This window comes from Salvelinus alpinus, chromosome 20, assembly GCF_045679555.1.
Source record: "Salvelinus alpinus chromosome 20, SLU_Salpinus.1, whole genome shotgun sequence".
NCBI classification, from domain to species: Eukaryota; Metazoa; Chordata; class Actinopteri; order Salmoniformes; family Salmonidae; genus Salvelinus; species Salvelinus alpinus.
Window position 1 is genome coordinate 26,572,965 of NC_092105.1, and position 72,089 is coordinate 26,645,053.

At 43.8% G+C, this 72,089-nt stretch overlaps 1 protein-coding gene across 1 annotated transcript; it reads right to left on the minus strand.

Annotated features, from left to right (window-relative positions):
• Window positions 1-275: 275 nt before the first annotated feature.
• Window positions 276-47,548, minus strand: LOC139546587 (5-hydroxytryptamine receptor 2A-like). The gene is made up of 3 exons (XM_071355139.1): window positions 45,977-47,548; window positions 28,429-28,629; window positions 276-3,440 (listed from the first exon to the last, which is right to left on the minus strand). The coding sequence occupies exons 1-3, from the start codon at window positions 46,458-46,460 to the stop codon at window positions 2,599-2,601; spliced, it is 1,527 nt and encodes a 508-aa protein (XP_071211240.1). The 5' UTR covers window positions 46,461-47,548; the 3' UTR covers window positions 276-2,598.
• Window positions 47,549-72,089: the final 24,541 nt, after the last annotated feature.

The window sequence follows — 72,089 nt, forward strand, 5'->3', positions numbered from 1 at the left end:
TAAAGAAGGCCAGGTTTATTGCTTCTTTAAACAGAACAACAGTTTTCAACCGAGCTAACATAATAGCCTTTTAAAATGATAGACTTGGATTAGCTAACACAACGTGTCATTGGAACACAGGCATGATGGTTGCTGATAATGGGCCTCTGTACGCCTATGTAGATATTCCATAAAGAATCAGCCGTTTCCAGCTACAATAGTCATTTACATCATTAACAATGTCTACACTGTATTTCTGATCAATTTGATGTTATTTCAATGGACAAAAAGTTAGCTTTTCTTTTCAAAAACAAGGACATTTCTAAGTGACCCCAAACTTTTGAATGGTAGTGTACATCTTCATTAGCCTACATCCCACCAATACACATTTCTGTATCTTTATACTGCATGAAGAAAACACAAGAAAACGCAAAAATTAGCTCCGTATCTTCAGGTAACGACAACAAAAATACACACATTTATTTACGGATGGGCACAATGTATTTACACAAATATATATTTGTATATGGTGTATGATACAGTGCCTTACAAATGTATTCACCCCCCTTGACATTTTTCCTATTTTGTTGCATTACAACCTGTAATTTAAATGTATTTCTATTTGGATTTCATGTAATGGACATACACAAAATAGTCCAAATTGGTGAAGTTACTTGTATAAAAAAATAATAACGGAAAAGTGGTGCGTGTATAAGTATTCACCCCCTTTGCGTTGAAACCCGTAAATAAGATCTGGTGTAACCAATTACCTTCAGAAGTCACATAATTAGTTAAATAAAGTCCACCTGTGTGCAATCTAAGTGGCACATGATCTGTCACATGATCTCAGTATACATACACCTGTTCTGAAAGGCCCCAAAGTCTGCAACACCACTAGGCAAAGGGCACCACCAAGCAAGCGGCACCATGAAGACCAAGGAGCTCTCTAAACATGTCAGGGACAAAGTTGTGGAGAAGTAAAGATCAGGGTTGGGTTATAAAATAATATACGAAACTTTGAACATCTCACAGAGCACCATTAAATCCATTATTTAAAAAATGGAAAGAATATGGCACCACAACAAACCTGCCAAGAGAGGGCCGCCCACCAACACTCGTGGACCAGGCAAGGAGGGCATTAATCAGAGAGGCAACAAACAGACCAAAGATGTCCCTGAAGGAGCTGCAAAGCTCCACAGCGGAGATTGTAGTATCTGTCCATAGGACCACTTTAAGCCGTACACTCCACAGAGCTGGGCTTTATGGAAGTGTGGCCAGAAAAAATCCATTGCTTAAAGAAAAAAATAAGCAAACACATTTGGTGTTCGCCAAAAGGCATGTGGGAGACTCCCCAAACATATGGAAGAAGGTACTTGGCTTAGATGAGACTAAAATTGAGCTTTTTGGCCATCAAGGAAAACGCTATGTCTGGCACAAACCCAACACCTTTCATCACCCCGAGAATACCATCCCCACAGTGAAGCATGGTGGTGGCAGCATCGTGCTGTGGGTATGTTTTTCATCGGCAGGGACTGGGAAACTGGTCAGAATTGAAGGATGTCGCTAAATACAGGGAAATTCTTGAGGGAAACCTGTTTCAGTCTTCAAGACATTTGAGACTGGGACGGAGGTTCACCTTCCAGCAGGACAATGACCCTAAGCATACTGCTAAAGCAACACTTGATTGGTTTAAGGGGAAACATTTAAATGTCTTGGAATGGCCTAGTCAAAGCCCAGACCTCATTCCAATTGAAAATCTGTGGTATGACTTAAAGATTTCTGTACACCAGTGGAACCCATCCAACTTGAAGGAGCTGGAGCAGTTTTTCTTTGAACAATGGGCAAAAATCCCAGTGGCTAGATGTGCCAAGCTTATAGAGACATACCCCAAGAGACTTGCAGCTGTAATTGCTCCAAAAGGTGGCTCTACAAAGTATTGACTTTGGGGGGGTAAATAGTTATGCACGCTCAAGTTTTCAGTTTTTTTTGTCTTATTTCTTGTTTGTTTCACAAGAAAAAAGATTTTGCATCTTCAAAGTGGTAGGCATGTTGTGTAAATCAAATGATACAAACCCCCAAAACATCTATTTAAATTCCAGGTTGTAAGGTAACAAAATAGGAAAAATGCCAAAGGGGTGAATACTTTCGCAAGCCACTGTAGCTTAGGTACTAGTCTGTTTAGTTAATAATCCACTCCTTGATGTGTCATTGTGAAACATCTTTGGCACACAAGGAGTGGAATGTTAGCTAAACAGTCTGGTATCCCGGCTATGTGTATGAACATTTTGGGGAAATGTATCCCCTCGTGGCCCCTGGCTATTGCTGATAATTTTGCTTTAGCTCAGTTGTTCTCTTCTGGTGTTACTAGTTTAAGTGTTTGTGAGGCAGGTTGTGTCTTTTCCTCTCTCTGTACTTCCTGCTTCCTACAGCTTATCACTGTATTCGCGCGTGGACAGACCCTCTCGCTTCACATATTCCTCTCTTGCATGAGTCTCACCACAGAGCTACTGAACACATTCCAGCACAGGAACCTCCGTTCCCAAGGTTTCCTTCCAAAAACAAGGCGAGATCGTGATCAAAACACAGCACATCTCACTAGGATTATGGGCAATTCAGTCCTCACAGGCTCACAGCCTCACACACAGCTGATGCTCTCATCTTGGTCCCTGGGTGCCTTGTCGTTGTCTGAGTTTGATTTGGTCCTCCACCACTGTGGACCCCATTCCTGAGGGACCCCATTTCCTCCATGGGCAGGTGGGTGGAGTTGTAGGCCAGTGGAGGGATGGTGTTAACCAACATGAGCTGTAGAGGCTTCCTCTCCGGGCTGTACTGGCAGCGTACGTAGCGGGAGAAGGCTGCACGGTACGTTTTGTTGAACAGAGTGTATACCAGAGGGTTGACGGCTGAGGAGAGGTATCCCACCCACACGAACACGTTCAGCAGCCCCCCCATCACCCAGGGGTCACAGTTCATGGGGTTGCACACCACTGCCAGCACATTGGTGATGAAGAAGGGACACCACATGACCACGAACAAGAAGAAGACCACACCCAGGACCTTGGTGGCCTTCTGCTCATTGCTAATTGACTGCATGGTACGACGCCCGTACCGCGGGTCCACCCCAGCCCCGCCAACCCCTCCTCCCACCCCTCTCGTGTCGCGGCTGAGCGAACGCCTGAAGAAGAGCTTCTCTGAGGAGAGCGAGGACTGTGGGAAGAATCCCAGGGTCAGGGTGGCACTCCACTTGGGCCTGGGCACCAGCTGGTCCAGGCAGAGGGTAGCCTCATTCTGCAGGGCGCTGATGGTGAGGAAGTAGGTGACCACCATGATGGTGAGGGGGACGAAGAAGGCCACGAAGGAGCCTACTAGGACGAAACTGTCATCTGTCAGCAGGCAGCTGCCATCTTTAAATACCTTTGTGTGGTCCCGCAGGCCTAGGACAGGGATGGGCATGGAGATACCTAAAGAGAGACACAGAGAGAAGTTATTTTGGTGTGTGGTTTGTGTGTTTGTGTGTGTTCCATTTCTTGAGATTTCAAAGTAATTTTCTACAGCTTGTCTCTGCCTAAACCAGAGCAACGTGGCTCTTCAAGATTGTACCAGTATTATCAAAAAGTAAAAAAAGTCAACAATCATAGTCAACCTGTTGCTCATTCCAACCGTAAATCAAGCCACCAGGGCAGGATCCTCTTGCATTATTAATGCAATAGCCCTCATATCGCCACTGTCTGCCCACCAGGACATATAAACCCTGCAATTTCCCCTCACAGATTCAGTCAGCACTATTATCATTAGCGTCCAATAACTGCATTTGGGAGAGAGAGGGACAGATGCATCTGGAGCCATTCACTATGGCTTTCATCCCCACAGCAACACAGTTAGATGCAGAGACCCTAATACCCTCAGGGAGGAGGTGCAACTGGCCTGACACTGACTGACATTTTGGGGTTCAGAGCAGGAAAATAGACAGGGAATTAAGATCCCATCACTTTAGGCATGGGTAACATATTCAATGATTTATAACCTCCCATTTGCAAGTATACTGAACAGAAATATAAACGCAACATGCCACCATTTCAAAGATTTGACTGAGTTACAGTTCATATGAGGAAAGTTAACATTCCACTCCTGGACATGTCATTGTGAAACTTGTTTGGCCCAGTTAATTCCTTTGCATCCTGATCCGAAATAAATGAAATACTCCCTCGTTTTATTACACGTTCATGACTTTGCTTGGAAGAAGGATGAGACTTAAACTCATTTTTGGGGTTGGGGTGGGTTATACATCCGAAACGACTGCTCTGAAATGACTATTTCCTTGCTCTTCCTCTCTGCGCCAATGAAAGCTCTATTCTCCTGGTAGGTTGGGGTAGTGTTGGGTTATTATTGTACACTATATACACACACACACTACACTGACACTCTCATACAAAAACCCCACACATTCACATACACTACATACGCACAAACACTTTCACACTCACACTATCATATGCTGCTGCTACTTTGTTCTTTATTTTACTCTTATTATTATATATCCTGATGCCTAGTCACTTTACCCTGCCTTCATGTACATATCTACCTCAAATACCTTATTATTATCTATCCTGATGCCTAGTCACTTTACCCTGCCTTCATGTACATATCTACCTCAAATACCTTATTATTATCTATCCTGATGTCTAGTCACTTTACCCTGCCTTTATGTACATATCTACCTCAAATACCTTATTATTATATATCCTGATGCCTAGTCACTTTACCCTGCCTTCATGTACATATCTACCTCAAATACCTTATTATTATCTATCCTGATGCCTAGTCACTTTACCCTGCCTTCATGTACATATCTACCTCAAATACCTTATTATTATCTGTCCTGATGCCTAGTCACTTTACCCTGCCTTCATGTACATATCTACCTCAAATACCTTATTATTATCTATCCTGATGTCTAGTCACTTTACCCTGCCTTTATGTACATATCTACCTCAAATACCTTATTATTATATATCCTGATGCCTAGTCACTTTACCCTGCCTTCATGTACATATCTACCTCAAATACCTTATTATTATCTATCCTGATGCCTAGTCACTTTACCCTGCCTTTATGTACATATCTACCTCAAATACCTTATTATTATATATCCTGATGCCTAGTCACTTTACATTTACATTTAAGTCATTTAGCAGACGCTCTTATCCAGAGCGACTTACAAATTGGAAAGTTCATACATATTCATCCTGGTCCCCCCGTGGGGAATGAACCCACAACCCTGGCGTTGCAAGCGCCATGCTCTACCAACTGAGCCACACGGGACCACCACTTTACCCTGCCTTTATGTACATATCTACCTCAAATACCTTATTATTATCTATCCTGATGCCTAGTCATTTTACCCTGCCTTCATGTACATATCTACCTCAAATACCTTATTATTATCTATCCTGATGCCTAGTCATTTTACCCTGCCTTTATGTACATATCTACCTCAAATACCTTATTATTATATATCCTGATGCCTAGTCACTTTACCCTGCCTTTATGTACATATCTACCTCAAATACCTTATTATTATCTATCCTGATGCCTAGTCATTTTACCCTGCCTTTATGTACATATCTACCTCAAATACCTTATTATTATCTATCCTGATGCCTAGTCATTTTACCCTGCCTTTATGTACATATCTACCTCAAATACCTCATACACTTGAACATTGATCGGGTACTCCCTTGTTTCTAGCTTCATTATTGTGTATTCTATTCCTCTTGTGTTACTGTTTTTAATATTTATATACTTTTTAAACTCTGCATCGTTAGGAAGGGCTCGTAAGCAAGCATTTCAGAGTAAAGTCTACCACCGTTGTATTCGGCACGTGACAAATACAATTTTATTTGATTTTCTGACAAGGCTACAGTCAGCATTTTATTGTCATATTTAGGAGGCCAAAAATCCATCAACATGCTTGTATACCCAGAATTCGGGAATAATAAAAACATAAGTTTTGTCTGCGTTTCTCTTCACCCTGATGATCTCCTCCCACTTGGCACACACTGGTTAAATCAATGTTTTTTCCACGTCATTTCAATGAAATTACTTGGAACCAACAAGAATAGATGTTGAATTGACGTCTGTGCCCAGTGGGCCCCGTCTAAAGATATACAGTGCATTTGGAAATGTATTCAGACCGACATTTTGTTATGTTAATTAAGGCTAGGGGTTCCGCCTCGACAACATCCGCTGAAAAGGCAGAGCGCGAAATTCAATTTTTTTTTTTAGAAATATTTAACTTTCATACATTCACAAGTGCAATACACCAAATTAAAGCTTAAATCATGTTCGATTTCAAAAAGGCTTTACAGCGAAAGCACACCATATGATTATGTTAGGTCAGAGCCTAGTCACAAGAAAACATACAGCCATTTTCCAGCCAAAGAGAGGAGTCACAAAAAGCAGAAATAGAGATAAAATGAATCACTAACCTTTGATGATCTTCATGAGATGGCACTCATAGGACTTCATGTTACACAATACATGTGTGTTTTGTTCGATAAAGTTCATCTTTAAATCCAAAAATCTCAGTTTACATTGGCGCGTTATGTTCAGTAATGTTGTGCCTCGAAAACATCCGGCGAATTTGCAGAGAACCACATCAATTTACAGAAATACTCATCATGAACTTTGATAAAAGATACAAGTGTTATGCACAGAATTAAAGATATACTTCTCCTTAATGCAACCGCTGTGTCAGATTTCAAAAAAGCTTTACAAAAAAAGCACCCCATGCAATAATCTGAGTACGGCGCTCAAACACAAAAACAAGCCATACAGATACCCGCCATGTTGTGGAGTCAACAGAAATCAGAAATAGCATTATAAATATTCACTTACCTTTGATGATCTTCATCAGAATGCACTCCCAGGAATCCCAGTTCCACAATAAATGTTTGTTTTGTTCAATAAAGTCCATAATTTATGTACAAATACCTCCTTTTTGTTAGTTCACAAATCCGTTTAGTTCACAAATCCAAACTCACGAGGCGCGGGCAAGTCCAGGCGAAAGTTCAGACGAAAAGTCCAAAAAGTTATATTACAGTTTGTAGAAACATGTCAAACGATGTATAGAATCAATCTTTAGGATGTTTTTAACATAAATCTTCAATAATGTTTCAACCGGACAATTCCTTTGTCTTTAGAAATGCAATGGAACGCAGGTCGCTCTCACGGCCACGCGCATGAATTAGCTCATGGCATTCTGCCAGACACCTGGTTGAAACAGTTCTCATTCTCTCGCCCTTCACAGTAGAAGCCTCAAACAAAGTTCTAAAGACTGTTGACATCTAGTGGAAGCGTTAGGAAGTGCAATATGACACCATTTACACTGTATATTAGAATGGCAATGAGTTGAAAAACTACAAACCTCAGATTTCCCACTTCCTAGTTGGATTTTTCTCAGGATGTTGCCTGCCATATGAGTTTTGTTATACTCACAGACATCATTCAAACAGTTTTAGAAACGTCAGAGTGTTTTTTATCCAAATCTACTAATAATATGCATATATTAGCTTCTGGGCCTGAGTAGCAGGAAGTTTACTCTGGGCACGCTTTTCATCCGAATGTGAAAATGCTGCCCCCAATCCCAATTCAATCGTTTTTCCCCCTCATCAATCTACACACAATACCCCATATTGACAAATCAGAAACAGTTTTTTGCAAATGTGTTAGAAATAACTATTCAGAACTATTCAGACCCTTTACTCAGTACTTTGTTGAAGCACCTTTGGCAGTGATTACTGTCACGACTTCAGCCGAAATTGGTTCTTCTCCTTGTTCGGGCGGCGCTCGGCAGTCGGCATCGCCGGTCTACTAGCCATCGCCGATCTACTAGCCATCGCCGATCTACTTTTCATTTTCCATTTGTTTTGTCTTTGTTTCTACACACCTGTTTTTCATTCCCCTAAATATTGTTCATGTATTTAACCCTCTGTTTCCCCCATGGCGTTGTGCGGGATTGTTTTATGTCATGTTCGGTATGTTGGTGACTGGTTATTTCGACGGGTGCTGTTTCTTGCCCGTGCGTAAAAGTTGATGTTCGTGTGTTTTGTGTTTGGGCAAGTGTATTGTTTTACCTTGCACCATTCATTATTCTGAGTAAAGTTACATTGCTCCCAATTCTCTGCTCTCCTGCACCTGACTGCATACACCAGCTACACCCACCATTCTGACAATTACAGCCGAGAGTCTTCTTAGGTATGACGCAACAAGCTTGGCACACTTGGGGAGTTTCTCCCATTCTTCCCTGCAGATCCTCTCAAGTTCTGACAGGTTGGTTGGGGAGCGTCGCTGCACAGTTATTTTCAGGTCTCTCCAGAGATGTTCGATTGGGTTCAAGTTCAGGCTCTGGCAGGCCACTCAAACTCCAAGCGGGCTGTCATGTGCCTTTTACTGAGGAGTGGCTTACGTCTGGCCACTCTACCATAAAGGTCTGATTGGTGGAGTGCTGCAGAGATGGTTGTCCTTCTGAAAGGCTCTCCCATCTCCACAGAGGAACTCTGGAGAGCTCTGTCAGAGTGACCATCGGGTTCTTGGTCACCTCCATGACCAAGGCCCTTCTCCCCCGATTGCTCAGTTTGGCCAGATGGCCAGCTCTAGGAAGTGTCTTGGAGGTTCCAAACTTCTTCCATCTAAGAATGATGGAGGCCACTGTGTTCTTGGGGACCTTGAATGCTGCAGAAATGTTTTGCTACCCTTTCCCAGATCTGTGCCTCGACACAATCCTGTCTTGGAGCTCTACTGACAATTCCTTCGAGTAATGGCTTGGTTTTTGCTCTGACATGCATTGTCAACTGTGGGACCTTATATAAACAGGTGTGTGCCTTTCCAAATCATGTCTAATCTATTGAATTTACCACAGGTGGACTCCAAGGAAGTTGTAGAAATATCTCCAGGATGATACATTTGCGAAAGATTCTAAAAACCTATTTTTGCTTTGTCATTATGGGCTATTGTGTGTAGATTGATGAGGAAAAAAACATATTTAATCGATTTTAGAATAAGGCTGTAACGTAACAAAATGTGGAAAAAGGGAAGGGGTCTGAATACTTTCCGAATGCACTATTTGGAAGGGGTTGAGACTAAAAGGAGAAAGAAAGGTGGAGTTTTTCCTTCGAGTTGATCTTTTCTTAACCAGGGAGGGATTGTAATCAATTATTTTTGGCTGGCTTTGTTGAAATCCAGGGCATGTTTAAAGGATGAACCAAGACAAACTTGAAATGCAGAAACGCAATCGCGTCAATAGATGTCTTCTTGTGTGGGTTGGGATGTGGAAGCAGTTGACATATAGTTAAGACAATCTTCTGCTATCCAGATGGCCATGGAACCCTGAATCAATCATATGACTCAAGTCCAACATTTCATCATGTAATCCTTTGTTTATATTCCTTCTCTGTTGCTATCCACCCCCATCATGTGTCTTTACTCCATTCCACCCTAGTATTACAGGTTGTTTGGACTAGCTTCACGTTGCCCTGGGTCTTCAGTGGTTTCTGTAGAGCAGAGCAGCAGCACACCCGGCCCAGCAGTTGGAGACAGACCAAAGAACACATACCTGATCCAGACATCTCAACCATCTCTGCCATGGTTCCACACTAACACGTCCACACCAGAACCACAGACACAAAGAGCTCCGGGTTGGAGACCACACTGACACAAAACATGAGCTTAACCCCAGGAAGAAAAAATGTTAAACTGACCTTAGGTCAGTATCTCTGCTCTGTAGGAGCAATTTACTACTACTCCAATAAACACAGCTCAGCTAATTATTTCTCCATATTTGCAAAAAATATTTCAGTGGCAGTTACATTATCATGGAACTGCTGATGCCAACACGTACATTGTTACGGCTTTGGTTATTGCGTGTTTCTTTGTTCGAGGAAACTATAGCTTAGTGTGTCTGAAGGGAGAAAAATAGCCCCGGGGAATGCTTTCAGTCTCTGTCTGTCAGACCAACATTGAGGCACAATACATGACAGAGATACAGGAAGCTATAGGAACCTCCTTAATGATTCAACAGGAAAGAAAATAACTGCCGGTTTCAAAGACCAAATAGTATTATTCTTTAATTGAGCTTGGCGGTCTTACAAAAGTTATCTTGTTTGATATGAAAAGTTAATAACGTCCTGGTCATGGCCAAGGAACATTCCTTGGTCATGGCAGGGTGAGGTGGGTGTGCGTGTGTACAGGATGAGGTGTGTGTACGTGTAGACATGTGTGTTCTGTGTATGTGTGGGATTTTGTAAGCTCTTCAGGGATGTCTCTCTGTGGTAGAATTCTTGTGCAATAGGCTGGGCAGTAGCAGCACTGTTCCAGGGTTTGTTAAACAACATACATCATCTCAGTTCTGTGTAACATCAGCTACACTTCAGCCCCTCTCTCTCTCTCTCTCTGCCGTGTGCAGATAAAAGAGACCGAACATGTAGATAAGCAGCAGTGACATACATAATCTTATTTAATTTGCAGGCGGCATCGTATCATATTCTAGCGCTCCGCTTGGGACCTGGAACCTGTGGAATGGTGAGTCATATCGGGAGTTAATTTCTCCCTACATTGTGTGTTGTCTCTCTCTGCTTCCCTGGTTCTATGTGACATTGTCCCTCCCTGCCCTGGGTCTCTACACAGCAAGACTGGATCATTAGTGGTGGTATTGAGCCATTGGAAAGGAGCCACACAAGTCATTGACTACAACTCAGCGTTCAACACCATAGTGCCCTCCAAGCGCATCACTAAGCTAAGGACCCTGGGACTGACCACCTCCCTCTGCAACTGGATCCTGGACTTCCTGACTAGACACCCACATGTGGTGAGGTTAGGCAACAACACATCCCCCATGCTGACCCTCAAAACAGGGGCACCTCAAGTGTGTGTGCTTAGTCCCCTCCTGTACTCCCTGTTCATCCACAGGGAGGAAGTCAGAGATCTGGCAGTGTGGTGCCAGGACAACAACCTCTCCCTCAGCAAAGCAGCTGATCGTGGACAACAGGAAACAGAGTGCCGAGCACTCATATCGACGGGGATGAAGTGGAGTGGGTGTTCTACATCACTAAGGACCTATCATGTTCCAAACACACCAATAGTCATGAAGAGGGCATGACAATGCCTCTTACCCCTCAGCAGGCTGAAAATATTTGGTATGGGCCCTTAGATCCTCAAAAGCTCTACACCTGCACCTTTGAGAGCATATTGCCTGGCTGCATCACCACTTGGTATGGCAAATGCTTGGCATCTAACCGCAAGGTACTACAGAGGCTAGTGACTATGGCCCAGAACATCACTGGGACGGAGCTACCTGCCATCCAGGACCTCTATACCAGGTGGTGTCAGAGGAAGGCCCTAAAAATGGTCAGACTCTAGCCACCCAAGTCATAGACTGCTCTCTCTGCTACTGCACGGCAAGTGATACCGATGCACCAAGTCTGTAACCAACAGGACGCTGAACATTTTCTACCTCCAAGCCCTAAGACTGCTAAATAGTTAGTTAAATAGTTAATCAAATACAGTGCATTCAGAAAGTATTCCCACCCCATGACTTTTTCCACATTTTGTTGTTATACAGCCTGTCACGTGTGCTCCCTCTCCGGCCTCTAGGTCACCAGTCTGCTCGTTAGGGCGCACACCTGTCACCAGAGTTACGCGCATAATGACACTCACCTGGACTCCATCACCTCCTTGATTACCTGCCCTTTATATGTCACTCCCTTTGGTTTCTTCCCCAGTCGTCATTGTTGCTGTTTCATGTCGGTGTGCTGTTTGTATTTCTTGTTTTGTTCATTTATTAGTTAAACGTATTCACTCCGTGAACTTGCTTCCCGACTCTCAGCGTACATCATTACAGAATGACGACTCAACAAAGGGAAGCATTGGGGAGTGTTATTTTTGTGTTGGGGTGATGTCGGGTCCGGGTGTTGGAGCCAGATCTACCTGGGAGGCCTCAGCCAGTTTGTAGGCTCCCGTGCCTAAGCTGGGTGAACAGGTTCCCGTGCCTCAACCGAGGCAACTGGGGAGGTCAGGCTCATCAGGCTCTCATTCCTCAGGTGGTTCGTCTGGTTTCTGCTCCTCAGGGGAGGCGACCGGTCCCCCCCAGATCCCCGGGATTGTCCCTGTGGTTGTCGTCCTGCTGCTGGAGCCGAATGCGCCGAGGAGGGGGTACTGTCACGTGTGCTCCCTCTCCGGCCTCTAGGTCACCAGGCTGCTTGTTAGGGCGCCTGTCACACCTGTCACCAGCGTTACGTGCATAATGACAAAAAAATTCCTAATTAATAAAAAATGAAAAGCTGAAATCTTTCAAGTCAATAAGTACTCAACCCCTTTGTTATGGCAAGCCTAAATAAATCAACATTTGCTTATCTAGTCACATAAAAGTTGCATGGACTCACTCTGTGTGCAATAATAGTGTTTAACATGATTTTTGAATGACTACCTTATCTCTGTACCCCACACATACAATTATCTGTAAGGTCCCTCAGTCGAGCAGGGAATTTCAAACATAGATTCAACCACAAAGACCAGGGAGACTTTCCAATGCCCCGCAATGAAGGGCACCTATTGGTAGTGTCATGACGTTGCCTGCTTGGGTATTGCAAACCCCATCCCCCTCTCCCTGCCTCTCCCTTTCCTCCTTCAACCCATGCTGTGATCAAAGAGAGACGTCGTAAATTCCTGAGAATCTCCTCATGGCCAAACAGTATTAGGGAGAGGGTAAACTTTCAGGACAAAGGAATTTTCTTCCACCTCACAGAACTTGAGGTACGAACATATTTCATGTTCCTGCAAAAGCATAAAAGATCGGTGGAGAGTCCAGCTATTAACATGCCCGTTTGTCACCACGTGGGAAACTCATGTGAGACTGTGGGGCTACATTACCATACCGCTGTTTATATAATAACCTCAGATATGAGGTTTACATCTGTTTGTTGTATAAAATGAATGAGTGAGTATGATACTGTTTGTATAATTGTGTAATATGATTTTGGACTGTTTAATGAAGAAAAATACAAATCCCTTTTTGATTTGAACTAAACCCGAGGACCCGCCCCTGAGCCAGTTGGGTCAGACATCTAAGGACAGCCCCTTCCTGCTATCTGAATAAAAGCCAACTCTGAGAAATTACCATTAGACCATGTTTATCCTCCATGGGGAGAACGAAGGTTAAGTACCATTGCTGAATCTTTAACCATACCACGTGGTTAAACTCTTAGACGAATAAGAACAAGTCTTTGATATTGACTACTAGTCTGCAGCTAGGAATTCGGTATCATTGAACGCGAAGAAAGACAACCGCCGAAACATCCATTCTATAACGAATGTCACTCTGAACTATCCACAATAACCGAGACAGAAGGAACTCCAACCAAAACGAACTTCTCTCCAACGATCAAGACGACACACAATGAGCGTAAATATATATATATTGATTGCAATTGTTCCCGAATGAGTGAGCGTTCATGTGTAAAGGATTAGCATGTCAATTGTTATAATTATGAACTCTGTAGTGACTTCTTGGTCGAACGCCAATTTTTCCTTTGTCTAACAAGCCGCCATGTCTAACAAGCCGCCAGCCCACTAGGGCATATTTCTCCCATCATTTCATGTAACTATTTTTAAGTTTGTTTGTTTGTTTATGCATTTCTGTGAATTAATTAGTTAGTAATAAATAAATGATTTAAGACAATTGATGTATGGATGACTCATAGTGAAGACTGGGTTCGTGCAGATAACCAACAATTTACGACGTTTGGAATGAGACCAACGTGAGGTAAAATAAATAAATCATTAATGAGAAGACTATTGATCAGATATGAAAATATCTGAAAGGTTATATTGGGAAATTATAACTTTGTAATCTGACTACTTTCCCTGGTGCCCTCGAATTCATAGTTAATTAGTTACGTTACAACTCAGTTGATCGCGTAATCCCTAATTACAGGAATCTTTGATAAAAACTATAAGTCTTCAATTTAATGATAGCAAAGACACGACAGTAGATAGGTAACAAAAACATTGAATATCCCTTTTGAGCATGGTGAAGTTATTAATTACATTTTTGGAAGGTGTAGTAATACACCAAGTCACTACAAAGATAAAAGTCGTTCTTCCTAACTCAGTTGCCGCTCAGGGATTTCACCATGAGGCCAACGATGACTTTAAAACCATTACAGAGTTTAATGGCTGTGATAGGAGAAAACTTAGGATGGATCATCAACATTGTAGTTACTCTACAATACTAATGCTAATACTAGTGAAAAGAAGGAAGCCTGTACAGAATAAATTATTCCAAAACATGCATTCTGTTTGAAACAAGGCACTAAAGTAATTCTGGAAAAAATGTGTCAAAGCAATTAACTTTTTGTCCTCATTGCAAATTGGGGCAAATCCAATACAACATATTACTAAGTACCACTTTTCATATTTTCAAGCATAGTGGTGGCTGCATCATGTTATGGGTATGCTTGTAATCATGAAGGACTGGGGAGTTTTTTAGGATAAAACATTTATGGAATGGAGCTAAGCACAGGCAAAATCCCAGAGGAAAACCTAGTTCAGTCTGCTTCCCACCAGACACTGGGAGATGAATTCACATTTCAGCAGGACAATAACCTAAAACACAAGGCAAAATCTACACTGGAGTTGCTTGCCACCAAGACAGCGAATGTTTCTGGGTGCCGAGTTACAGTTTTGACTTAAATCTGCTTGAAAATCTATGGCAAGACTTAAAAATGGTTGTCTAGCAATGATCAACAACCAATTTGACAGAGCTTGAAGAATTGTGAAAAGAATAATGGGCAAACGTTGCACAATCCAGGTGTAGAAAGCTCTTAGAGACTTTTATTGTTACGTGTTTTACTTTTCTATTATTTCTCTATTTCTTTCTCTCTGCATTGTTGGGAAAGGCCAGTAAGTAAGCATTTCACATTTAGTCCACACCTTTTGTTTTACGAAGCATGTGGTGATACAATTTTATTTGACAGGCAGTTGTCATGATGAGATCTGATTGACCCTCAACTATTCTCATGTCAATAATTTTTGGTCAAACAAATTTATATCTGGTTATTTGGACCCTAAAAGTTGGTTGATGAAACTACAGCAGGGCATGTCTCATTTTAGCTGCAACTTCAGCTTCGAGACAGAAATACTTGGAAATACCTGTTCTGCGCTAAGTCCAACGCCTTGATGGATCAGGCTGCATTAGTGGCTCATAATTTCCTTTTCATGCTAGGCCATTGACTTGATCAGCTGGATATCAACTAGGCCATTATAAATTCTTGATCGTTCAGTCGCCTTGACACTTACATTAAAATATTTGGACCTTGAAACTTAAATTACAGTCATTCTCCTTCTTTCATTCCCCCGTTCACTGCCTCCCTCCCTCCTCCAGCAGTACAATGTGGTGGTGTTTGACAAAGACCGGTTTCTAAATATGCACCCCCCCACCATTTAAATTAGACAAACTTGAAACCTATAAGGATACTGGATCTATCTGTCTGACAGTTTTTTGTATAGAGATCTCAGAAATTCAGTGTAACTACTTAACATTTTGTGTCTCCTTATGCAAGGAGAGAAAAACGTTTTCATGGGCACTGTTAGGGCTGTCGCTCTCCTCATCCTCGGACGAGGAGAGGAGAGAAGGATCATCAGACCAAAATGCAGCATTCGGGAAGTAAGCCATCTTTTATTTGAAACGACGATGGCAACACGAAACAAAACACTTTCAAATATACAAAACAAGAAAACGACGTTGACGAAACCTGAACATAAACTTACATAACTAAACGTAAACTCACGGACAGGAAACAGACGACATCAAAATAAACGAACAGCCAAACAGTCCCGTATGGTACATACATTCGACGACACAGGAGACAATCACCCACAAACAAACAGTGAGAACACCCTACCTAAATATGACTCTTAATTAGAGGAGAACGCAAAACACCTGCCTCTAATTAAGAGCCATACCAGGCAACCACAACCAACATAGAAACAGATAACATAGACTGCCCACCCAAAACACATGCCCTGACCTAAACACATACAAAAACAACATAAAACAGGTCAGGACCGTTACAGAACCCCCCCCTCAAGGTGCGAACGCCGGGCGCACCAGCACAAAGTCCAGGGGAGGGTCTGGGTGGGCAGTTGACCACGGTGGTGGCTCCGGCTCTGGACGCTGTCCCCACACCACCATAGTCACTCCCCGCTTCTGTCTTCCCCTCCCAATGACCACCCTAAAACTAACATCCCCTAAATGAACGGCCAGCACCGGGAGAAAGGGCAGCACCGGGACAAGGGGCAGCACCGGGAAAAGGGGCAGCACCGGGACAAGGGGCAGCACCGGGACAAGGGGCAGCACCGGGACAAGGGGCAGCACCGGGACAAGGGGCAGCACCGGGACAAGGGGCAGCACCGGGACAAGGGGCAGCACCGGGACAAGGACCAGCACCGGGATAAGGACCAGCACCGGGATAAGGGGCAGCACCGGGACAAGGGGCAGCACCGGGACAAGGGGCAGATCCCGGCTGAGGGACTCTGGCAGATCCCGGCTGAGGGACTCTGGCAGATCCCGGCTGAGGGACTCTGGCAGATCCCGGCTGAGGGACTCTGGCAGATCCCGGCTGAGGGACTCTGGCAGGTCCTGGCTGAGGGACTCTGGCAGGTCCTGGCTGAGGGACTCTGGCAGGTCCTGGCTGAGGGACTCTGGCAGGTCCTGGCTGAGGGACTCTGGCAGGTCCTGGCTGAGGGACTCTGGCAGGTCCTGGCTGAGGGACTCTGGCAGGTCCTGGCTGAGGGACTCTGGCAGGTCCTGGCTGAGGGACTCTGGCAGGTCCTGGCTGAGGGACTCTGGCAGGTCCTGGCTGAGGGACTCTGGCAGGTCCTGGCTGAGGGACTCTGGCAGGTCCTGGCTGAGGGGCTCTGGCAGGTCCTGGCTGAGGGGCTCTGGCAGGTCCTGGCTGGACGGCTCTGGCAGGTCCTGGCTGGACGGCTCTGGCAGGTCCTGGCTGGACGGCTCTGGCAGGTCCTGGCTGGACGGCTCTGGCAGGTCCTGGCTGGACGGCTCTGGCAGGTCCTGGCTGGACGGCTCTGGCAGGTCCTGGCTGGACGGCTCTGGCAGGTCATGGCTGGACGGCTCTGGCAGGTCATGGCAGGACGGCTCTGGCAGGTCATGGCAGGACGGCTCTGGCAGGTCATGGCAGGACGGCTCTGGCTGGTCATGGCAGGACGGCTCTGGCTGATCATGGCAGGACGGCTCTGGCTGGTCATGGCAGGACGGCTCTGTAGGGAGGAGAAGGAGAGACAGCCTGGTGCGTGGTCTAGGCACTGGCTGCGCTGGAGAGGAGGAAACAGCTGGAGAGAGAACCCGGAGAGACAGCCTGGTACGGGGGGCTGCCACCGGAGGACTGGTACATGGAGGTGGCACCGGGTATACCGGACCGTGAAGGAGGACACGTGCTCTTGAGCACCGAGCCTCCCCAACCTTACCAGGTTGAATGGTCCCCGTAGCCCTGCCAGTGCGGCGAGGTGGAATAGCCCGCACTGGGCTATGCAGGCGAACCGGGGACACCACCTGCAAGGCTGGTGCCATGTACGCCGGCCCGAGGAGACGTACTGGAGACCAGATACGTTGGGCCGGCTTCATGGCACTCGGCTCGATGCCCAACTTAGCCCTCCCAGTGCGGCAAGGTGGAATAGCCCGCACTGGGCTAAGCACGCGTACTGGGGACACCGTGCGCTTTACCGCATAACACGGTGTCTTACCAGTACGACGCCTTCTACCTCCACGGTAAGCACGGGGAGTTGGCTCGGGTATCCTACCCGGCTTTGCCACACTCCTCGTGTGCCCCCCCCCAAGAAATTTTTGGGTCTGACTCACGGGCTCCCAACCGCGTCGCCGCGCTGCCTCCTCATACCAGCGCCTCTCAGCCTTCGCTGCTTCCAACTCCTCCTTGGGACGGCGATATTCCCCTGGCTGAGCCCAAGGTCCTCTACCGTCCAGGATCTCCTCCCAAGTCCAGGAGTCCTTATTGCTCTGTTGAGCACTCCCTTGCCGCTTGGTCCTAGCGTGGTGGGTGATTCTGTTAGGGCTGTCGCTCTCCTCATCCTCGGACGAGGAGAGGAGAGAAGGATCATCAGACCAAAATGCAGCATTCGGGAAGTAAGCCATCTTTTATTTGAAACGACGATGGCAACACGAAACAAAACACTTTCAAATATACAAAACAAGAAAACGACGTTGACGAAACCTGAACATAAACTTACATAACTAAACGTAAACTCACGGACAGGAAACAGACGACATCAAAATAAACGAACAGCCAAACAGTCCCGTATGGTACATACATTCGACGACACAGGAGACAATCACCCACAAACAAACAGTGAGAACACCCTACCTAAATATGACTCTTAATTAGAGGAGAACGCAAAACACCTGCCTCTAATTAAGAGCCATACCAGGCAACCACAACCAACATAGAAACAGATAACATAGACTGCCCACCCAAAACACATGCCCTGACCTAAACACATACAAAAACAACATAAAACAGGTCAGGACCGTTACAGGCACACACATCTAAAATAATGTATGCGATTACAAATACGAATGCTTCTACCCGAAAAAGTCACCATACCTTGATACTTAAAACCTAAATCAATACTGACATTAACATGGTCCTTCAATAATTATGAATAATACTTGTTGGATGTGCATTTGTTGTTGAGCTGTTTAATTACACTGTGGTGCTTCACCACACATCATAATCTGATCCAGGAAGGAATTTTCGGGATTTGATAGTCAAATGACAACAGTTGTTGTGATGGTGCATGCGATCCAACCACACTGGAAAAAACATGTTTTGCGAGGAATGTCCAGAATATTTTGTATCATTCGTTACACAAATGAAGCCTGGATCCACATGGATCTAATATCCCAAGCAAATTGAAGTTGATCTTCTGTTGTAGTCTTGATTTCAGTAGCGGTGCATGGGTAACCCCCCCAAAAACATTACAACCTACACTGTATGTGTTGTGATAATTGCGTTGTTTGCTGTTAATTCATATGCCTTGTGACCGTGATAGGCCTAAAGGCCGAAACATTAGAAGACAGTAGCAGAATAAATTCAACCACACCTTTGTTTTAAGACAAAACCAGATAGCAACCTCTGTCCGTTAAAGTCCACGACACATATTGCATTTAACAGACAGTTACATGACCTACAGCATTGTTGAGCAAGTACAGTTGAAGTCGGAAGTTTACATACACCTTAGCCAAATACATTTAAACTCAGTTTTTCACAATTCCTGACATTTAATCCTAGTAAAAATTCCCTGTCTTAGGTCAGTTAGGATCACCACTTTATTTTAAGAATGTGAAATGTCAGAATAATAGTAGAGAGAATGATTTATTTCAGCTTTTATTTCTTTCATCACATTCCCAGTGGGTCAGAAGTTAACATACACTCAATTAGTATTTTGTAGCATTGCCTTTAAATTGTTAAAAGCATTTACTTCCTGACTGATGAGATGTTGCTTCAATATATCCACATAATTTTCCTCCCTCAGGATGCAATCTATTTTGTGAAGTGCACCAGTCCCCCCTGCAGCAAAGCACCACCACAACATGATGCTGCCACCCCCGTGCTTCACGGTTGGGATGGTGTTCTTCGGCTTGCAAGCCTCCCCTTTTTCCTCCAAACATAATGATGGTCATTATGGCCAAACAGTTCAATTTTTGTTTCATCAGACCAGAGGACATTGTTCCCATGTGCAGTTGCAAACCGTAGTCTGGCTTTTTTTATGGCGGTTTTGGAGCAGTGGCTTCTTCCTTGCTGGGAGGCCTTTCAGGTTATGTTGATATAGGACTCGTTTTACTGTGGATATAAATACTTTTGTACCCTTTTCCTCCAGCATCTTCACAAGGTCCTTTGCTGTTGTTCTGGGATTGATTTGCACTTTTCGCACTAAAGTACTTTCATCTCTAGGAGACAGAGCGCGTCTCCTTCCTGAGCGGTATGACGGCTGCGTGGTCCCATGGTGTTTATACTTGCATACTATTGTTTGTACAGATGAAAGTGGTACCTTCAGGCGTTTGGAAATTGCTCCCAAGGATGAACCAGACTTGTGGAGGTCTACAATTTTTTTCTGAGGTCTTGGCTGATTTCTTTTGATTTTCCCATAATGTCAAGCAAAGAGGCACTGAGTTTGAAGGTAGGCCTTGAAATGCATCCACAGGTACATCTCCAATTGACTCAAATGATGTCAATTGGCCTATCAGAAGCTTCTAACGCCATGACATCATTTTCTGGAATTTTCCAAGCTGTTTAAAGGCACAGTCAACTTAGTGTATGTAAACTTCTGACCCACTGGAATTGTGATACAATGGATTCTAAGTGAAAAAATCTGTCTGTAAACAATTGTTGGAAAAATTACTTGTCATGCACAATGTAGATGTCCTAACAGACTTCCCAAAACGATATTTTGTTAACAAGACATTTGTGGAGAGGTTGAAAAACTAGTTTTAATGACTCCAACCTAAGTGTATGTAAACTTCCGACTTCAACTGTACATGTTTCCAACATTTTCAGACCACTAAACAACTATTGATTTAGAACCACAGAGAGTTACCGCAAGTCGCAAAGAAAACAGGAGCTGCCTCCACTATTCCAGAACCATTTCAAATTTAACGTTTCATCATCAAATCACCCCTGCTTAGTCTAATATAGTGACAAAAAAAGCTTTTATTTTTTGTTGTCCTAGGCTACCTGGCTAAAATGCTTGCTCGCTAGCCTAACTTCTATTCATTGGCAATATTAGCTGGTTATTATTAGCCTTCTACATCTAGCTACTGTACATATTAAACTTCCATCCTCTCAGGCCAGGGGCACAACAATGTATAACTTAATGTTTGGATCAGAATCGTCGTTATAATCATTGGCCAGTGTGGAGAATGAATTAAAACCACAGTCCAAATCCCTATCTCCATCCACGGCTAATTTAGGAAAGGACCCATTTTAGTTAGCTAGCTAGCAACCGGTGGACAACACAACAAGATGAAACAGTTCAAGTTGTTTCTGTTAATGACATATGCTCTCAAAGCGATTTGATAGGAGAGACGTTTTCTTTTCCCCCCCCCGCCAAGACCATTCACGGTTGAGCTCGCTCAGTTTAGCTCAACGCTGATTGGCAAATTTGTATTCTTTTTTTTTATCAAGGGAGGCCAAATGCTTGCTGGCTTCCCTTGCATTCAATGCTACAATGTCATACTCGTTTGGACCAGATAGTATCAGATAGATGGTGTACACATTGAGAGACAGTGTGGCGCTGTTTCTCTCACTCAGATGCTTTCTCCTGTGAGATACATTCAGCCTCTTGCGAATTGAAGGAAAATTATGAAACACAGAGAGACGAAAGATAAATTATTTCATGTTTTTATGTTGCTAATTTTGGGGGGGAAGCCTGGCTTCCCTTGGCGTCCATGAATACACTTCACTGCTTGATTTACAGTTAACAGAAAAAGCATCAAGATCAGAAATGCAAGTACTGCAATACAGTACTACATTACTAGTCAAAAGTTGACACACCGACTTATTCAATGTTTTTTCTTTATTTTGACTATTTTCTACATTGCAGAACAATTGGGAAGACATCAACAGTGCACTTTCTAATCAACCTGGCCCAGGTATCCTGGAAGGATATTGACCTCATCCCATCAGTAGAGGATGCCTGGTTGTTCTTTAAAAGTGCTTTCCTCACCATCTAAAATAAGTATCCCCCTTTCAAAAAATGTTGATCTAAGAACAGATACAGCCCTTGGTTCACTCCAGACTTGACTGCCCATTTGACCAGCACAAAAACACCCTGTGGCGTACTGCACTAGCTTCGAATAGTCCCCGTGATATGCAACTTTTCAGGGAAGTCAGGAACCAATGCACACAGTCAGTTAGGAAAGCAAAGGCTAGATTTTTCAAACAGAAATTAGCATCCTGCAGCACTAATTCCAAAAAGTTTTGGGACACTGTAAAGTCCATGGAGAATAAGAGCACCTTCTCCCAGCTGCCCACTGCACTGAGAATAGGAAACACTGTCAACACTGATTAATCCACGATAATTGAGAATTTCAATAAGCATTTCTCTACGGCTGGCCATGCTTTCCACCTGGCTACCCCGGCCAACAGCTCTGCATCCCCCGCAGCAACTTGCCCAAGCCCCCCGCCCCATCCCCCCGCTTCTCCTTCACCCAAATCTAGACAGCTGATGTTCTGAAAGAGCTGAAAAATCTGGATCCCTACAAATCAGCTGGGCTAGACAATCTGGACCCTCTCTACCTAAAATTATACACCGCCATTGTTGCAACCCCTATTACTAGTCTGTTCAACCTCTCTTTCGTATCATCTGAGATTCCTAAAGATTGGAAAGCGGCCGCGGTCATCCCCCTCTTCAAAGGGGGAGACACTCTAGACCCAAACTGTTATAGACCTATATCCATCCTGCCCTGCCTTTCTAAAATCTTCGAAAGCCAAGTGAACAAACAGATCACAGAATCCCACCGTACCTTCTCCGCTATGCAATCTGGTTTCTGAGCTTGTCACGGGTGCACCTCAGCCACGCTCAAGGTCCTAAACGATATCATAACCGCCATCAATAAAAGACAGTACTGTGCAGCCGTCTTCATCGACCTGGCCAAGGCTTTCGACTCTTTCAATTGTTATCGGCAGACTCAAAAGCTTTGGTTTCTCTAATGACTGCCTCGCCTGGTTCACCAACTACTTCTCAGACAGTGTTCAGTCTGAGAAGTAGTTCAGTGTGTCAAATCGGAGGGCCTGTTGTCCGGATCTCTGTCAGTCTCTATGGGGGTGCCACAGGGTTCAATTCTCGGGCCGACTCTTTTCTCTGTATATATCATTGATGTCGCTCTTGCTGCGGGTGATTCTTTGATCCACCTCTACGTAGACGACACCATTCTGTATACATCTGGCCCTTCTTTGGACACTGTGTTAACAAACCTCCAAATGAGCTTCAACGCCATACAACACTCCTTCCATGGCCTCCAACTGCTCTTAAATGCTAGTAAAATTAAATGCATGCTCTTCAACTGATCGCTGCCCGCACCTGCCCGCCCGACTAGCATCACTATTCTGGATGGTTCTGACAACTATAAATACCTTGGTGTCTGGCTAGACTGTAAACTCTCCTTCCAGACTCACATCAAACATCTCCAATCCAAAGTTAAATCTAGAATCGGCTTACCATTTCGCAACAAAGCCTCCTTCACTCATGCTGCCAAACATACCCTCGTAAAACTGACTGTCCTATCGATCCTTGACTTCAGTGATGTCATTTACAAAATAGCCTCCAACACTCTACTCAGCAAATTGGATGCAGTCTATCACAGTGCCATCCGTTTTGTCTCCAAAGCCCCATATACTACCCACCACTCCGACCTGTATGCTCTCACTGGCCTCGCTACATATTTGTCGCCAAACCCACTGGCTCCAGGTCATCTATAAGTCTTGGCTAGGTAAAGCTCCGCCTTATCTCAGCTCACTGGTCACCATAGCAACACCCACCCGTAGCAGGCACTCCAGCAGGTATATTTCACTGGTCACCCCCAAAGCCAACACCTCCTTTGGCTGCCTCTCCTTCCAGTTCTCTGCTGCCAATGACTGGAATGAATTGCAAAAATCTCTGAAGTTGGAGATTTATATCCCCATCACTAACTTTAAGCGTCAGCTGTCAGAGCAGCTTACCGATCGCTGCATCTGTACATAGCCCATCTGTAAATAGCCCATCCAACCACCTACCTACCTCATCCCCATATTTCATTTTGTTTTTCTGCTCTTTTGCACACCAGTTTTCTGCCTGCACATCCTCATCTGCACATATATCACTCCAGTGTAAATTGCTAAATTGTAATTACTTCACCGCTATTGGCCTATTTATTGCCTTACCTCCGTACTTCATTTGCACACACTGTATACAGATTTTTCTATTGTGTTATTGACTGTACGATTGTTTATCCCATGTGTAACTCTGTGTTGTTTTTGTTGCACTGCTTTGCTTTATCTTGGCCTGGTCTTAGTTGTAAATGAGAACTTGTTCTCAACTAGCCTATCTGGTTAACCTTTTCTCAATACAGGGGGTGCTGTTTCCACTTTGGAAAATATCGTCTCCAAATTAAACTGCCTCATACTCAATTCTTGCTCGTACAATATGCATATTATTATTACTATTGGATAGAAAACAATCTCTAGTTTCTAAAACCGTTTGAATTATGTCTGTGGGTGAACCAGAACTCTTTCTACAGCGAAAATCATGACAGGACATGCGAAGCTCTGAAAAATAGTCTCTGATCTCGGTTCAGTTTTAAGCTCTGTGTGTGCCCTATGGATCGAAATGAACTGCACCCGCCTTCCCCTGGATGTCAGTAACCAATGAGAAGTGGAATGGCGTCTCTACGTGTTTCTCAGAGTTTATAAAAGGCAATGGAGTGAGATGTCCCTTCTTTTCGACGCTCGCCAGGACGCAAGGGAGGACATCAGAATGGCATGCTCAAAAGCTCTCGTTATTGACCAAAGATCTATCCGTCTGTGATTTAATTCGATATAGGTGTTAGAAACATCATAACGAAGTTATTTGAAACCGATTTATATCAGTTTATGCGAGTATATTGCTATTTTTCGGAATTTCCTTAGTATTGCGTTTGAGGATTTGGACATGTGTGTGCCGTGTAGCTATCGTTAGCTGCTAGTTCCGAAGTTGAAGAGGTCGTTTTACAACAAAGCAACGATTCTTTTGGACAAAGGACACATTGCCCAAGATACTGATGGAAGCTCGTCCAAAAGTAAGAGTTATTTATGATTTTATTCCGTATTTATGTGGAAAAATGTAAACGCAGTTGTCGGCCATTTTTTGCGGCACTAGTCTGGCTGTAACTCACAATGTATGTCTTGTAACGTTAATTTTAAAAATCTAAATCAGCGGTTGCATTAATAACCAATGCATCTTTCATTAGCTGTCCAACCTGTATTTTTTTAGTCAATCTAATCGATAAATAATCGTAAATATAGGTGCCTTTCCAAGATGGCGCCGGCCAGAATGCATGCCATGTTTTGACAGATTACATTGCATAACCACGATTTGTGATGCTAAATATGCACATTTTCGAACAAACTCTATATGCATTGTGTAATATGATGTTACAGGACTGTCATCTGAAGAATTCTGAGAAGGTTAGTGAAAAAATTAATATATTTTGGTGGCGATAACGGTATCGCCCCTTTTGCATTGATTCAATGCTGGGGTGATGTTAGCTCATGTGGTATGCTAATATAACGATATATTGTGTCTTCCCTGTAAAACACTTAGAAAATCTGAAATATTGTCTGGATTCACAAGATCTGTGTCTTTCGATTGCTGTATGCTGTGTATTTTTCAGAAATGTTTTAGGATGAGTATTTTGGTAATTGACGTCGGTCTCTGTAATTATTCCGGCTGCTTCCAACGCTATTTCAGATTGCAGCTGCAATGTAGAACTGTGATTTATACCTGAAATATGCAAATTTTTCTAAAAAAACATATGCTATACCATAAATATGTTATCAGACTGTCATCTTATGAAGTTGTTTCTTGGTTAGTGGCTATATATATCTTTATTTAGTCGAATTAGTGATAGCTACTGATGGAGTAAAAAACTGGTGGAGTAAAAAAAGTGGTGTCTTTTGCTAACGTGGTTAGCTAATAGATTTACATATTGTGTCTTCCCTGTAAAACATTTTAAAAATCAGAAATGATGGCTGGATTCACAAGATCTGTATCTTTCATCTGGTGTCTTGGACTTGTGATTTAATGATATTTAGATGCTAGTATTTACTTGTGACGCTATGCTAGGCTATGCTAGTCAGCTTTTTTACTGTGGGGGGTACTCCCGGATCCGGGATGAGTACCAAGTAAAAGTTAAATAAAGGTGAAATAAAATAAAAAATATGTATTCTTGTAGTAAAAATAAATAAATGATAGTCCCACTAAGGGCAAACCAGATGGGATGGCGTATCGCTGCAGAATGCTGACCTTGAATTCTAAATAAATCACCTACAGTGTCACCAGCAAAGCACCCCCACACCATCACACTTTCTCTTCCATGCTTCACAGTGGGAACCACATGTAACCGATGTGAAATGGCTAGCCAGTTAGCAGGGTGCGCGCTAATAGCGTTTCAATCGGTGACGTCACTCGCTCTGAGACCTTGAAGTAGTTGTTCCCCTTGCTCTGCAAGGGCCGCGTGGAGCGATGGAGCGATGGGTAACGATGCTTCGAGGGTGACTGTTGTCTGTGTGCAGAGGGTCCCTGGTTCGGGGCGAGGAGAGGGACGGAGGCTATACTGTTACATTGATGCTGTTGACCCGGATCACTGGTTGCTGCGGAAAAGGAGGAGGTCAAAAGGGGGGTGAGTGTAACTGATGTGAAATGGCTAGCTAGTTAGTAGGGTGCGCGCTAATAGCGTTTCAATCGGTGACGTCACTCACTCTGAGACCTTGAAGTAGTTGCTCTGCAAGGGCCGTGGCTTTTGTGGCGCGATGGTAACGATGCTTCGTGGGTGTCAGTTGTTGATGTTTGCAGAGGGTCCCTGGTTTGAGCCCAGGTAGGGGCGAGGAGAGGAACGGAAGCTATATTGTTACACACACATGCAGAGATCATCCGTTCACCTACTCTGCCTCTCACAAAGACACGGCGGTTGCAAACAAAAATCTCAAATTTGTACTAGTCAGACCAAGGGAGAGATTTCCACCAGTCTAATGTTTATTGCTCATGTTTCTTGGCCCAAGCAAGCATTTTCTTATTACTGGTGTCCTTTAGTAGTGATTTCTTTGCAGCAATTCAACCATGAAGGCCTGATTCACGCAGTCTCCTCTGAACAGTTGATGTTGAGATGTGTCTGTTACTAGCATTTATTTGGGCTGCAATCTGAGGCTGGTAACTCTAATGAACTTATGCTCTGCAGCAGAGGTAATTCTGGGTCTTCCTTTCCTGTGGTGGTCCTCATGAGAGACAGTTTCATCATAGCTCTTGATGGTTTTTGCGACTGCACTTGAAGAAACTTTCAAAGTTCTTGAAATTTTCCGCATTGACGGACCTTCATGTCTTAAAGTCTTTGCTTATTTGAGATGTTCTTGCTATAATAAAGCTGTTTGAGAGAATGCCAAGAGTGTGCAAATCGGTCATCAAGGCAAAGGGTGGCTACTTTGAAGAATCTTAAATCTAAAATATATTTTGATTTGTTTAATACTTTTTTGGTTACTACATGATTCCATATGTGTTATTTCATAGTTTTGATGTCTTCAAAATGTAGAAAATAGTACAAATAAAGAAAAACCCTGGAATGAGTAGGTGTGTCCAAACTTCTGACTGGTACTGTAGGCCTACCTTGAAAATCGGACATTTCCTCAATTTGGTGCATAAAAGTCCTTGTAAAAATTGTAGCCAATTTATAAGTTATTACATTTTTTATCCGTTTTCATGAGAGATTTGGCCTCTTTTGTTTGTTTCCGCAGCTTCAATTGAACGGTGTTGCGCAACTCTGTCGCGTTAAAACCAGGTTATTATGACGACAACATCCAACGTTGGCTTCAACTTGGCTTTCCATACAAATCCTTCCATTACAAAAGGAACCAGTTTTTTGGTCGCTTTCTCATTTTCTAACAGCGATGGTGAGATTCATGCTATCACTATTCATGGCTCTATTCATGGTGCCTGCGTCGGCCATGTAGGCTACAGAAAAAATCGTCATGCATGCACAATTTATTTAGTCAGGCAATGTCCCATTTATTCTCACATATTTTAGAATGTAATAATAATTAGAAAATCAATGCATTGGCAAGACCAACATTTTTTTATTATTCTTAGTGCTAATGCCCTCCCTACTTGTTGGCCTTTTTGCCCTAAATGCATTATTCTTAAAGTGGTAATGGGGGATGTTATATATTAGGCGCTATATGTACAATTATGTAAATTATACTATTGTATAACATTGAGGTCAGTGAAAATAACAATTAAGTGCTTGGAAAAGTCCCTGAAAGTCCTTGAATTTGACTTACCAATGTCTGTATGAACCCTGCTTAAAGAATGTATAGTCCTAGGTCTATGTTGTTGTATAGGTGGCGTTATGGGCCAATTTGCATATATTCACACTTATTCCTCTAAGTGCACATGTGGAACTGCACGAAAATCCTTTTTATTTTTGTTTCAAACCATTTTGAAATGTTGATCCCATTATTTATAGAAAGACCCACATGCTCTCTCTTCCTCTCTCTCTTCCTCACTCTCTCTATCTCTTTCCCTCTCTCTAAAGTAAGAGGGCATCATATACTTGTGCAGGCTTGTCTTCCAGTCTCTTACCCACAGAGATGGTCCAGACAGCCATGATCTTGAGGCGAGCTTTGGTTCGGGAGTTGAAGCGGCTGTGGTGGAGGGGGTTTCTGATGGCGATGTAGCGGTCCAGAGAGATGGCACACAGGTGCATGATGGAGGCTGTGGAGAACAGCACATCCAGGTAGATCCAGATAGGGCACAGGTCTGAGGGCAGGGGCCACCAGTGGTCTGTAGGGGGGACACAGTGAAAACTCAATGAACTCTGGGAAATAGTTTTTTTGCGGATGTACTTTTTTTACAGAGGAAATTAAATACCAATTACAGCAAGCCTGTCTTGTAATGGGAATACCAGTTACACGATATATGTGAGACTTTCAGCACCTACCACATTTATTTTTATGGAATTAGTGTTGGTTGTAAAATGCATTTGCAGAGACAGTGAAGTTTTTATAAGAGTTGTTGGGTAGTAATAGCAACTAAAAAGCTTCTTATGAGGTGACCAAAACACATAAAATAGAATGACTCAGATGCGTGGAACACCTCCAAACCCTCTAAAACATAGTTTGTGTGTGTGTGTTATAAAGTAAGTCTGATGTTCACACACAGCGCAAAGCAGCCTTTCTCAGAATGTACAAGGCAGTTTAGAGAGGCCCCTGTGCCCTATCTTTTGAGAAACTGTAGCTACATCCCCCATACAGACACAACTAAATACAACCTCCAAATGAAAAGAGTACACAGTAAAAGTGCAGAATAAAGACCAGGCAGTAGAATGTGATAATAAGCTGGAGATAGGGAATCTCACTGTTGGCATGTGAGATGTGGTAGTTACACTGTTTCTCCATTCTCCCATTTATCCTCCTCTATTTCTATTTCTCTCTGTTGGGAGGTCACAGACTCCCTCACTCCTCTCCTCTCTCCTGAAGGAGAGCCTTACGTAAAGCCTGTTTATTTGGACTGATTGTCACGGACTGACAGCCCTATGTCTCTCTCTTTCTCTTCCTTCCTCTCTATCTCTCTGTCATCACACTTCATCACTCTTTCTCACTTCTCTCTTTCCTCTCCGATGGAGGTGGAAAAGGATTAGACCTCCAGCAATGCTAATGCCTCTTTCTACATCTTTTTATCAGCAACTCTCTCTCTCACCTCTCTCTCCATCTCTTACCTCTCTCTCACCTCTCTGAAGTGGGAAGTCATTAGACCTCAAGCCGTCCCGGCATGCACTTCTCTATCGTATAAGATATTTTGGTCTGCCCATCTGAGTGCCATAATGGATGGAGGGAAGAGAAAGAGAGGTAAGAGTGAAGATATAGGGAAGGGGGAGGAAAATGGACCCAGTCTATGTTTGCAGATTAGGATCTTATAATGATGATGATGTGCCTCCTGTGGCCTGTATAGTCTAGTACCTTCCCTACACGATTTTGCCATGAATTTTCATGATCGGGGTGAAATCCTATGAACTTGGGCTAGGACCAGTACGTTGGGACTCGCGTAGTTTGAGCGGGTCAAGGACGCACCGATGATGGCTGTTCTGTTCTCCAGACCCCTGTCGGATATCCTGATATGTTGGTTGTACATCTTGTGCTACAATGTGATTTGGCAAGGACTGCTGCCAATAGCCGATGAGCACTCAGCATGTGAGACCAAAACAATGATAGCGAAGAGGAAAGCAACAACAACACGCACTGTGTGGACCGAGTTGATGGAAGACAGATTGGTTCAGCTGTGGAGAGAAATCCGGTGCTCCGGATTTTGCTCATTTAGACCATTTGGTTGGTCCTTAAGTGAAATCTCGACCCACAAGGGGCACAGGGCCATGCAAATGGCCCCATTATTATTTTATACAAGTCTATATTCTGCACCTCTGTCTCTTTTTTGATGTTTCTACACATAACAATGTGCACACTAATACAGCAGCTTACTGTTTTTTCCTACGCCAACTGAGAAACGCAAGGCAGGATCAACTAGGGAATCATCGTGTGATGCGAGCACACGCATGCTGGGGTTTGATGATGGACAGAATGAAAGATTTGGGAAAATGTGAGCAAGTTAAGATTTTAGAAGTCGTGTAGTATATGACCAGCAGATCCTGCCTGATTTGGCTCCATCCCACCCTGTAGGATTTAGCCTAAATGAGTCTTTCTGACCTGCAACCATGATGCTGGTCTAAGGCCAGGCAGAGCAGCCACAGTCAATTACCCCTCAACGCTTTTTGAAAAGAAGTCTGCTGAAAAGGGACCTATTTTCACTCCTTTCAAAAACTCAAAAGCACTTGACACTGAAGCATTTCACAGCTCCGGCAGAGAAGTGCACACGCTCGTCTGTACACCCTAAGAAAGAGGACAAGTCGGGTTAAGTTATAATTTTTTTTCGCTTGTCCGCCTGCTGTACCCAATGGGGTAAAAACGGGAAACAAAACAATATTGACTGACGGAAGCAGAAGAGAGCCCAGAGGCAGGGAATCCAGGGAAGCAGCCTTTATCCACAGAGGGAGGCTGTATATTTTCATACAGATATTGGCAGGGGCATCAATCTGGGCACTGGAGATAAATGAAAGAGCTTTTCTCCTCAAACTCGCTGACAGCTTCAGGCTTGCTTGCCTTCCCCCTGACCAAAGCTGGATTTGTGTTTCCTACCAAACAGAGAGCAGGGTGGAGGGAGAGAGGGGGAGAAGAGTGTTAGAGAAGGGGAAAGAGGACGAGTAAAAGATAAAGTGAGAGGAGAGGGGCATAGATGGAGAGAAAACAAAGAGATGGAGAGCTAGAGACCTGCATGACCACAAACTGTATATACACCAAGTCTTTCATCAACGACTCAGACATAAAGAGTCGCTCCAGAGACCGCTAAAGGATTTGTTCAATTATGTGGACCCAACCGGCATAGAGAAATCTGAACAGGGTTTTTCTCTCTACCCCTGTCTTATTTACTTCCTCAAGGCTGCCATACTGTATGTCAGTGGTGAATTGTAAATAGTGTATTTCTAATGTGTTTCTCTATAATCTCTCTTTCTCTCTCTCCCTTTCTATCCTCCTCCTCCTCCTCCTCTCTCTCTCTCTACCGCTCTACATCAAAGAAATTCTAAAAGGTGCTCGTCACAGTCATTACCATACAGAATGAGTCTGACTTTATAAACCCTAAATCTCTCCACGAACACGTGAAATAAACTAATTGACATGAAAGCTCACAGAACTCTATTCCACCAGGGCCAGTACAATGGGGTAAAAATCTTGACACAATGACAGGTTATTCCAACATAATGTCTGTGTTCTGACAAAACCAATCCTGTATATTAGCTGGAAGATTGTGATTCTTATTCAGAACAGCAGGAGGCCTGCTCCTTTTGAGAAGATTACATTCACAGTTATTACATTCTGTTCAGAACCTAGAAACACACCATCAGACCATGTGAGTGTGTGTATGATGTTGAAACAGCCAGGAAATGTGTTTGTAATAATAATGCAACGCTTCTATTCATTTTCAGGTGTGTCATTAGAAAAAGAGATGGAGATAATTGGAGATGAGAGGGTGAAAACGGAAAGCTCTGAGATGGAAGAGAGTAGAAGGCAATTTGCTGATCATCAATTTGCTGAACAGTACAGCCTAAACAAACAAGTCACATGGGGGAGAGAGGTGAAGAGCAGAGCAGGGGGAGTGAGGTGAAGAGCAGAGCAGGGGGAGTGACTGACCAGCAGGGTAACCCGCAGATGTCTGGCGGCATTTTTATGAGATCCTATGCGACCTTATATTTTCTGTGGGCTGAATCCAAACTTGAGATGCATGGGCGTAACTTAAACCCTTTGTAAATGATGCATGGAAACTCAAATTCAATTCAAACCAACTGTAACCTTGCAGATTTGATGAAAATGAGATCTGATGGGGCGAAAAATCTAACCATCTCTTCCCGCTTGCACTCTGTAACAGACATGTCTTATGATCTTCACCAATTCAGGCCAGTTAAGGGACGGGTCAAAATTTACTGGGGGCAGGGGTGGTCTAAAACAGGGGAGTGTTGTCAAACTTATTTTTATATATATATTTTTGTTTTGGGGATGGTTGTGCTTTTTTTCTTATTGAAGGCCAACATCCCGGAGTCACCTCTTCGCTGTTGATGTTGAGACTGGTGTTTTGCCGGTACTATTTAATGAAGCTGCCAGTTGAGGACTTGTGAGGCGTCTGTTTCTCAAACTGGACACTCTAATGTACTTGTCCTCTTGCTCAGTTGTGCACCGGTGCCTCCCACTCCTCTTTCTATTCTGGTTAGAGCCAATTTGCGCTGTTCTGTGAAGGGAGTAGTACACAGCGTTGTACGAGATCTTCAGTTTCTTGGCAATTTCTCACATGGAATAGCCTTAATTTCTCAGAACAAGAATAGACTGACGAGTTTGAGCCTGTAATCGATCCCACAAATGCTTATGCTCCAGATACTCAACTAGTCTAAAGAAGGCCAGTTTTATTGCTTCTTTAATCAGAACAACCATTTTCAACTCTGCTAACATAATTTCAAAAGGTTTTTCTAATGATCAATTAGCCTTTTAAAATGATAAATTTGGATTAGCTAACACAATGTGACATTGAAACATCAATGATGGTTGCTGATAATGGGCCTCTGGACGCCAATGTAGATATTCCATAAAAAATCAGCCGTTTCCAGCTACAATAGTCATTGACAACATTAACAGTGTATAGACTGTATTTCTGATCAATTTGATGTTATTTTAATGGACAAAAAATGAGCTTTTCTTTCAAACACAAGGGCATTTCTAAGTGGCCTCAAACTTTTGAACGGCAGTGTATATTTATTAAAATGTTAATATCATACAGTGGACACATAAGCCTATAGGCCTTTGCATGCAATGCCCTGATAAATTTAGTGCTCAAATCTCTGACAACTGAACCATGAGGTGGACAATTATTGTTTTAGGAAAGTAGCCTAAAAACCAATACAAGTGCTACACATCGAAACACAAGGAATACTGCTTTTGTAATTTGTTATAGGCTGTTTTTAAGGTAACGTAAATGTGGCTCACTTGGCCAATATCCCTTGTTTATTGATGGTGCTGGCTGCACCAGACTGGATCTGAATGCATATGGGTGTCCGGTAAATGTATCAAATGTCTGGTGCATTAAAATCTTCCCTGTCATGTTGTCTGGTGCCAAATTTTCCTGAAGGAAACTCTGAAATGGCATATTGTTTTTATGAAGAATATTCGCTTGAAAATCTGTCGCCAATAGGATGGAAACCTAGCTAGTCAAGTGTCATTTTGATTATGCCTGCACATCATGGTTCACCAGCAGCTCCACACATCTAAAGAATAAGCAACAAACCAAACAAGCTTGAAAGAATTGTACTTAAACTTCCCCCTTATACTCATCTGGAGGTTGAGCATTTTTCGTCTCTATCTCTGTAATCAAATCAAATTGTATTTGTTACATGCTCCAAATATGTAACGGATGTGAAATGGCTAGCTAGTTAGCGGGTACGCGCTAATAGCATTTCAATCGGTTACGTCACTTGCTCTGAGACCTGAAGTAGGGTTTCCCCTTGCTCTGCAAGGGCCGTGGCCTTTGTGGAGCGATGGGTAACGATGCTTCGTGGGCGACCGTTGTTGATGTGTGCAGAGGGTCCCTGGTTCGCGCCCGTGTCGGGGCGAGGGGACGGTTTAAAGTTATACTGTTACATTGATGCTGTTGACCCGGATCACTGGTTGCTGCGGAAAAGGAGGAGGTTGAAAGGGGGGTGAGTGTAACGGATGTGAAATGGCTAGCTAGTTAGCGGGTACGTGCTAATAGCATTTCAATCGGTTACGTCACTTGCTCTGAGACCTGAAGTAGGGTTTCCCCTTGCTCTGCAAGGGCCGCGGCCTTTGTGGAGTGATGGGTAACGATGCTTCGTGGGCGACCGTTGATGTGTGCAGAAGGTCCCTGGTTCGCGCCCGTGTCGGGGCGAGGGGACGGTTTAAAGTTATACTGTTACATATACAACAGGTATAGTAGACCTTAAAGTGAAATGCTTACTTACAAGCCCTTAATCAACAACACAGTTTTCAGAAAAATACCACCCTCCCAAAAAAAGAAATAAAAGTAACAAAGAGCAGCAGTAAAATAACAATAGCGAGGCTATATAGAGGGGTTACCGGCACAGAGTCGATGTGCGGGGGCACCGGTTAGATAATTGGTAATTGAGGTAATATGCACATGTAGGTGGAGTTATGAAAGTGTCATTGCCTAGATAATAACAGAGAGTAGCAGCAGCGTAAAAGGGGGGGGGGGGGCAATGCAAATAGTCTGGGTAGCCATTTGATTAGATGTTCAGGAGTCTTACGGCTTGGGGGTAGAAGCTGTTTCAAAGCCTCTTGGACCTAGACTTGACGCTCCCGTACCACTTGCCATGCGGTAATGTGTCTGTATCTATGTAATTGTATATGTGCAGTACATTCGGAAAGTATTCAGACCATTTGACCTTTTCAACATTTTGTTACGTTACAGCCTTATTCTAAAATGTATATATATAAAGAAAACTCCTCATCAATCTGTACATACAATACCCAATAATGACAAAGCAAAAACAGTTTTTTAGAATAATTTTTTTAAAATAAAAAATAAAAAACAGAAATATCTTATTTACATAAGTATTCAGATCCTTTGCTATGAGACTCAAAATTGAGCTCAGGTGCATCTTGTTTCTATTGGTCATCCTTGAGAAGTTTCATGAGTCCACATGTGGTAAATTAAATTGATTGGACATGATTTGGAAAGGCACACACCTGTCTTTATAAGGTCACGCAGTTGACAATGCATGTCAGAGCAAAATCCAAGCCATGAGGTCGAAAGAATTGTTAGTAGAGCTCAGAGACAGGATTGTGTCGAGGCACAGATCTGGGGAAGGGTACCAAAACATATATGCAGCATTGAAGGTCCCCAAGAACACAGTAGCCTCCATCATTCTTAAATGGAAGAAGTTTGGAACCACCAAGACTTTTCCTAGAGCTTTCCACTCGGCCAAACTGAGCAATCAGAAGAGAAGGGCCTCGGTCAGGGAGGTGACCAAGAACTCGATGGTCACTCTGACAGAGCCCCAGAGTTCCTCTGTGGAGATAGGAGAATCCTTCCAGAAGGACAACCATCTCTGAAACACTCCACCAATCAGGCCTTTATGGTAGAGTGGCCAGACGGAAGCCACTCCTCAGTAAAAGGCACATGACAGCCCTCTTGGGGTTTGACAAAATGCACCTAAAGGACTCTAAATCCATGAGAAACAAGATTCTCTGGTCTGATGAAACAAAGACTGAAATTTTTGGCCTGAATGCCAAGCGTGACGTCTGGCGGAAACCTGGCACCTATCCCTACGGTGAAGCATGGTTATGGCAGAATCATGCTGTGGGGGATCTTTTTCAGCGGCAGGGACTGGGAGACGAGTCAGGATCGAGGGAAGGATGAACGGAGAAAAATACAGAGAGATCCTTGATGAAAACCTGCTCCAGAGCACTCTGGGGCTAATGTTCACATTCCAACACGACATCGACCCTAAGCACACAGCCAAGACAACGCAGGAGTGGCTTCGGGACAAGTCTCTTAATGTTCTTGAGTGGCCCAGCCAAAGCCAGGACTTGAACCCGATCAAACATCTCTGGAGAGCCTTGAAAATAGCTGTGCAGCGGATCTGCAGAGAAGAATGAGAGAAACTCCCTAAATACAGGTGTGCCAAGCTTGTAGCGTCATACCCAAGAAGACTCGAGGCTGTAATTGCTGCCAAAGGTGCTTCAACAAAGTACTGAGTAAAACGTCTGAATACTTATGGAAATGTGATATTTCTGTTTTTTATATGTAATACATTTGCAAAAAATTCAAAAAGCCTGTTTTTGCTCTGTCATTGTGGGGTATTGTGTGTAGATTGATGAGGGGAAAAGGACAATTTTAGAATAAGGCTGTAACGTAAGAAAATGTGGAAGAAGTCAAGGGGTCTGAATACCTTCCAAATGCACTGTATCATCTCATCATCAGCTGTTAACTTTTTTCTTGTGAAAAAGTTGCTGCATTATAGCCTATAGGGTTCAGTAATAATAGGTCTAATATATGCAGTATGAATGAACGTCTAATTTACACATGTCCATCTGTCTTCACTCGTCCCTTCTGCAGATTCAATATTATGGCTAGTGCTATCGGCTTTCGGGGTCACCTATTTATTTTTTAATTGTTAAGATTATTCTTTTTTTAATTGCAGCTGCAGAATTTTTAAACAAGCATATCCTTAGAATACCGTTGCTTTAAATCAGTGTGCATGTGGGCACACGCTGGGCACACACGTAAGTTCAACGTTTAATTTTAATTTACATTTCGTTGAGTTTTCAACTAATGTGAATTCAACCAAAATACCCTTAAGTTGATTACTTTTTGCAAATCCAATCACTTTTGCACATTTATTCAAGATTTTGGGGGGTTGAAATGACATGTAACCAACATTGATACAAACAGTTTTTACCCAATGTGAAGCACCATTCCCAGAAAGTTGTGGGAAGGTTGTATGCAAAATAACCATAGAACAACTACGCTCTCAACAAGCTCTAAGAAACATATGGTTCTCAGAACGTTATGTGCGAGCTGGGTAATCGCTTCAGGAAAAAGTTTGGGAAACCAATTATCCTACTAAGGCTCTTGTAAGCTGTTTCTGTATATTCTGTTTATGTCTCTCTTGTTATCTTTCTCGATTTAATTGTTTAATTTCAAATGCTTTATTGGCATGAGTGCAAGATACAATTTTGTTGTTGAATTTAAACAAAACTAACTTGGTTATAGAGTGATATGAATGTTGTAGAATGTACTAGAGTGACTGAGAGTCACATACATAATTTCATAGCCCTGTGGCCACTGACCTTGACAGGAACACAAAGCAACAAAACACGATAACCAATGAGAAAATCTAGGAAAGAATACAGTGGATAGGAGCAGACATTTAAGGAGGTAGTCGTCTCTTTCCGTCTGTCCATGTCTGTCTCTCGCTCTGTCTCTCAATGTGTCTATTGCTCTGTCTCTCGTTCTGTCTCTAATTCACTCATTTCCTCTGAGACCTTTGACTTTTGCTGCAGTTTGGTGTTTCAGGTAACATCAGTAGTCATCTTGGGTATTCTGACTGAGCTTGAATCGCAGTTCATTTGGAAACATCAGATTAGCTTCACCACAACACCTGTAGTTACAATCTATACCCTCACACGTCAGATAAATGTCAAAATAGAAGGGAAGACACCAGTCTTTCTACATTGTTTACACATTCTACAATTCCTCATAATATTCAGAGAATGAAGCTGACACGTACAGTCCATCTACTGTGTGCCATACTATTTATGTCATAAAGTGTTCTGCATTCATTTTCACCCAACCAAAGACAATTTCTCAGTCATCAGTAATTGCTGTCTGGTCCACAGGTTCATAGTTTGGATAACTGAGATTTCTTAACAACGACTCTGAGAGTACAATGCAGTATGTGTCACACTTGCACACCTCACACAGTGAGGCCAATAGTTACAACGCTTGAGTCAATGGATGAGAGTCATGGCAACCAGTCATTTGGATTTAAACTGGGGTTCATCATCACCCTGGTAACAGCATTTATGTCTGACGTGTTCCCAAATTGTCTATCACCGTGGATACAGTGTTCATTACTGATATCCTGTATTATTCTGGGGTTCAATAGCAGTATTTTTTTGTTTGATACCAGGTTCTTAAAAGCCAATACTGACTGTGTGTGTGTGTGTGTGTGTGTGTGTGTGTGTGTGTGTGTGTGTGTGTGTGTGTGTGTGTGTGTGTGTGTGTGTGTGTGTGTGTGTGTGTGTGTGTGTGTGTGTGTGTGTGTGTGTGTGTGTGTGTGTGTGTGTGTGTGTGTGTGTGTGTGTGTGTGTGTGTGTGTGTGTGCGTGCGGTGCATGCATGTGTACAATCTGTCATGGTTGATGCCCCCATTCCTGGTCTTGACGTTGGTGTAATAGGGTTTTATAACTAGTTAGAGGAGGACTGGAAGCAGTCAGAGACTCCAAAAATAAACACACAGCCATATAAATAAATACATCCCCCAATCCACTACCTCTGCCTCTAACTGCAGCATTTACACAGTAAAGCGCTGGTGGGCTCCAGTAGGTAGAATTTGAAACACGGGGCCTGTACCAATAATACAGACGCATAAACAGTGGATCAGAAACAAACTATCAAATATCCATGACCATGACATCATGTACCAAAGAACCCCAAATGAGGGTAGTTATGTAGCTCAAATAACGGTGGGAGGATAAGCAAGAAAAGATGTTCACCTCTCTTGATCTCTCCATTTCTCTTTCTCGGTCTGTTTTCTAAATTCTTTCTCAAACTGCCCCGTATCAAACACCTATACATTCAGTCATCCTCCTCTTCTCTCTGTCTCTCTCTTTCTCTCCTTTTCTCTCTCTCTCGCTCTCTCTCTCTGGTCCCTCTTTAGTCCCGTTTATACCTGGTGCTAACATGTGTCCTTTGTCCTGATCTTGTCTACATTCTAATTTTGCCCACATTTCCCAAAATGTGTTTACGCATGGTATTAAAATGTGTCTGTTATCCATCCACTGTGTCTGCACTGTGAACAGATTTCCTGGTCCCTTATGCAAATTATTTCATAGCTATTCTTTCAAAATAATATTTATTTATTTATTGTAAGACACATATTGATGTTCTCAGTCAATGGTACCATCTGCCAATGATTTTTGAGGGCAAAATAATCCTGATTTAAATAGTTTCTCTATCCCAATCTGTCGACACTTGTAAGATATCCAGACACAATGTGTGTCTGACTATCTCCAGAGGTGGGCAGGATGATCTGATCACAATCAGATCACAATATGTCTTTTGATTGTCTACACCTTTCTAAAAATGTGGGCACAATCAGAATGTGGACAAGATCAGGACAAAGGATGCAAGTTAAAACCAGGTATAAACAGGGCTTCTGTCTCGTCCTTCTCTTCCCTCTGTCTCTCTCTCTCGTTCAGATGTTTCTCTCCCAGTCCCTCCCTTGATTGAAGCATCAGGAACTCTATCATTCCCATCTCTTGTCTTTCGTCCTAGAAACCAATTTCTTTATTTTCCTCCTCTTGTATCTCTCCGTCTGTGAATTACCTGAGGGGTATACTACAAAGCAGCATCGATGAGTTAGCCAGCTAACTTTGATAAACAACCAGAAACGTACATACTGTATGTGTTTTTGGTTGTTAAGTAGACCATGCCCATTTTAAGTTTATATCTTAAATAAATAATTTCAGAATATTTAGGCAAGTTAGCAGGCTAACTCCTTGATCCTGCATTGGTGTATACCCCTCTTTTGCCCTGCTAACACATCTGGTTCTCTGAGAGCAGATAATGACAAGGCTTTGTTTTGTGTTTGGTCGTGTCTGAGAAGAAGCTGCTGAGACTCAGTCGTTCCTTCATTTTTTTGTCCTTTAGCAGACGCTCTTATCCAAAGCGACTTTTTGTCCCAGACCTGTTGTTTTTCAACTCTTGATGATCGGCTATGAAAAGCCAACTGAAAATTATTCATGATTATTATTTGACCATGCTTGTCACTTATGAACATTTTTGAACATCTTGGCATAGTTCTGTTATAATCTCCACCCGGCACAGCCAGAAGAGGACTGGCCACCCCTCATAGCCTGGTTCCTCTCTAGGTTTCTTCCTAGGTTTTGGCCTTTCTAGGGAGTTTTTCCTAGCCACCGTGCTTCTACACCTGCATTACTAGCTGTTTGGGGTTTTAGGCTGGGTGTCTGTACAGCACTTCGAGATATTAGCTGATGTACGAAGGGCTATATAAAATAAAATTGATTGATTGATTGATTGACTTAAAGGAGCAATTAAGTGCCTTGCTCAAGGGCACTTCAACAGATTTTTCACCTAGTCAGCTTTGGGATTCAAACCAGTGACCTTTCGGTTACTGGCCCAACGATCTTAACCGCTAGGCTACCTGGCACCCTAATTCTCATACTGGCTGCTCTTTTGAATCTTGTTTTGCTGCTGCTGGCTTGACCTGAAATTTCCCCCATGTCTGGTTAAACGTCTGAGCACAAACCAAGTTTTCTCCCTAACCACAGAACCACTCATCTCTCTCTCTCTCTTGTTCTCTCTCTCTCTCCATCTTTCTCTCTCTCTCTCTCTAGTCCATCACCCAGGGGATTAGGTCTATTTTTACCAAGGGGGTAGTCTTCTTCTATAAAGACAGTCTAAAGAGCGAGGGTCAAAGAATTTTAGGGGGTTATATGAAACACATTTCCCCTTAGTTAAGCATTAGTCATAACCCACTGGGCAAAAAATGGTTGAATCAACATTGTTTCCACGTAATTTCCTCCCCAGAAAATCTATGCGATGACGTTGAATCAACATGGAAAACTAATTGGATTTGCAAAAAATTATCAACATAAGGGTATTTCATCTTTTTTTCAAACAACTTTTACCTAAATGAAATGTTTTGATTTCACATGAAAATCAACTAAAAGTCAATCAAAACTAGACATTGAACTGATATCTGTGCCCAGTAGGAAGACAATGATTAATTCTCTATGTCATGATCTAGACAAGACCAATAAACTAGAGCACACTTACTCCATCGGCAACAGAACATGGCATACCTGCCCGTCAAAAACTTCTGTCTTCAAAAACTCTGAAAAGAGGTCTCTGTTTTTCTCTGTCATGCACCCCTCTAAGAGCGAAACAGTACATGAGCGGAAGCAAAACAAAGCAAAGGAAAGGAGAGCGATTAAAGCCATGAAAGTGGTGGAGGTGGGAGACACAAACCAGGTATCAGGATCCTGACATAACCGAGAAGAGAGAGAGACAAATCAATAAAGAGATTAAATCATTTCCTTATTTCCAGAGGGCAGTAGAGCTGAATGAGTGGCGAGGCTGAAGAAAGGTGCTGTCTTCCTGTCTAACAGTCCCACAGGACAGGACTGGAGGGTCTGGCTAACCTCCATTAAGACCATAACAGAGTACTCTGTTCTCATGAACATCCAGACGTCGCCTTTGGTGACCACTCAGCCCAGTTAAAAGTGTCTATAAAACAGAGTGATTGATTATAACTCAGTGGACCATGAAGGCTTTAATCTCGCAAGCCTTCTAAGAATGGCTGTCAGGTGAGACTATTCATGTTCATCTTCTACCCTACCTTGAATCAGAGCCCTGTGGTGCTGTAATCTGGTGTCACATCACCAAAAGGCAGACAATTAATAAACCCTCACATAATCTATGGCAATGGCAAGCTAATAAAGTATTGGTTGACTCTGAACACTGTTCAAAGGGTAAAACCTAATTTATATGCATTCATACGAATCAAGACGTCTAATCGCCAACAGCATGTAATGGACAGACAGGCCTGTAATACAGTTGTTGTTCTCTCTGTAATGAAAAGATTCTCTGTTTGCTCAGTCTTTTCATGTGCCAGATGAATCCAATCCACTGTGGGCAATTTAGCGACAAAGTAGCAACACAAGAAAATAATGACAAAGTATCTGACGAGTTTCTGTTGGCATCCCAACGTTTAATGGGTTCCTTTGTCTGCTTATTAAAGGGGAACATCTAATAAGCAGCAGAGGTCGTACTTTTCACAGAAGCACACTTCCTTCAGACTAATTTACTACACTCCTCATTTTCATGCAAATGAGGTCCCTACTTAGGGCTTAAAGCTCCTTATAGAATCAGACTTGTGACATTTACACATTTAGAAAGGCACGGAGAGGGACTTAGGAAACAACAGACTGTCTAACTCCAATCCCCGGAGAAGCTGGGAAAGAGAGAGAGAGAGAGATCTATTCAGAGAGAGTCAGCACTCTATTCAGTCCTCTCCACTCCACGTTTCAGGTGAAAAAAATGATGGTGACATTCATTACTTGCACAAAGCATTGTGGGTATGTGGTATGTTCACCAGACCAGATGGGGGTGGAGGCTTCTAGTAAGGGGGCCATAAATCAAAATACAAAGCCATATAGGCAAATATCTGACAGCTTCCATAGTATGACTGTACATGTCTATCCAGCTTCCAGAGTAAAGTTCTCTCTAAGGGATGCTCGCAATATAGCCCATATTCAGTAACAATCCCAGTAATTGGTACGTTCAATGCTACCAGTTTATTAGGTACACCCGTCTAGAACAGGGTCAGACCCCGCCTAGCCTCCAAAGTAGCCTGAATTCTTCGGAGCATTCTACACAATGTCGGAAACGTTCCACAGTTGCTGCAGATTGGACAGTGGTACATAGGTGCGCCCGAGTGGCGCGGTGGTCTAAGACACTGTATCTCAGTGCTAGAGGCATCAATTCCAGGCTGTATCACAACCAGCTGTGATTGGGAGTCCCATAAGGCAGTGCACAATTGTCCCAGCGTCATCCGGGTTAGGGTCATTGTAAATAAGAATTTGTTCTTAACTGACTTGCCAAGTTAAATAAAGGGGAACAAAATAATTCAACATTCATGCTGTGAACAGCCCGTTCCATCTCATGTCAAATATGTTCTATTGGGTTGAGGTCTGGGGACTGTGCAGGCCAATCAAGTAAACTGAACTCGCTGTCATGTTCCAGGTAATGTTTTTCCACTCCTCAATTGTCCAGTGTTGGTGATCGCGTGTCCACTGGAGCCGCTTCTTCTTGTTTTGAACTGATAGGAGTGGAACCCTGTGTGGTCATCTGCTGCAATATAGCCAATCTGTGAAAAGGATCAACAAGTTGGGCGTTCCGAGATGCCTTTCTGCACACCATTGTTGTTCTGTTTATGGACCGCCTGTTAACTTAGAAGATTCTTGCCATTCTTCTTCGACCTTTCTCATCAGTAGCTATTTTCGCACACAGGACTGCCAAAAAACTGGATGTTTTTTGTTTGTCGCACCATTCTCGGTAAACACTAGAGACTGTTGTGCGTGAAAAGCCCAGGAGGACGGATGTTTCTGAGATACTGGATCCGGTGCTCCTGGCACCGGCGATCATACTGTACCACTCTCAAAGTTGCTTAGGTCACTTGTTATGGCCATGCTAACGTTCAATAGAACAGTAACAAGATGCCTGTCTGTCTACTTTACAGTGATGTGACTCACTGCCTGTAGGAGCGATACATTTTTGTGAACAGGTTGGTGTAGGTAATAAACTAGCCGGTGTATATAACATATAAATATAACCAAAATATCAACACATTGCAAAACCACAACCCCAAAATGTATTGAATTAAAATTCTCCAAATATTTCTCTGGCTCTTATTGAGCCACTTGTGAAACCAAATAGCTGGAGTTTCCACGCATGACTTAATCATTCTAACAATTTTAATAATAATGTTAAACAACCAACTATTTCTGTACAACACAACAATGAAGAATGTCAGCCCCAGCATACATTGATAATGATAAGATTTTGGGAGATTGTTAGACTTCAGTGCAGCTTTCGATATCATTGATCATAACATATTGCTGAAAAAACGTGTTATGGGTTAACATCCTCTGCCTTATCATGGATTGAGTGTTACCTATTCAATAGAACACAGAGGGTTTTATTTCATGGAAGCCTCTCTAATGAAAATTCGTTTGAGTGTGGTGTACCACAGGGCAGCTGGCTTGACCCATTATTGTTTTCTGTTTTTACTAATGACCTTCCACTGACCTTGAATAAAGCCTGTGTTTCCATGTATGCTGAACAGTATACACGTCGGCTGAAACAGTAAAATAAATAACTGACACCTTTAACGTAGAGCTCCAGTCAGTTTTAGATTGAGTAACTAGAAATAGGCTGGTGCTAAATATCTCAAAAACAAAAACATTATTTTTGGGACAAATCACTCACTCAAACCTAAACCTCATCTGGATCTATTATTGAATAATGTGGCGATTGAGCAAGTTGAGGAGACTAAACTGCTGGCTGTTACCCTAGATAGCAAGCTATCATGGTCAAAACATATAGACTCAATGGTTACTAAAATAGGAAAGAGGTCTGCTTTCTTGACATCTCAGTCAACCAAACATTTTTTTTTTTGGCAAGAAAAACATAAGCAAATTGCAGTTTGTCCAGAAGAGAGCAGCATGCATTGCATTTAGATGTACACGGAAGGTGAATGTCAATGACATGCAGTTCAATCTCCTGGTTCAAAGTTGAGGAGAGATTGATTGCATCACTGTTGGTCTTTGTGCGAGGTGTTGATGTGTTGAAGGTGTCTGTTCAAGCAGTTGGCACACAGTTCGGACACTCATCGGTATCAAACAACACGTGCAACCAGAAGTCTCTTCACAGTCCCCAGGTCCAGAACAGAGGCTGGGAAGCAAACAGTATTAAATAGAGCCATGACTAAATGGAACTCTCTGCCACCCCAGGTAACTCAAGCTAGTAATAAAACCAGATTCAATAACCAGATAAAAGAGCACCTCATGGTACAACAGGGACTGTGAAGAGACACACAGACATTGTTTCATGTTTGGACCCCAGAAAGAGAAGTGTCTGCCTCGGCAGCAGCTAATTTGGGATCCTAATAATTATGAAATACATACTAAATACTACAATAAATAAATTAAGAGTTTCATTCCAAAACGCTATATATCCATTTTCAGAAATGTAGGTAAATGAGCTTTTATTGTTTAAATAAATTATGAAAGAGATTGGTGTGTTTTTTTCACTATCTAATCATTGTATGGGGTTGTTCAATGACAGACCTATTTATTTCAAATCTATCACTTTATTTCAGATGCCTCACTCAGAGAAATAAGTAGTACTGATAGGTTTTACACAGTCAAATGTAACAAATAATTACATTTTTAATACAGAACTGTACACATGATACATTTGTGACTACAATATTTAATTTAAAAAATATATAATAACTCAATACAGTAATAGGAGATATGTATGTAAAACATTTACATTTGACATTTTAGTCATCTAGCAGATGCTCTTATCTAGAGCGACTTACAGTACCTGCATTCTTCTTATTAAGATAGCTAGGTTAGACAACCAAATCCTGTACAGTCAAATATACAGGATACGACCATTCCATTCCAGCTAAGCAATGGATATATAGCATTTTGCAAAAAACCCATTTTCATAAAAATCTAAAATCTATTAATACAAAATCTGAGAACAGTAATGTAAATGTCAAATATACAAAACACACTCTTGTTTATAGACTTTGTAAGTATTATGATGTAATTCTCTGTTTTCTGTTTTTTTGTACGTCTTTACTGTGCTGTGTCTGAAATCATTAAAATCCAGACAGAAAATATTTACACAAGAAGCCACCTAATATCACACAGTCAAACTCTTCAGTCATTTAGTAAGTTCACCATTCTGCGATTCTCATCGTTTTAAACATCGCACGGTGTTTCAACACAACGGCTCTTTATGTCATCGTTTTTATCTGAGCAGTCAACGCCCAAATGTTTTTCTAAAGTAATCTGGTATCATTTCATTTAAATCCAATAAGCAAAAAATAAAACTGCACCAATCTTCATGTTAAACTACCTCTACAAATAAAAACCAAAGTGTGCAAGCCAAAGACAAATGTAAATGTTTAACCAAACAATGAGACAATAAAGTTTTGAACTTGAGCTGGAACTCACCATAGAGAATTGTCACCATGGAGATGGGCATGACCAGGATGCCCAGCAGCATGTCGGCGACAGCCAGCGACATCAAGAAGTAGTTGGTGGCGTTCTGGAGCTTCTTCTCCAGAGACACTGCGATGATGACCAGGATGTTACCCGTCACTGTAACGGCGATGACCGCCAGGATCAGCAAAGCAGCCCAGTTCTTGTCCACTGCTGTTATCCCCTTCACACACTGCGATGATTCCAGAATCCTTGCTTCATCACTGTAAACCCTGCCGCTATGCGTCCAGTTGCCTGGCGGAAAGTCATGCACATTGCCGCCATCATTCCCGTTACACCCATTTGAAAAATTCCTGCTTTCATTTCCCAGAAGTCCCTCTGGACCATTAGGCCAAGGGTCAGGGTCGGGGTCAAAGGACGGAAGCGTTATGGCTCTGACGGCAGAAGAGATCAACTCCGATACGTTCCCATGCAGGTTCATTATGTCAGTCGCCATACACCTCCAGCACGTGCCTTACAATGACACACTAACTCTTACAAGTCTGTTACGTGGTGAGAGAGGAGCAGAGAGGGATAGGTCTGGTCCTTAAGAGTCTCCACATGCTCAGAGCTCAAAGTCAACCCTCATAATGTCTGTCAGTGTTAAACTACATGTGGGATTAAGTCAGAGGAGGCTATCCATGGGTACAGACTTCACCTCTGTTAATTCTTGAAGTAGTCGTAGCTAATGACGGACGGAAACGGAGAGCAACAATAACTTGGCAAAACTCCCCCGAACAATAGAGAGCTCTATGACTTTCGCTCTGTTCCAAGTATTCCAAACCGGAGGGCAATTACCCTAAGCACGATTTCTCACATTCAATCCTTTTCTCAGGTCCACATTATTACCTGTTGATCAAAGAGGTTGAATCCATTTGAAATCAGGAAAGTATAATGATAAGAATGTGCTCAACTCTAGTGTGCCAGTTTGGACAGAAGGTATCCACACTGTCAGAAGGCAGCGATCGCTCGGTTTAAACCTGACATCGTCATTTCAATGGAGAAGATGAGACAGGAGGTATGTGTGTGTGTCAGGAAATCCTCAGGTGTCTCTGCTGCGCTCGCTAGGAACTGCACCTGTGTGTGTGAGTGCTATGGAGATGGATCAACAGCATAATGAGTGACGACAGGTGTCACAGACACTCTTCCTCCCTTTCTTACTGTCACACACACACACTTCCAGCCAGGTCCGCCCTCTGTGCTGGGAAGGTGGTGAGTTTCGCCGGATGTGATGGATGGAAAATGGTGGTTTGGGAAAAACAGTCACACTGAAAACATTCCTCTACCTTTATTCCGTTTCTCCTTTTTTTCTTCCATATTCCTTCAGCCCTTTAGTCCAGCCTCTACAGAGCCCAGATCGTTTTGTTTCCTCTTTGACAAAAGACAGGGTCTTCAGGTCCCCTGATTATTAGGAAGTCCCCTACAGCTCTACACCTCACCTCAGCCACCAGTCACTGAGCACTACTCCACTGTGTGCCGTTTCTTCTCTCTCACACACACACACTCACATGCGCTCTCTCTGCCTGCCTCACTCTCTCTCTTTCTCTCCCTCACTCTCTCTCTCTCTCTCTCTCTCTCTCTCTCTCTCTCTCTCTCTCTCTCTCTCTCTCTCTCTCTCTCTCTCTCGCTCTCTCTCTCTCTCTCTCTCTCCTTCTCTCTCTCTCCCTGCCTCTCGTTCGCTCTCCCTGCCTCTTTCTCTCTCTCGTTCGCTCTCCCTCCTGCCTCTCGCTCTCCCTGCCTCACTCTCTCTCTGTTCTGCTCCCCTCTCCACGTACCTCTCTCTCTTCCTGTTTCACTCACTCTCTCTCTCTGTCCCCCTCGCTTTCTCTCTTTCTCTCTGTCACACTCACACAGGGCAGGCTTTCTGTACTGTATTTCAGGCAGCTCTCCCTCCTGGCACATTCCAGGGTAGGTCTTCAGTTTACACACAGTAGCTTTAGGAGTTGTTCTGTGAGAGCTCATAAAGGTATTGCTTCGCAGTGAGAAATCAGTTGAATCCAGGCAGCGTAGTGTGCATACAGGGTTCTTTCTGAGCAGTGTCTGTGCCGAGTACCACAGAGCAAGAGAACACCCTGTTGTGCCCACCGAAGGACCACCTCATTCCTCCCACTCTGGGGTCTCTCACATACTCGCTCAAACAGAAACATGTAGGAAGACATAAAGTACAAGCACACACACACACACACACACACACACACACACATTACATATTTAGATACATACTCAAGCATACATGAACTCAGCAAAAAAAGAAATGTCCCTATTTCAGGACCTTGTCTTTCAAGGATAATTTGTAAAAATCCAAATGTCTTCGCAGATCTTCATTGTAAAGGGTTTAAACACTGTTTTCCATGCTTGTTCCATGAACCATAAACAATAAATGAACATGCACCTGTGGAACGCTCGTTAAGACACTAACAGCTTACAGACGGTAGGCAAATAAGGTCACAGTTATAAAAACTTAGTACACTAAAGAGGCCTTTCTACTCACTCTGAAAAACATCAAAAGATGCCCAGGGTCACTGCTCATCTGCATGAACATGCCTTAGGCATGCTGCAAAGAGACATGAGGACTGCAGATGTGGCCAGGGCAATGAATTGCAATGTCTGTACTATGAGTCGCCTAAGACAGCACTACAGGGAGACAAGACGTACAGCTGATCGTCCTCGCAGTGGCAGACCACGTGTAACAACACCTGCACATGTTCGGTACATCCAAACATCACACCTGCGGGACAGGTACAGGATGGCAACAACAACTGCCCAAGTTACACCAGGAACGCACAATCCCTCCATCAGTGCTCAGACTGTCCGCAATTAGCTGAGAGAGGCTGGACTGAGGGGTTGTAGGCCTGTTGTAAGGCAGGTTCTCACCAGACATCACCGGAAACAACGTTGCCTATGGGCACAAACCCACCGTCGCTGGACCAGACAGGACTGGCAAAAAGTGCTCTTCACTGATGAGTCGCAATTTTGTCTCACCAGGGGTGATGGTCGGATTCGCGTTTATCGTCGAAGGAATGAGCGTTACACCGAGGCCTGTACTCTGGAGCTGGATCGATTTGGAGGTGGAGGGTCCGTCATGGTCTGGGGCGGTGTGTCACAGCATCATCGGACCGAGCTTGTTGTCATTGCAGACAATCTCAGCGCTGTGCGTTACAGGGAAGACATCATCCTCCCTCATGTGATACCCTTCCTGCAGGCTCATCCTGACATGACCCTCCAGCATGACAATGCCACCAGCCATACTGCTCGTTCTGTGCGTGATTTCCTGCAAGACAGGAATGTCATTGTTCTGCCATGGCCAGCGAAGAGCCCGGATCTCAATCCCATTGAGGGTCTGGGACCTGTTGGATCGGAGGGTGAGGGCTAGAGCCGTTCCCCCCAGAAATGTCCGGGAATGGGGTAACAGAGTGGGGTAACATCTCACATGAAGAACTGGCAAATCTGGTGCAGTCCATGAGGAGGAGATGCACTGCAGTACTTAATGCAGCTGGTGGCCACACCAGATACTGATACTGTTACTTTTGATTTTGACCCCCCCCCCCCCCCCCCCCCCTTTGTTCAGGGACACATTATTCCATTTATGTTAGTCACATGTCTGTGGAACTTGTTCCGTTTATGTTTCAGTTGTTGAATCTTGTTATGTTCATACAAATATTTACACATGTTAATTTTGCTGAAAATAAACGCAGTTGACAGTGAAACAGTGACATTTCTTTTTTTGCTGAGTTTATATTTAGATACATACTCAAGCATGGATAGATGTACTGTATGCATGCAGGCAGACAGGTACAAGGAACATAACAGCCCCACTCAGACCTTTCTCTGAAGCCAACAGCATGACCTTGAGTCATGAGAGCGATGACGGAAATACAAGGATAAAATTGGATTAATATAAATGATGTATAGTTATATGAAAGAGATTTAAAAAAAAAAGTTTGTTTAACCAGGCAAGCCAGTTAAGGACAAATTCTTATCTACAATGACGGCCTACACCGGCCAAACCATTGTGCACCGCCCTATGGGACTCCCAATCACGGCCGGTTGTGATACAGCCTGGATTCAAACAAGGGTGTCTGTAGTGACACTTCAAGCACTGAGATGCAGTGCCTTAGACCACTGTGCCACTCAGGAGCCCATATTCATGGTGACAGCCGGCACCACATAGTGACAGCCGGCACCACATATAGGGTGATCACATAGCAGCAAATATGTTGAATGAGCAACTAATGAGCATCGGAGAGCCTCACAAGTTCGACGAAAGAACCTTATCTTTCAATCTAATATGGCTATTTACTTACTTTTGTAGCTCTTTGTCAGAAGCACGCTTTTTGTAAGTAGTTAGGCCTAAAGGTCCTCTCCAAGTTTTTAGCTGGAATTTAGCCCGAAAGGATTTGAGAAATGTGACAATTGGCCTATGACATTGGCCTAGGTCTCGTCTTGCGCTGTGCAGAATATTAGATCTCAACAGTGATTGGAGACGTGTTTAACATCATCAGTACCACATCCTTATGATATATCTAAGCACAACATGACTGCAAGAGACATGTTGGAATGTCTGACTGAAATATGTGACAAATCAGCCTTTTTTTTACAAATTAGTGGTGTTTTTTGGATTATGTGTGTATTGTTTTGTATTGCTACTGTAGGTATTACTGCACTGTTGGAGCTAGAAACACAAACATTCCATTGCACTTGCGATAACATCTGAAAATCTCTGTATGCGGCCAATAAATATTGATTTGATTTGATTTGTTTGAATTTGTTGATAAAATGCTGGACAGTATTGTTTGGTTGCGGGACAAAGGGAAAAGTGCAGGACTGTCCCGCACAATCTGGGGCATGTGGTCACCCTAACCACATAACAGAGAGGACTCGGCTTGTTTGCCCTTTCAATTAGCTATATGCTAATTTGTGTAGCAAAGCGCTACACTGTGGTGGTGTTGACTGAATAAGTCAACATTAATTAGAGCTGAAAAACCCCCTGATATAAGCAGAGGCTGCTGCCTGGCAAAGATAGCTGCCTACATTTATACACACACGCAACACAACACACACACAGGCACACACAGACACAAACATACACAGCCCCACACACACAAAACACACTGTAGTGATAAAACGAGGCAGTTACAGACACATTATATTACTACTCTGACAGTCAGACACACTCAAAAGACTGTTAACATAACAAGACTATTGAATGCTTCTGCAGGGAGAGCATAAATCATACAAATCATACACAGCTGCTGTTCTTTTCCAACAGAACCAAAGTTTAAACATTGCAGATGTCAGCTACAGTACAGTGCATTACAGAATCAACTAGAAGGACTATTGAAACTCCACAAATCCTATTGATAGAGCTGATAGCTGAGAGTTGCCTGCAGGTCCCAAACCCATATTTCCTATAGCTTGGCCCTGCTACCGCTGTGCTGAGTCAAACCCTCTAATTCATATCGTCCCAGTCCACTCCTCTCTCACTCCTCTCCCTCCTCTCTCACTTCCCTCTCACTCTTCTCTCAATGCTCTCTCACTCTTCTTTCACTGCTCTCTTACTGCTCTCTCACTCCTCTTACTCCTCTCTCACTGATCTTTCATCTCTCTCCCTCCTCTCTCCCTGTCCTCTCATTGATCTCTCACTGCTCTCTCACTTCTCTCTCACTCCTCTCTCACTGATCTCTCTCCCTCATCTCTCACTCCTATCTCACTGATCTTTCATCTCTCTCACTGCTCTCTCACTGATCTCTCTCCCTCATCTCTCACTGCTCTCTCACTCCTCCCACTCCTCTCGCTCTTCTCTCACTCCTCTCTCATTCCTCCACTCCTCTCGCTCTTCTCTCACTCCTCTCTCATTCCTCCACTCCTCTCGCTCTTCTCTCACTCCTCTCTCATTCCTCCACTCCTCCTGCCAAAATAATTCATCCCAGGCAAGGGAGGTCCATTAATTTATGACCGGAGCGCTTAATAAAAGTGCCAAAAAAACCAAGCATCTGTGGAGATTTACTGTAATCAAGTGGAATAATTGAATCCTTTGTCATGATGCACAAAAGAAGGATTCTTATTGGAATGTATTATTATATTACTTTTCCTCCCTGTCCCGTTTTTATCCACAGGTCTCTACCCATTCAGACACATACACCTTCACTGTCACTCTTACACACACTAAGACAATCATTACTGACCTACACACACCCACACACACCCTTAGACCTACGCTGTTGCTAAAATCATTATTGTTTCGATTCATTACCACTATTACGCTGCTGTTCATTGACTATTGATAGACATTACCATTAGTAGATATATTTATTTATCCTATTTACATATGGTAATATACTAATGGTATTTTAAATAAGTATTTATATATTCCTGCTACCAGTCACTTTTCATCCCTGGTTACATATACTGTATGTAATTGTATACTGTATACTGCCTGTCATGCCTACACTGACACTCTTGCTCACACACACACTCACACCCTCACACTCCCATACACACACCCACCTACCCACCACTTATGCTGCTGCCATATTGTTTACTATTATTATTATTTATCCGGTTAACAGTCACTTTCTCCTAACCCTGCCTACATGTATATACAGTAGCTACCTCAACTACTCCAGTATCCCTGCACATTTTACATTTGGCACTGACCCTGTATATACTGTATGTACAGTGGGGAGAACAAGTATTTGATACACTGCCGATTTTGCAGGTTTTCCTACTTACAAAGCATGTAGAGGTCTGTAATTTGTATCATAGGTACACTTCAACTGTGAGAGACAGAATCTAAAACAAAAATCCAGAAAATCACATTGTATGATTTGTAAGTAATTAATTTGCATTTTATTGCATGACATAAGTATTTGATACATCAGAAAAACAGAACTTAATATTTGGTACAGATTGCAATTACAGAGATCATACGTTTGCTGTAGTTCTTGACCAGGTTTGCACACACTGCAGCAGGGATTTTGGCCCACTCCTCCATACAGACCTTCTCCAGATCCTTCAGGTTTCGGGGCTGTCGCTGGGCAATACGGACTTTCAGCTCCCTCCAAAGATTTTCTATTGGGTTCAGGTCTGGAAACTGGCTAGGCCACTCCAGGACCTTGAGATGGTTCTTACGGAGCCACTCCTTAGTTGCCCTGGCTGTGTGTTTCGGGTCGTTGTCATGCTGGAAGACCCAGCCACGACCCATCTTCAATGCTCTTACTGAGGGAAGGAGGTTGTTGGCCAAGATCTCGCGATACATGGCCCCATCCATCCTCCCCTCAATACGGTGCAGTCGTCCTGTCCCCTTTGCAGAAAAGCATCCCCAAAGAATGATGTTTCCACCTCCATGCTTCACGGTTGGGATGGTGTTCTTGGGGTTGTACTCATCCTTCTTCTTCCTCCAAACACGGCGAGTGGAGTTTAGACCAAAAAGCTATATTTTTGTCTCATCAGACCACATGACCTTCTCCCATTCCTCCTCTGGATCATCCAGATGGTCATTGGCAAACTTCAGATGGGCCTGGACATGCGCTGGCTTGAGCAGGGGGACCTTGGGTGCGCTGCAGGATTTTAATCCATGACGGCGTAGTGTGTTACTAATGGTTCTTTGAGACTGTGGTCCCAGCTCTCTTCAGGTCATTGACCAGGTCCTGCCGTGTATTTCTGGGCTGATCCCTCACCTTCCTCATGATCATTGATGCCCCACGAGGTGAGATCTTGCATGGAGCCCCAGACCGAGGGTGATTGACCGTCATCTTGAACTTCTTCCATTTTCTAATAATTGCGCCAACAGTTGTTGCCTTCTCACCAAGCTGCTTGCCTATTGTCCTGTAGCCCATCCCAGCCTTGTGCAGGTCTACAATTTTAGCCCTGATGTCCTTACACAGCTCTCTGGTCTTGGCCATTGTGGAGAGGTTGGAGTCTGTTTGATTGAGTGTGTGGACAGGTGTCTTTTATACAGGTAACGAGTTCAAACAGGTGCAGTTAATACAGGTAATGAGTGGAGAACAGGAGGGCTTCTTAAAGAAAAACTAACAGGTCTGTGAGAGCCGGAATTCTTACTGGTTGGTAGGTGATCGAGTACTTATGTCATGCAATAAAATGCAAATTAATTACTTAAAAATCATACAATGTGATTTTCTGGATTTGTAACGACTCCCACCGAAGGTGGCTCCCCTTCCTGTTCGGGTGGTGCTCGGCGGTCGTCGTCACCGGCCTACTAGCTGCTACTGACTTTTCCTCCCCCTCCATTTTTGTTGAGTAGGTACACCTGTTTGTGGTTAGGGTGATTTGTGGGGCTTTATTACCCAGCAGCCCGGCCTGCTGGGTGTGCGGGATTGTTGTGTGTACACTCTGTACATTCTTGTGTGTCAGGGTACGTGTACGTTGGTTGGTGATTTTTCGTGTTTCTCACTTTGTTTGTGGTGAAGCATTTGTTTTTTGAGTAGCGTCGTGTTTGCACCCGTGTGGGGAATTAAATTTGGAACGCTACTCTGAACTCTCTGTCTCCTGCGTTTGACTCCTGTTCATCCACTACACCTCGGGCATTACAGGATTTTTGTTTTAGATTCCGTCTCTCACAGTTGAAGTTTACCTATGATAAAAAAATTACAGACCTCTACATGCTTTGTAAGTAGGAAAACCTGCAAAATCGGCAGTGTATCAAATACTTGTTCTCCCCACTGTGTATATAAACTTTTAACTGGTACTATATATATATATATATATATATACGCTACCGTTCAAAAGTTTGGGGTCACTTAGAAATGTCCTTGTTTTTGAAAGAAAAGCAACTTTTATGTCCATTACAATAACATCAAATTGATCAGAAATACAGTGTAGACTTTGTTAATGTTGTAAATTAATATTGTAGCTGGAAACGGCAGATTTTTTATGGAATATCTACATATGCGTACAGAGGCCCATTATCAGCAACCATCACTCCTGTGTTCCAATGACACGTTGTGTTAGCTAATCCAAGTTTATCATTTCAAAAGGCTAATTGATCATTTGTAAACCCTTTTGCAATTATGTTAGCACAGCTGAAAATGGTTGTTCTGATTAAAGAAGCAATACAAATTGGCCTTCTTTAGACTAGTTGAGTATCTGGAGAATCAGCATTTGTGTGTTCAATTACAGGATCAAAATGGCCAGAAACAAATAACGTTCTTCTGAAACTCATCAGTCTATTCTTGTTCTGAGAAATGAAGGCTATTCCATGTGAGAAATTGCCAAGAAACTGAAGATCTCGTACAACGCTGTGTACTATTCGCTTCACAGAACAGCGCAAACTGGCCCTAACCAGAATAGAAAGAGGAGTGCGAGGCCCCGGTGCACAACTGAGCAAGAGGACAAGTACATTAGAGTGTCTAGTTTGAGAAACAAGGCAAAGGGTAGATACTTTGAAGAATCTCAAATATAAAATATATTTTGATTTCTTTAACTCTTTTTTGTTTACTACATGATTCCATATGTGTTATTTCATAGTTTTGATGAAGAAAAACCCTTGAATGAGTAGGTGTGTCCAAACTTTTGACTGGTACTGTATTTATACTATATATACTATATATCAAGCCTAAATAAGTTCAAGGTCACATAATATGTTGCATGGACATACTCTGTGTGCAATAATAGTGCTTCAAATGATTTTTGAATGACTGTCTCATCTCTGTACCCCACACATACAATTATATGTATTGTCCCTCAGTCAAGCAGTGGATTTCAAACACAGACTCAATCACAAAGACATGGGAGGCTTTTCAATGTCTCTCAAAGAAGGACACCTATTGGTAGGTGGGTAAAAAAAAGAGCAGACCTTGAATATCCTTTTTGAGCATGGTGAAGTTATTAATTACACTTTGGATGGTATATCAATACACCCAATCACTACAAAGATACAGGCGCCCTTCCTAACTCAGTTGCCGGAGAGGAAGGAAACCGCACTAAAGTAATACTCAAAATATCTGGCAAAGCAATTCACTTTTTGTCCTGAATACAAAGTGTTATGTTTGGGGGAAATCCAAAACAACACATTACTGAGTACCGCTCTCCATATTTTCAAGAATAGTGGTGGCTGCATTATGTTATGGGTATGCTTCTAATCATTAAGGACTGGGGAGTTTTTCAGAATACAAACATTTATGGAAAGGAGCTAAACACAGGCAAAATACTAGAGGAAAACCTGATTTCCACCAGAAACTGGGAGATTAATTCACCTTTCAGCAGGGCAATAACATAAAACACAAGGCCAAATCTATATTGGAGTTGCTTATCAAGAAGACAGTGACCGTTCGTGAGTGGCCGAGTTACAGTTTTGACTTAAATCTGCTTGAAAATCTATGGCAAGACCTGAAAATGATTGTCTAACAATGATCAACAACCAATTTGACCGAGCTTGAAGAATGTTGAAATGAGTAATGGGTTTATGTTGCACAAACCAGGTGTGGAAAGCTCCTAGAGACTTACCCAGAAAGACGCACAGCCGTAATCGCTATCAAAGATGCCTCTACAAAGTATTAACTCAGGAAAGTGAGTTCTTATGCAAATTAGATATTTCTGTATTTTATTTTCAAAACATTTGCTAAAATGGGATATTGTGTTTAGATGGGTGAGAAAAAAAATCAATTTAATCCATTTTGAGTTCAGACTTTAACATAACAAAATGTGGAATAAGTCAAGGATTATGTATACTTTCTGAAGGCACTGAGTGTACAAAACATTAGGAAAAACCTTCCTAATATTGAGTTGCACCCCCTTTTGCTCTCAGCCTCAATTCAATTGGATTGAAATCTGGTGACTGGGCAGGACACTGCAGTAACATTAATTCACTGTCATATTTGTGGAACCATTTCAGGACAATCCTTGCGTTGTGGCATGGGGCATTATCCTGCTGAAAAATTTGCAGATGGATACATTGCTGCCATGAAGGGATGCACCTGATTGGCAATGATGTTCAGATATGATATCCTGTGGCATTCAAACATTGCTCCACTTTTATTAAGGGGCCCAATGTGTGCCATGAAAACACACCCCACACTGCAATGTTGACACGTGGGATGATAGCAGGAACCGGGATTCATCAGACCAGGCAATGTTTTTCCAATTCTCCAGTGTCCAGTGTTTTCGTTCCTTAGCCCACTGTAACCGCAGTTGTTGTTTTTTGTGCTGAAAGAGGTGGAACTCTGTAAGGTCGTCGACTGCAAAACCCCACTTGTGTGAAGGTATGACGAGTTGTGCCTTCTTTTATGGGTCTTTGGGCACCAATGTTGTACTGGACTGTCAGTTGACTAACTGTAGCCCGTCTGTTGCTTTGCACAATTCATGTCAGCCTCCATGCTGGCATGGAATCGGCGTTGTGCTACTTAAGGGCTCTTAAAATGGACTGAATAATGTGTCTGAGAGTATCAAATAGAGTACAAGCAAAGACAGTACAGTATGAAGACAGGTAGAAACTGCTTCTCCAATAGAAATCCCTGATCACACTTGTAAGCGATGTCATGGCTACATTGGCTAGCTACGCTCATGCACAGAAACATGTAATTGGGGTCTAACGGTCATCTCGCGCTGAATGTGCAGGCCGTCAAATCAAAGGCACTCATTCTATATAATGTTGTTTTTGAAGAAAATGAAGGTTGGAGTATTAACATGTTCAACTACTTAAGACATTGGCTCGAATCTAGGTTGTCACCGCTCGCATTGAAAAAGGGAAGCATGGGTTAACTCAAAATGCTGTTCTTATTGGATCACTTGTAATCACTGACAATTCACGGCCTGAAAAGATTGAATAGGTTTGCTTTTTATCCCCCCTCCCCCCCAAAAAAATATAATTTGAAAGTTTTTTAGCACCAAACCCCAGCCTGGTCTGCTTGGTTGGTCACACTTTATTTGGATAGTCCGGATTTTCAACAAACTATCTGTTAAGCAACTGCTTGCTAAAGTTACGGATAGGGTTAGATTTAGAATAAGGGTAAGGGTTAGGGTAAGGGTTAAGTTTAGAGTTAGGATAAGGGTTAAGGTTTGGACTAGTGTTAGGGTTAGTAGATATTCTGTTGAAATGTTACTTGAAATGTAGAGCATCTACAAATGGACTGATTATCCAAATAAATTGTTACTGCTTGACCTGATTCGCAAGCGTTCCCGGAAGTATTGTGATGTTGAGCCGCTGGGTTTAGAAACTATGTGGTACAAGGAAATAAATTGTGAGTTGAGTTATGAGTTATGCTACTTAAGTCATGTTTCATGTACATTTCCATTTTGTTAACGTAATAGCTACAATTTTGTGTATGTTTACTGTATGTCTTCAGTATGGTAGGTGATCCCAAGTAGGGCAGTGGTCTAAGACACTGCATCTCAGTGCTAGAGGTGTGTTCAAATCCAGATTGCATCACAACTGGCTGTGATTGGGAGTCTATAGGGCGGCACACAATTGGCACCGCGTCGTCTGAGTTTGGCTGGTGTAGGCCGTCATTGTAAATAAGAATTTGTTCTTAACTGACTTGCCTAATTAAATGATGCAAATGTCTCTCTTGGCAAACTAGCTGATGAACACTGAGGTGGTTAAAGAGCAGATGGGACAAAAGGGAATATATGAGAGTACCGGCACCTCAAATTTTCTACTGCTTGAGCTTCTGTTCCTCTTCTAGAATATTAGCTCAAAAGTATTGTGGAGCTCCTGCACCTCAATATAAACAGTTCCAACACCCAAAATGAGTACTATTTCAGTTCAGGTCAAGCAATGGAGGCCAACCCACTGGGCAAAAACTGGTTGAATCAACATCATTTCAACCAAAAAAAATGCATCGTGACGACGTTGAATCAACGTAGAAAACTGATTAGATTTACAAAAAGTAATCAACATTAAGGGATTTCTGTCTTTTTTCAGCCAACGTTTAACCTAAATCCAATGGCAGGGTGTCATGTTTAGTTGATTTCACATTGAATTCACGTTAGTTGACAACTCAACCAAATGTAAATCCAAATTAGACGTTGAACTGACGTCTGTGCCCAGTGGGAAGCTTAATTTCCCACACTGGCCAGACAGACTATGCTCCACTCTTGCTGTTGGGTAAAATGTCTCTTGAATTATTCATTGTGCTTTGGAAACTCTGCAGGCATAACCACTACAAACTAATCCCCCCAAATCTTACAACACAGTCATACCTGATTAACTCGAAGTAAATAACATGCAAGCATGCACGCAAATAATCTCACAAACACACACGGTTTATCTAACAACCAGAAGAGTTGACCGGTTCTGAAGCAGAAAACCTGTTTTTGAATGATATTCAAAATGTGTGTTTTTAGAGAGTAAGTCACCCAACCCCACTTCCCATAGACCTTTTAATGGCTCAGGGTTTGATGGAGAGTTCCACAGTTATCGTCACACCTTACCTTACTGTCTATCTTCCGTCAGTGGTGTTTCAGATTATATGGAAGATGAACTCTAGTAAACTACTGTAACTATCTGTACTGTATTTTACTGTAAGCCTGGACACAAGGACGTTGCTCAAGGTACTGTAATCAATCTGCATTCCCCCATGAGTTATCCATAGGTCATGATGACAGCCACGTCAGAAATAACAGGTGTTCTTGCCCTGGGCTCGTCTTTCAGGAAGCATGTAGTTCTGTTTCTTTCCTGGATTCGTTCCATTCGTATAACGTCCTTTAGGTTGGCACGGTGGCATTAAATACAAAAACATTTTGAAAAGGAGAAATATTGTCCAATAAGAGTAGTGGTTTTTAAAACATTTTCCCCTTTCGTGCTTACTGACTGAAGTCTCCCTCAGATAAAACAGCATCAGATGTTGGGTGGATGACAGAAGGAACAGAGGTCTGGATGAATGATCGGCTCAGTAGACTAAACAGTCATTTTGCTGACTGTAGTTCTAAACAATGTCCTCCATCAACACTCCCCTCCCACTTCCTCCACAACACTTCATCTCCATAAATTACTTGTCCTCACTGTTCACAAAGACAGATAAATGACATCTCCCCTCTCTCCCTCTCTCCCTCTCCCTCCTCCTCCCTCCTCCTCCCTCATTTTATCTGCCTGTGTCATTGGTTATGTGCGGATATGCAGAAGTGATCGATAGGGATGAGCGGGGAAGGAAGGGAAATAATAAACCGGACAGGTGCATAGAAATTTGATGTTTTACAGGGTCAGCCATAGTACTACGGCTCACCTGGAGCAAATTAGGGTGGAGTGTCCTGCTGAAGGGCACATCGCAAGACTTTTCACTTTGTCGGCTCAGGTATTTGAACCAGCGACGTTTCGGTTACTGGCCCAATGCTCTAACCACGAGGCTACCTGCCTAAATATAAACTGATGTAAAAAGTCAATGGTTGCTCTGATCCATCATATCCCATCTCATAACTCATGTTTCTCTCAATCAACAGTGTTCTTGTACATCAACAGTTACTGACGGTGCGATAGTATAATTCAATGAGAGGAGAATGGAGGGAAGAAAACTGATGCCTCTGTAAAGGTCAACGATCATTGTGATTCATCAAATCCCATTGGAAGGCTGATCTATATCTCACAAGAGTTATAGGTGGACATTGTAAACCAGGGGTGTCAAACTCATTCCACGGAGGTCCTAGTGTTTGCTGGCTTTTGGTTTATCCTTTCAATTAAGACCTAAACAACCAGCTGAAGGGAGTTCCTTACTAATCAGTGACCTTAATTCCTCAATCAAGTACAAGGGAGGAGCGAAAACCTGCAGACACTCGGCCCTCTGTGGAATGAGTTTGACACGTGTTGTAAACCAACAGTAACTGACTGCTTATCTAGATCTCACTGATCTAGGATACTATGCTACAGAGTGGCTTGCAAGAGTTAGTCTGACCTTGTAAATGCAATGCTGTGCAACATGTAGAGAGCTGAACTGACAGTGACATTGGCATCAATAAGCTGTTGACCTACAGGGCATAGGGCAGGGATACTCAACTCTTACCATACGAGGTCCAGAGCCTACTGGTTTTCTATTCTACCTGATAATTAATTGTACCCACCTGGTGTCCCAGGTCTAAAATGAGTCCTTGAGTAGAGGGGAGCAATTAAAAAACACATTGTGAGTGTAGACAGCAACACCAAAGCCTTGCTCACAGATTGTCAATGAAAAGAGCCTGTGTTAAGAGACAGGGTGAGCTGGGAACACTGCCTCAGGTGTCCTTCCTTAGAAAGAGAAAAAAAACATGACAATTACCAAGTAATAAACAACAGCTTATATTGAGTGAGATTCTGTTTATTCCCTTTCATCAGGGTTGAATAGCCTCTACAATGATTCAGCTGAACACAATAATGAACCCTCTGAGTAAAATGACGATTTGACTTAATCATCCTGACCATTCTCCTGTTATGGAGATGGGTGGGAGAATGATAGCTAAATGTCATTCACATGGTCTTCTCACCTTACCCCTCTCTCCTCTACTCATCTCTCGTCTCTTAGCTCAAACCCCCTCTCAATTACTCCCCCTCACCTCAGACTCTAATCCTCTCCACTCTCTTCCTTCCTTTTTTGTCTCCTCTCTTTCTTTCTCCTTTCCTGTTCAATCTCCGGCATCATTTCACTCTCACATTCCTCCGGTCTCTTGCATCACCCATGGGGGACAGTGCTCCTCTGTACTGGGGCTTATGTCTCAGCAGGACACAGAGGGTTGTCGTGTCTATGGGCAAGGTGCTGTGTGGGCTGCTGCTGCAGCCACTGTACCTGCCAGGCACTTGATGAGTTGAGAGAGAGGTTTTGTCAATGATATCCAAGACAGGCTCCCTGACAGCCCTACAGTACATCAATCACTGGAGGAGTCCAAGAGGATGTTGGACATAAACTTATGATAACACTGACTCTCTCTCTTTCTATGTCTCTTTTGCTCTTTCTTTTCCTCTCTTTTCTCTCTTTCTATCCCTCTCCATCTATCTCTCTTTTTATCTCTCCCCTCTATAAGTTTCTCTCTTACTGTCAACTATTTTGTCACGATTCCGTTTCTCCTCTCTCTCTTTTCCACTCCTCCTCTCTCCCTATCGCTCTTTCCCCCCTTTTTTTCTTAAATCTCTGGCTAAGCCTGTTATGCTGTTTGTTTTCCTCAGCACCAGTGATGCTAGATTAGGGTGCATTAACTCCCAGCAGTTTCAGCCTTTCCACACACACACACACACACACACACACACACACACACACACACACACACACACACACACACACACACACACACACACACACACACACACACACACACACACACACACACACACACACACACACACACACACACACACACACACACACACACACACACACACACACACACACACACGTTAAGACCCTCTGCTCTTTCTCTCAGCTGCCCACAAATCACAGCGCTAAATCCCCTCGAATTTGATTAGTTAATTACTTGTACAGTGGGGATACTACGAGGAACTCACATAAACTTTGATGTTGCTTTTGTCCTCCTGCCCTTGAGCTCTTCCCTGCCATGCTGTATTACAGGGTAATGGGATTTCACAGCCAGGGCAGAACTTCATGGCACAAACATTTTGGTGATATGGTATATTTCAAGTTGTATAGTCAAAATGAATCATCCAGAGTGTTGATATTACATACAGACTATAAATAAACAACATGTACAATACATATCTATGTCAGTTGAGAATTCTGGACATTACAGTTAATAGGTCACAAAATCAGTAATCATCTGAAAATAAAAAACACACTTACTGTATATGGTTCTTCAGTTGAAGGGTTCATGCTGAGGGCCAGAGTTTGAGCTGTGAAGCAATTCACATAGCTTCACAAAGCGAACATAAGTGTACTTGTAGGCATACACGCCAACACATACTAACAAACAAAGCCACCATCATTCTCAGTGAAGTATTTTCTACATTTCAAGTAGCTGTGAAGTGTGAAGGTTGAAAGCCTTGTCAAGCTCTAATCCTAGACAGCAGCTGTAAAAGTATTGACTTGTGTTCACATAATGTGTTCAGTGCTTGTCAGGAGATGTATATCTGTGGTGATAAGTGAAAGTGGATGGTTGTCATGTAGCAATAGGTTTTGTTGAAGTTGAGGTTTTACTTGGAATAGACTGTTATGCAGTGGAATGGACTGTTTCTGTTATGATCCACTCCACTTGGCATTACATACAGTATATAGATGATTCACACAGCCCTGAGCCCTTTTTCCAGGAATTATCTCTCAGTATCCACATCCAAGCTTCTCAGTCAGAAAATAGCTAGGTCCCTACAGAGTCACAAAGGCAGACACCTCACTGAATTTATCATATGGCTGCTGGCATAGCTGTAATTGCAACTTTATGAAGTGTGAAACTCTCTCTACTGTTTGAAAGTTTCCACCTCATTTTCCTCTACGTCTCTTCCATACAATTAGATATCGCATGAAACTTTCACAATGCCCACTGGGCACAGACGTCATTTCAAACTCTAGTTTTGATTTACATTTGGTTGAGTTGTCAATTAACGGGAATTCAACAAAAATTGTCACCATATAATTTGATTTAGGTTAAAACATACGAAATTCCTTTACGTTGATGACTGTTTGCACATTTTCCACGTTGATTTAACGTCGTCACAATGAATTGTTTTGTTGAAATGACGTGGAAACAACGTTGATTCAATCAGTTTGTGCCAGAGTTTGATGAGGTGCTTTCGGCGGCGGTGGACATGTTAAATGAGAAGAAAAGGAATGAGGACATCTGTGCCAGAGGGTGAGAATATTCTTGTGTCACATGTTTGTGTCCAGCTGTGTGTGCAGTGTGTACAGGCTCTGCCAAAGAGAGAGAAACTGTCTCTCGTTTTCTTCTTTCTCTCCACCTCCATCCCTCTGAGTCTGATCAATAGCATTCTATTTGACCTTGGCCTCATGGCCAGTGCTGAGCGTGTGTTGGGCTAGTGATACTGTAATGGTGCTTACTGAATTCCTAAGACTGTAGCAGCTACCATCCTATTTGTATGACTTCGCTCTCTATTCCTTCTATTGGGTTTTATGGTAGAAACATTTGAAATGCAGATGCGGTAGTCCATGGGGTAGAGCTTTGTGTGTGTGTGTGTGTTTGTCCTTTAATTCGGCTCTCTCCCTCGGCTCTTCTAAATATCAACTGTCAATCAAAGTGTGTCCTGAACAGAGGCTTTCAGAAGGCAGTAGCAGTGGAGCACTATGAGGATTACTCCCTAAATACACGCCACTTCACCTGAAGTGATGTTCGCTAACCCTAACCCTTTTCCTAATTCTCCTAACCTGCTGTGTACGTTCTCCTAACCTGCTGCTATGAAAATGTCCCTTTGTTCATAGGCTGTCCTGTGAGGAGTGGTGCATCTGATGGAGATAATAGAGAAATAATGACTGATAATGAAATGATAACTGGGAGCTTTATAGAACCACGGGATAGAATAAATGACAGAGGGCCTCCCAAGTGGTGCAGCGGTCTAAGGCACTGCATCGCAGTGCTAGATGCGTCACTACAGGCACGGGTTTGATCCCAGGCTGCATCACAACCGGCCGTGATCGGGAGTTCCATAGGGTGGCGCGCAATTGTCCCAGCGTCGTCTGGGTTTGGCCGGGGGGGCTTTACACGGCTCATTACGCTCTAGCATCTCCGTGTTGTGGGCTGGACACCTGCAGGCTGTCATCAGTTGAATGGTGTGTCCTTTGCATAGGTGCAGCTGGCTTCTGGGTTAAGCGGGCGTGTGTTTGGCGGGTCATGTTTTGGATGACACATGACTTGACCTTCGCCGCCCGTTGGGGAGTTGCAGCAATGAGACAAGATCAAAAAAGGGGGTAAAAATATGTTATTATAATAACATGACAGAAACAGGCTTTAAAAAAAGAGAATAAACTTCACAAACTCCAAGAATTTATCTACTTTGATGATGTGTTTGTTTTTTCAATTTAGGAACCAAGCGCTGTTACACGCTGTTACCATAGTGTGATGGTGTGAGCCCTGGCTGTTTATCAAGTAAATTTACATACCATTATCTTTTAATTAATCCATTTAGATTAGTTAACCCAGATTGATCTGGTTTCAACTGGTTCAGAGTCAATGTTCTTACTGTCTTTTTCCAATTAAAGATATGGACTCGATTCCCCATGAGACAAGCCATATGATTTCTAGGGTTTGTGTCTATGAAAGTAACTAATTCATGAACTGGAGAAAATGATCATAGAACGTATACTGTATAGCCTGAGGCGTAACACAAATTATGGATTAGATTTCAATTAATTTCTCCAATGACAGAGATTGAATGGAATTCACTTCAACCCCTATGGCAGAGATCATCAACTAGATTCAGCCGCGGGACGTTTTCTTTCTTTAGCGGATGGTCGGGGGGGCTGGAACATAATTACAAATCATTTGTAGCCTGCAAATTGACCGTAAGAAGCCCAAACAGATATAATGTTTGACTAAAACATCATTTCACCCCTTGCTTACATTTGTACACGATCACGTGTCTCTTTATAATGCGTGGGAATACTTGGGAACAGATTTATTAAATTAAAATAATTTTCCTGGTGTTTTTACAGTCTTATGTCCAACAATAAGAAAACTGATCAGAAAACTTGGGGAGCCAAATAAAACCACCCTGCCCTATGGCATCGTTCTCAACTGATATCCTGTCTAGAGCTTTATGTTTAAACAAAACAAACTTGGTATGCAATGTAACGCAGGGTATTGTGACACAACATAAATGTTTGACGTTGTTGTCTTTAGCAGATGAATGAAGGTATCCAGGTTTGATTCCCTGAGACTGAGTCAGAGAGGGAGAACGTGAATTGGAGAGGAACGATGGCACGCCCTTGCCAGACGGAATGTTGAGACTGCCGTAGTTAGCTGACTGATGGGAAATAGAGAAGTGGGAGAGACCATGGAGAGAGAGGGGGGGGGGAGAAAGAGAAGAAAAAGAAGAGTCTGAGGCTGGGAATGTGTCCAAGAGTAACGTTCAGATTTCTAATCTAAGTGTCTACTGTAGTCTAACTATACATTTCTCTTTCACTTGCCATCTAATTGTTTTCGAAACATAACTTCATAAAAATATATTCACAGTATTTTGTTATGGAAGAAGGGGGTCTAGCCTATATTTTGAAGTGAGTGCACAGATGCCGCATTTCCATACTGGTATGCGTGGCCAAGAACTCTATTTCCATGTCATCTGACCAAAGCACTGGTTCCAATCTTTCTTGTTATTTAGCAGGCGCTCTTATCCATAGCGACTTACAGGAGCAATTAGGGTTAAGTGCCTTGCTCAAGGGCAAATATATAGATTTTTGACCTATTCAGGTCAGGGATTCATTCCAGCGACCTTTACTTTACTGTCCAAATACTGTTAAACACTAGGCTACCTGCTGCCCAATCCAAGTGCCAATGCTGTTTAACAAACTTCAAGCATTTACGTTTGTTGGATGACATGAAAATAGAGCTCTTTGGCCACGCTCACCAGTGGTGTCAAAATGAGAATGCATGAGAAGAAATCAACCCCATACCTACTATAAAATATGGTGGTGGATCTTTAATGTTATGGGGCTATTTTGCTTCCACTTGTCCTGGGGCCATTGTTAAAGAGTGACTGTCTTTAAAAAATAAACTAATCCCATTGAAAACAGCCTATGTGGCATCAATATGAGTCAGGAACAGTTATTCTAGTGTCAAAATGTACTACGTTTTACAGTTTAGTCACTTAGCAGACGCTCTTATCTGGAACGACTTAAAATAGTGAGTGAATATATTTACATTTTAATACTGTAATTGATAAAATATACTTAAGTATCAAAAGTAAAAGTATAAATCATTTCAAAGTCCTTATATTAAGTAAACCAGACTGCAAATGTTGTTTTTTTGTTGTTGTTTTTTTACAGATAGCCAGGGGCACACTCCAACACTCAGACATCATTTACAAACGAAGCATGTGTTTAGTGAGTCCGCCAGATCAGAGGCGGTAGGGATGACCAGGGATGTTCTCTTGATAAGTGTGTGAATTAGACCATTTTCCTGTCCTGCTATGCATTCAAAATGTAACGAGTACTTTTGGGTGTAAAAAGTAAATAATTTTCTTCAGGAATATAGTGAAGTAAAAGTAAAAAATATAAATAGTAAAGCACAGATACCCCCCAAAACTACTTAAGTAGTACTTTCTGTAAGGACTGGGTGTCGGAGTGCGAAGTCAAGCGCAGGAAACAGAGGGTGCAATAACAAATGTTCTTTTAATGAACACTGTGAAACTTAGGCCACCCTTCTAAACACTGGGTGCTCACATAAAACTACCCCAGACACGGGGGGAACGAAAACAGTCCAGTACCAACGTACACACGTAGATTGACACAAACACCACGCTTACCAACTAACAATCCCGCACAAAGAAACGGGCGGGCCGGCTGACTGATAAGCCCAACTAATTACCAACAAATACAAAGCAGGTGTAACCAATAAACACATAAGGAGGGGGAGAAAAGGATCAGTGGCAGCTAATAGGCCGGTGACGACGGCCGCCGAGCGCCACCCGAACGGGAAGGAGAGCCTGCCTCGGTCGGAGTCGTGACAGTACCCCCCCTCTGACGCGCGGCTCCCGCAGCGCGCCAACACCGGCCTCGAGGTCGACCCGGAGGACGAGGTGCAGGGCGATCCGGATGGAGGCGATGGAAATCCCTCAGCATAGACGGATCCAAAATGTCCCCCACCGGTACCCAGCACCTCTCCTCCGGACCGTACCCCTCCCAGTCCACGAGGTACTGCAGGCCCCTCACCCGGCGTCTCGAGTCCAGAATGGCCCGTATCGTGTACGCCGGGGACCCCTCGATGTCCAGAGGGGGAGGAGGGACCTCCGGCACTTCACCGTCCTGCAGGGGACCAGCTACCACCGGCCTGAGGAGAGACACATGAAACGAGGGGTTAATACGATAATAGGAAGGGAGTTGTAATCGATAACACACCTCGTTTATTCTCCTCAGGACTTTGAAGGGCCCTACACACTGCGGACCCAGCTTCCGGCAGGGCAAGCGGAGGGGCAGGTTTCGGGTTGAGAGCCAGACCCTGTCCCCCGGTACAAACACGGGGGCCTCACTGCGGTGGTGGTCAGCACTCCTCTTCTGCCGTCTACTAGCTTGTTGGAGGGATTCCTGGACGGCCCTCCATGTCTCCTTGGAGTGCTGCACCCATTCCTCCACCACAGGAGCCTCGGTCTGGCTCGGATGCCATGGTGCCAGGACCGGCTGGTACCCCAATACACACTGAAAGGGGGACACGTTAGTAGAGGAGTGGCGTAGTGAGATCTGGGCCATTTCGGCCCAGGGGATGTATCTTGCCCACTCCCCTGGCCGGTCCTGGCAATACGACCGCAGAAACCTACCCACCTCCTGGTTCACTCTCTCCACCTGCCCATTACTCTCGGGGTGATAACCGGAGGTCAGGCTGACCGAGACCCCCAAACGCTCCATGAACACCCTCCATACTCGGGACGTGAACTGGGGGCCCCGATCAGAAACGATGTCCTCCGGCACCCCGTAGTGCCGGAAGACGTGGGTGAATAATGCCTCCGCAGTCTGCAGGGCTGTAGGGATACCGGGCAACGGGAGGAGACGGCAGGACTTAGAGAACCGATCCACAATCACCAGTACCGTAGTGTTCCCCTGAGACGGGGGAAGATCGGTCAGAAAATCTACGGACAGATGCGACCAAGGCCGTTGTGGAACGGGGAGGGGTTGTAACTTCCCTCTAGGAAGGTGCCTAGGAGCCTTACTCTGGGCGCATACCGAACAGGAGGAAACATAAAACCTAACGTCCCTAGCCAAGGTAGGCCACCAATACCTCCCCCGAAGGCTCCCCACTGTCCTCGTCACCCCAGGGTGACCCGAGGAGGGTAGAACGTGAGCCCACCAAATCAATTTGTCCCGAACACCAAGCAGCACGTACTTCCGACCCACCGGACACTGAGGAGGAGCGGGTTCCGCCCGTAACGCCCGCTCGATGTCCGAGTCCACCTTCCACACCACTGGTGCTATCAGCCTTGAGGCAGGAAGGATGGGAGTAGGTTCGGTGGACCGATCGTCCGTGTCGTAAAAATGGGACAGTGCATCCGCCTTTACGTTCTGGGAGCCCGGTTTATACGATAACGTAAACCGGAATCGGGTAAAGAACATGGCCCACCTTGCCTGACGTGGGTTCAGTCTCCTAGCTGCCCGAATATACTCCAGATTCTGGTGGTCGGTCCAGATGAGAAAAGGGTGCTTAGCCCCCTCAAGCCAGTGTCTCCACACCTTCAGAGCCCTGACCACTGCTAACAACTCCCGGTCCCCCACATCATAGTTACGCTCCGCTGGGCTGAGCTTCTTCGACAAGAAAGCGCAGGGGTGGAGTTTTGGTGGCGTACCAGAGCGCTGTGATAGCACGGCACCTACCCCAGCCTCGGACGCGTCCACCTCCACTATGAATGCTAGAGAGGGGTCCGGATGCGCCAACACGGGCGCATCCGTGAACAGCGCCTTCAACCTGTTGAAAGCTCCGTCCACTTTTGCTGACCACTGCAACCGCACCAGACCCCCCTTCAGCAGTGAGGTAATGGGAGCTGCTACATGGCCAAAACCCCGGATAAACCTCCGGTAGTAGTTGGCAAAACCCAAAAACCGCTGCACCTCTTTTACCGTGGTCGGAGTCGGCCAATTACGCACGGCCTTAATGCGGTCACCCTCCACCACCACCCCCGAGGTGGAAATGCGATAACCCAGAAAAGAGACGGCTTGTTTGGAGAACACACACTTCTCAGCCTTGACATATAGGTCATGCTCCAGCAGTCTACCAAGCACCTTGTGTACCAGAGACACATGCGCGGCGTGAGTGGCTGAGTAGATCAGAATGTTATCGATATAAACAACCACTCCCTGCCCGTGCAGGTCCCTGAGAATGTCGAGTACAAAGGATTGGAAAACGGCTGGAGCATTCTTTAACCCATACGGCATGACGCAGTACTCATAATGGCCCGATGTGGTACTAAATGCGGTTTTCCACTCGTCTCCTTTCCGAATACGCACCAGACTATATGCGCTCCTGAGATCCAATTTTGTGAAGAACTGCGCTCCGTGAAATGATTCCATTGCCGTAGCAATGAGAGGTAGTGGGTAACTAAACCCCACGGTGATGGCATTTAGACCTCTATAATCAATACACGGACGCAAACCTCCCTCCTTTTTCTTCACAAAAAAGAAACTCGAGGAGACGGGTGAGATGGAGGACCGAATGTACCCCTGTCCCAGAGACTCAGTGACATATGTCTCCATAGCCACCGTCTCCTCTTGGGACAATGGGTACACGTGACTCTTGGGAAGCGCAGCGTTTACCTGGAGATCTATCGCACAATCCCTTCCCGGTCGATGAGGTGGTAATTTAGTCGCTTTCGTTTTACTGAAAGCGATTGCCAAATCGGCATACTCGGGGGGAATGCACACCGTGGGACCCTGGTCTGGACTTTCCACCGACGTGGCACCGATGGAAACTCCCAAACACCTTCCAGAACACTCCTTTGACCACCCCTGGAGAACCCCCTGTCTTCACGAAATTTTAGGATTGTGCCGGGCCAGCCAGGGAATCCCTAGCACCACTGGAAACGCAGGCGAATCAATAATATAAAGACTGATACGCTCCTTATGATTCCCCATGCGTCACCATGTCCAGGGGAACCGTGGTCTCCCTGACCACCCCTGACCCTAATGGCCGGCTATCTAGGGAGTGCACCGGAAAGGGAGAATCTATCGGCACAAGCGGAACACCTAACTTAAGAGCGAGTCCGCGATCCATAAAGTTCCCAGCTGCGCCTGAATCGACTAGTGCCCTATGCTGGGAAGAGGGGAAAAATTTAAGGAAAAAAATTAAGACAAACATGTGACCAACAGGGGGTTCTGGGTGAGTTTGGTGCTGACTCACCTGGGGTGATCGAGAAGCGTTCCGCCTGCCATCTCGACTCCCAGACGGACCCCCCCAGCACCGATCGGCCGTGTGTCCTCTCCGACCACAGCTGGTGCAGGGGGAGCCTCCTCCTCCGGTACCCCTCGGCACGGCCCCTCCCAACTCCATCGGAATGGGAGCGGAGGTGCTGGGTGGTGGAACATACAGGACCCTCTCAGAACGCCCGCGGGCAGCCAGCAGATTGTCCAGTCGGATGGACATGTCAATCAGCTCATCCAGGGAAAGAGCGGTGTCCCGACATGCTAGCTCCCTGCGGACGTCCTCCCGGAGACTACACCGGTAATGGTCAATAAGGGCCCTGTCGTTCCACCCAGATCCTGCAGCCAGGGTCCGGAACTCCAGCGCGTAATCCTGGGCGCTCCTCTTCTCCTGCCTGAGATGGAATAGTCGTTCTCCCGCCGCTCGGCCCTCTGGAGGGTGGTCAAACACGGCACGAAAGCGGCGGGTAAACTCTGGGTAGTGCTCCTTCGCTGAGTCTGGGCCATTCCAGACTGCGTTCGCCCACTCCAGAGCACGACCCGTGAGGCAGGAGACGAGGACACTCACCCTCTCCGCTCCCGAGGGAGTGGGTCTTACGGTGGCAAGGTACAGTTCCAGTTGGAGTAAGAACCCCTGGCACCCCGCCGCCGCTCCATCATAATCCCTCGGGAGTGTCAGACGGAGAGCGCTGGAGCCGGGGGATGGAGAGTCCTGGGCTGGAAGAGCCGAAGGTGGAGAGAGGAGACCACTCCTCTCCCATCGGTCCATTCGCTCCATCATAGAATCCATCGCCGATCCGATACGGTGGAGAACGGAGGTATGATGGAGCACCCGTTCCTCCATCGATGGGAGAGGGTTGGCCGCTGCTCCTGCTGACTCCATTTCTTGGTGTGGGATTCTGTAAGGACTGGGTGTCGGAGTGCGAAGTCAAGCGCAGGAAACAGAGGGTGCAATAACAAATGTTCTTTTAATGAACACTGTGAAACTTAGGCCACCCTTCTAAACACTGGGTGCTCACATAAAACTACCCCAGACACGGGGGGAACGAAAACAGTCCAGTACCAACGTACACACGTAGATTGACACAAACACCACGCTTACCAACTAACAATCCCGCACAAAGAAACGGGCGGGCCGGCTGACTGATAAGCCC

Bases quoted from the DNA above. Each gene is read 5' to 3' on its own strand.
- LOC139546587 (XM_071355139.1), bottom strand. From the start codon at position 46,460: ATGGCGACTGACATAATGAACCTGCATGGGAACGTATCGGAGTTGATC. The intron at 28,630-45,976 runs GTGAGTTCCAGC...TCCCCCCTACAG, and splicing joins CATGGTGACAATTCTCTATG to ACCACTGGTGGCCCCTGCCC. The intron at 3,441-28,428 runs GTAAGAGACTGG...GTCTCTCTTTAG, and splicing joins TGTCTGGACCATCTCTGTGG to GTATCTCCATGCCCATCCCT.